The following is a 72,089-nucleotide window of genomic DNA, read 5'->3' on the forward strand; positions in this document are numbered from 1 at the left end:
ATTTAGCAAGTGCAGTCTTCTTTAGCCGAGTACTGCCATGTTAAGCCATTTCCAGGTACACTTGCCAAGTAAACAGTAGCAGTTTATGGTATTGTGTTTGCTACTGGCTGCAGCAAATGGAGGACAGGAGTGCTAACACATTTAGGACTGGTGTATAATATCTTTAAAATTGAAACACAAATAAACACCAGAGGAAAGTTACTAGGGGAGGGGGAACACATTGCCTGCAGACAATCTTCATTGGACTATGTCCTACACCTCTTCATTATAATGTTTAACATATGAGGCGATTTCCTTTCTGGAGACACCGGACTGAGTAGACAAACCCATGTCTTTAAAAGTGACTCAAGGTGAGACTCGCACCCTAACAGAGAAGTAAAACGCATTCACCCACACTATCACCACTCTCTATTAGGCCTGCACAAGTACCTATGCATAGCCATACCTCGAACGTTGCCATGGGAAGTGGCGGTGGAAGCAAGGAGGAATCGGACAGGGAAGAGTAAAAGAATAATGTGTACCTGAATTTACCCAGGGAATTACCTCTTTGTCAGTCTTCATTGTCTCGTAAGGATGTACCAAGTCCATTAATTTTGATCAAGAAATATCCAACAATAGGTGCGGTGATAGGTCTTTTTGGTAACGTGAGAATATATTATTCAGAAGCTGAACTGAGAACAGCGCTGATGGATTTCATAAATGATTACTCAGCAACGCAGAGTCTACAACGAGTCACAAACATGTAGGGAATTCCCATTAACACAGCACTCTCAGATGTAGTTAGAAATATGTCCCTTCCCAATGGCTCAGTATACCTTCAAAAGGGCGCCCCTGAATAAGTTTGGGAAGAGTAACATGCTGTTAAACCCAGTACCATTAACAGTGGGAGGCTTTTTCCCATAATTGATCATCCCTAAAATAGAGAAACAGAATCCCAGTGTATTGTAATTATACAAGTCTCTCGCAATAGATTTGGTAATCTTTCTTGAATACAGGAGATAAAAAAAAAATTCTCCTCAGGATACGTAGGTTACTGACAAAAACTGTGCAAGATAATCACTGGGTATTGGTGGAAAACAGACAATACATTGTGGACAACATGATCAAGGACTAAAATCCTACTATAAAATGCAAGCAAAGGTATATGTAAATGCCTCTCCACCAAGAGCACATTCTTGAAGAAAGGGAATGACAAGAAAAGCTCTCACAAGCTGTTCAACAGAACATGTAGAGACATATGCATTAACAGAAAATATCATACAATAAGGGAAGAACTAACAAGGGAATGTGACAGAAGGAGGTTGCAAGACAATGAAAAAGCAAGTTGCTCATGTTCTCTGTACATCTCCAAAAGGTCCACAAACACAGGATAGATGATAGAGGAACCATTAGAGTCGAGGCTGAAAGACCCATAACAGTTACCCCTCATGTAAAAAATACAAACTCTTCACAAACTCATGAGTGAGTGCTAACCTTTAGAAGTGCATCATGATGATGAAGAAACCAATGCCTACTGTAGGATTTCATTTACAATGGTACTGGGATTGCTGAATGTCATCAGTTAAACCTGTACGTGACTTCAATCCAGCAATCCAACTAAGTCAATGCTTAGGATGGGATGCCCAATGGAAGTCCTTATTTATATATTTTTATGTCAAAAGTTCTTTAAATCTGGATGATGAACCCCTGTATAACGCCCCTCTCTATGGATCTTCCCGACCTCACTGAGCCAAGAAGTAGCTTTGTTTTGCAAATTAAAAGAGGTTTATTTGAATAATTAAACAATATATATATGTCAAACTTTTATGGATAAAATATTATTTGAATAGCACACTTATGAATATGGGCGGTAATCAACAATGGGTAATATTACAATAGCACAATCTCTTTAATCTGAAAGAAGTCGGAAGAGGAAGGATAAGGTAGCAGAGAATACTTTTATGGTTCAAGGAAATGCAAGATGGGAAAGAATGCAGCACAGAAATAAACTTGATATGAATTCAATCAGAAGATAATATAATCACTTTTTCCCCTGTGACTACTCACTCCCCCCCCTATGCAGTATGAAGAGATGGGAAGGAGGGTACACAGGTTTCAAGAATACAATCAATAATGCAGTTCAATTCCAGTTCCCCCCAGCAAGCTTTAGAGAACAGGTAGGATTTTAAAACACAGGTCAAAATGCTTTTGAATGTAATTGCAAAGGATGGGAAAATATACTAAAATGCTTTTAATTCACTAGGGGATATTCAGGATAAGAAAGAGTTACTTTGGATTAGTTCAGGTCAACACTAGCAATGATTCATGAATGATTATCAGATCGAAAACGAAATTCAGCAGTGGAAAGCAAGAAGCAGCTATTTTTAACATGTGGTGAAATTGAGCTAAATTGCAATTCGCTGCACTTTTTCTGCGTGCGTAAATCGCGGTTCAAAAGATACGGACGCTTTTATGAAGGTTGTTTTTCAGAAATAAAGTCAAGATTTCAGAAATGACAGATGCGCTTTACAGATTTGGAATCACAGGATGGACACAAAATTCTAAATGCAGTTCTGGATAGGTTGAAATGGATGGGATAAGATTACTTTAGACTACAGATGACTATGCGCAGTTCTAGACTAGATACTCACTCCTAGTTTTTGGAATGGAATGTGCCACGTCAAAGATCAGGTCAAGGGTTTAACTTCACTCGCCACCGGACAGGCTCAGGCCCTCGGGGTTCTGCGTTCAGCACTGCACAGCGGTCTGCGGCCTCTGGAACTGGATCTGACGGGTCTTGGATTATAGCACTGCTTTCTGGGTCTGGATCTGGGTTCTAGCACAGGGTTCTTAGCTAGAATAGAACAGCTCAGCCCAGCTGCTGAATGTGAGAGCCCCTGGGGAGTTTAGGGGTTAGAATAAGGTTTGCAAAAGATCCTGAAGGCTTGCTGAAGAGGATTCAGCTTGTGGATTAGCCTCTCTTTCAGGTTCTAGAGCTTGGTTCTAGAGTCTGGTCTCTAGATCTATCTGGAGTCTCTGTCTGGATATTATCTGGATCTGGAGTCTTCCGGCAGGGTGCAGTGCAGGAATCAGTTGAAGTGGAAAAATGAGTGCATCCTTGCCTGTCCTAAGCAGTCTCTTTTTATGTGTTTTCAAAGTGGGTGGGAAGGTTGATTCTACGTGCCCAACCCCCTAAGGATTTGATAGGTTAGAGGATTCCCTGTGACCTGACTGGAGAAAGGATTAGCATGTCAGAATGAGTCAGAGTGATGCTGTGTTTTACAATCTAGTGAAGAAACTCCCCTTTGCTTTTACTTAGAAAATCAATTTTTCCCCAAAACATATTTCCCAGATACACACGTTGTTGAGACTACATGTACATATCACAGATTAATCAAGGCATGTCTCTGTTCAAGTCCCATGTTCCTATGTTCTTGGGTTCAGAAATGACAACCTATTCGCGGTTTTGGTGGGTTTGCCAAGATTGGTCTGCACCCAATTTTACACAGACATACACACCCTCTCTGAGCATATTACTGTACGTTTTTATGTTTCTAGCTTAAACACCATGTCTACAATATTAATAAATCCTGGGGTTTGGTCTCAGAACATCGTACGGCGTCCAGCTTAGTCTTGAACCGTGAGTGAATTTGTCATTTAAGAATCCCAAAGTTTCATATTTTTGTCAGCTCGGTAACATTTGTTATAAACAATTTTATAAAACATACATTTGCTCTCAATTGAATTCACATCTCAGTCTGGTCCACCCACCCAGAGATGGGTGAGTCAGATGTCACATGGCCTGTCTCTCCCAGAGCAGTTGTTTGACCAGTTACCCCCAAATCAGCCTATTCCTATTCATCCCCAAAGCCCCCATTGTTCCTTCCTCCGGACTGCAGGGAAAATCTCCTCCCTCCGATTAACATGTCCATGCAACCAGCTCTCCTGTTGGTGAGAAGGTCCCAGGTGTGAAGGGTTCTCAGGGAAGCAAGTCTTTTGAAGTATTAGCTGCATCAGGTTATTTTCTGATCAATTGCACAGAGTTCCTTGTGAAGAAAAACATACATTTATAAACTTAAAATGAGCAATATATCTTTAAATCAAGTCTTTTTCAGAATGAAATCACTGTGTGGCACTTTATATGGCATTTTGATGGAATTCTCTTCTTTGGCATATTTAGCTTCCGCAACACAGCTCTCCTGTCAGGATTTTAAATCGCCAGCACCTGACAGAGGCAAGTAACGGTACTACACCCATTTTGACAGCTGTCTATCTTTAAAAGGGGATTTAGATTGATAGCATATGATTCTTGCTGACATTGCACTGATGTGGATTCTTGCGGTAGAGTCATGTGGAACACCCAACAAGAAGGTTGGATCTTTTTGGTGATTTGTGAGCCATGATTTTAGCACATTTTGACAATCAAGAAAATGAATACCCAAACAGCTCTCGGTTGCTTTTGGCAATCAGTATTGCTATTTCCAAGTGGTTTCAGGCTACTGTGTGTGTAGCCCAATGGTGGTTTTAGGCAGTGACCGTCTGTGCTCACTAATATAGGCAAAAGTGGGTGGCAGCCTATTTTTCCGGTTTTCACTGCACATTGTCTGGTGATCGCTGGCAAGCAGCATGCTTTCCAGTGGCCATTCTGATGTTTCTGCTGCCAGCAATGCACAGTGATGTTGCAGGGCTTGGATGAGTGGGTTAAAACATCCCACTAACCCTCAGTCAACCCACATTGATTAATATTCCACTCCAGGTGATCATATGGAGGGGAAAGCTGAACCAATGGATAGAAGTGGAGCTCTGATCATGTATATGGAGACAGGAAAAGAACATCCACCACTGTGGAGCTAGTGGAAAGAGAAGCGGAAAAAGAAATCCAAGACTGCCCGCTCCACTAAGGAACCACAAAACACGCACAAACCTTCCATGCTGTTTTTGAAAAGACAAAAATAATAACTTACATTTAGGAAGGGCAAATGTGAGACTGATTTTGCCATTCCTCTTTTAGGGGAAATAACTGAGATGCTGGAAACCCCTGCACAGACTTTCTGTCCACATATTTTTGCACAAGAATGTAGCAGGCTATTACAGAAACAAGGTCTGGTTCTGTCAATTGGCTGAACGTGTGCGTTAAATTTGCCAGCATCTTAACAGCTTTCATATGACTTTGTAAGTTTATGCTTTTTTGCCAATAGATACATGATTGATCTGGAAGAGAACATGTGTTTTGAGAGTTACATGCAATGATTGATCCTGGTATGCATCCGCACCCACCTTCCTCATATCCATTGTCGATACTGGTAATAAAGTAAACGAGAAATACACAGCTTTGCCTCCACTGGGAAAAAAGTCCTCACTGTTCAACACCCAGTAGATAACGAACAACTTGGGAGACTTTGGGTTCAACTTGCTGTAGTCATAGAGTCATAGAGACCGAGGGACCATCATTGTATGGGTTGTGGGAGAACTGCAAAGTCATGTATGTCTTCAAGCTATCATGAAGTTTCAAAGCCTAACATTGAGGGAGGAAGTCTTCAACTTGCATGGAAATGACCACTATTCCAATGAACGTCAGGCACCAAGTGACATTTCCATTGGATAAAAGGCAAACATATCCTATGACCATTGCATACACCCTCTGACTGTCTCACACAACTTGAAAGAGAGTACAAGTAACAGCAAGTTCCCAAATATTTATGAATGAGGAACCCCCATGCACATATTTCAATCATCAGAGGTGCAAAGCTCCTTAATACATATCAGGGAGCAGTCTTGTGACCAAACAAAAAGATCTGAAACTAGAAGTGACAGCTCCACCAATATCAGAAACCTTGCATGAGCCTTTCAGTTTGGGAAGTGGAAATATGCACCGCCATATTCATTGATCATGCAAATCCTCATGTGGGAGCATTAAAGAGATTTAAGACACTAACACCATCTTAAATTGTGTGATTGCCACATATTGGCTGAACTCTAACCCAGATCACCATTCCATTGTATTCTTCATGAATACAAAAACTTTGAACACAAATCTGTCCTTGTCCTAATATTTGAAATGGCCATTTAGTACCATTGCTTAAGAAATGTCAACTCACAAGCATAATCCTCCAAGTTTCATGCAGTCTTTGGATTAAAGGATTATGATGGATTCCGTAGCTACAATAAGCTGTAGAAACTGTGCACTGGATCCATTCTTCACAATTAAAAAGAATAGGAGGTTAGAAATAAACTTGCCAAAACACTACAGAAGAGCAAGAATGTTGTAAAATCTATTGGGCCTCATTACAACTGTGGTGGCCACGGTATGAACGGTGCCGGTAAGGGACCGGCACCGTTCATACGGGGCCACCACATTATGAGTTCTGAAACTGGTCCCGTTCTGTGCACCTGGCCAGACCAGACGTGCAGAGCGGCACTCGCTAGCAGAACAGGATGCTAACAACGGACCTGTCATTAATGGGTCCATTGTTAGCCTCCTCCCCATTCCCATTGAGTCCTTTGGGGTATCAGATAGGAATTGGAACATACCGCGTCTGGGTCCCGAGAATGGGAATTACCGGGCCCACAAAGGTGTGAATGGCCCAGTAATTCCCATTTTGCTTGAGCGGACCCTGGCCCGAGTTTGGGTGTAGTCATGCAGCTAAAAACGTCATGGCTACATCCAAACTCATAATGAGGCCCATTGGGCCTCATTACGACCGAGGCGGTAAGTTACCGCCTGGGCCGTGACTTTACCACCATGGCGTAAACTACGTTTACGCCATGGTGGTTGGCGGACTTACCGCCCCATTCCGACCTTGGCGGGGCGGTAAGTCCCCAATCCCCATTTACCCTTCCCCATTCCCATTTTTGCTCCATAGGGTATAATGGGAGTGGGGAAGGCGTTAATTACACCACCGTAAATTACGGTGGCGTAATTAACTCCATGGTCCCTTAGCGCCATGGATTTTAACACCTGCTAAAAGCAGGTGTTAAAAGCGCCATGGCGCTAAGGGACCTCGTACTCAGGCGGTAAGGGTCGGCGCTGTTAACGCTGCCGTTAACCCCTTACCGCCTGGGTCGTAATGAGGCCCATTGTCTTTAGTGTGATGGATAATGATATATTCATTTTATTTTTTATTTTTTTTTTGCATTTATAAGCACTATAAACCCGGAGGCATCAAGGCACTGGTTACAGACTGCCCACAGCAGTTGAAAACAATATACATTGAGGTTCATGGGCATCAGTCATACAATAGCACAGATCAAGGTCAGGCCTCAAGAGAAAACCAGAGTCTTGAGCTGTTTTCGGAAATCCCAGTAAGATTATTCAGATCTTAATGTCAAGGGTAGACAGATATAGTTTTTGGATCATACAGCTCATCCCACTGGCTCTTTTCAGTCTGAATCTTGGGGTGATCAGTTGGTGAGTATGGGATCAGTGGTGGGTCTTGGCGATTGTGCTTTGATGAGTTTTTGGGAAAGGTATCTGGGGGTAATGGTTGAGAGGCATTTGTGGGTAATGGCTAATGTTTTTAAGGCAATGCACTCGCAAATCAGAAGCCAAAACAGCCTTTTTCGTGCGACTGAAATGTACTCCCACTTCAGGATGTTTAGTCATGACAATACCTAATGGCCCGATTATCTTTTTTTTAATTTTTTTAATGTATTTATTGTTTATTGTCTCATAGCAAACATCCATGTATGGCATAATTTCCAACATATCTCTTAATATACTTATTCCTCCTAGCCCCCCACATATCCCATTCTCAATTTCCCACCCTATCCCCAACTAAACACCTACTATATCCTAAATCACAGCCAATAATTCAGTGGAATTTACAGGGTTTTCGAATGCACTGTCTTCCTAATATGCATCACATATATTATCTTCCACTTTGTACTGTTTCCCTATTAACCGCTCCCACTATATGTTTAGCATCTACCAGACTGTTATCTCTACTAGTGACCATATTCTCAAATGTTCTCATCATTGATCTATGAGTGGACCTTATGATTTCCTGGTCATGCCATCCTCCTCTTCGCCAGAACCCATGTCCAATCTATCAACCGATTTTCCAACAGAGCTGTCTCTGGTGGTACAAAGATGCCTAGAAGGCAGGCTTCTGGCTTCCATACATATCTGGTTATACCCACATTTCTTAGTCTTTGTTCCATATCTTGCCAAAATACTTGTTACAGGGCAGCTCCAAAACATATGCGCTAAATCTGCTCCATGCCTTTTACAGCATGGGCACTTTTTGTTGGCTGCACCTGAAAAGTGTGATAATAATTTTGATGTCATGAAAGCTCTGTGAAGGATATATATCGGACTGTTTGAATCTAGCATTCCTCAGGTATAGTAACACCTTGAACCATTTGCTATCCATTAGATGCCTACCCACATCCCATTCCCATGCATTCCTTACATTGTTGTGTCTGGGGAATGGCCTCAGTTAGGCCCTGATATATTCTGGACACCCAATGGTCCCTCTGCGATACCTCATAAAGCAAATACAGTACCTTGTCCTCATCTGGGGATTTCGGGAAGCTTGGCCATCTCCTGCTTATTACATGTAATATTCTGGCCTACTTCATGCACTCCAAATCTGTCCACCAATTCATACAATCCCTGCACTTTCCCAATAAGTTCTTAAATGTGCTAAGTCAGTGTCGCTGTTCCCATAAATGGCTGCCAACAGTATTTGAAGTTAGTAGGGTTCTTCCCCTTTTATTACTGCCTTAGTTCTAGCCCACACTCCTCTGCCTAACTTCAAGAGCACTTTAGGATTCACTATTCTATCCTTCCCAAGCCATAATGCCTTTTTTCAGCAAGTAAGGTGCAATCTCTGCTCCTATTAAAGGTGTGTTCTACATATGCTATATGCTGTAACTGTTCAGCCAAATAATAAATGTGTGGGAGTCACATTCCTCTGTCCACATGATTCCCATGAAATGTGCCCACACCTACTCTGCACCAACCTTTCCCCATATGAACCTCCCAACCATGGCGTTCAATTCTTTAAACAAGGCTGAGGTATTAGCTATGGGACATTAACAAAATGATATAACAATCAGTGAAGGAGAACAATTTTTAAGAGTGCAATCCTACCTGCCACAGAGAGGAGAAGTTTTTCACAGAATCTGAATATTTTTTTTAATCCAGATCTTGCCCTTAGTGTATTTAGCCGATGTGTCTCTAGCGTGTTGTGGTAAATATCAATATACAAGTATCTGAATGTATCGACTTTCCATTGAAGATCTAAGCACGGGAGTCTGTATTCCTCGACTCCGACCCAGCTCTCCATCGACAATATACAGGACTTCTTTTTACTGATTGCAATTTCCAACAGCTCTTCAAATTTTGCTAATACTTCCATATATGTGTCCAGGGTATCCTCTGGGTATTGAGCATACAGTAAAATATAATCCGCAAATAATAATATTATATTCTCTCTACTTGGAGTCCCATGTTTCTAAATTCCTTCCTCAAAAATACTGCCAGGGGTTAAAAGGCTTGAATATATGACATAGGGGACAGGGGGCATCCTTGTTTCGTGTCTCTCTGTATCAGGAACGGTTCCAAAATATGCTTGCCCATCTTCACCCTTGCGACAGGTCTAGAAAATAGTATTCAGACCCATATCATGAACCCTACGCCTAATCCAAAGCTTCTCAGGGAGGCTATCAACCATTCCCACCGAACAGAGACTAGGGCTTTGACTGCATCTAACGGTGCCACACACATCCATCCGGCCAGTCCCTTGTTTTATAAATCATTCCATGCAAGCATCTTAGATTCCTGATTGTAGCTCTATCTGGGACATATCCGAAATAATTATAGATCCCTCCATGCTCTGGTGAAATATGCCCATCTCATATACCTGCTCTAATGTTTGTAGCAATTTTGGTGCCACTTCATCAATACATTCTTTATGCAATTCTGTAGTTAAGCCATGCCCCGTCCATCGGTTTTGCCGTAGGGAGCATTGTTGTGATATTTTGCACCTCTTCAAGTGGGAAGGGAACCTCTAATGCTTCTCTTTGTGCTCCATTAAGGGCGGTTACCCCTATGTCAATGTCTCCTCAATTTCCCTTAATTTTGTGTTCCCTGAGTCGTCATATTGTCATTTATAGAATGTTCAGAAAATCTTGTTAATTTCTTTCTGTGATCTCCATACTTCCCCACAGTCATCCTCTATTTCTTGTATGCCCTCACGATTCGCTCTGTCTTTGCACAGCCACACTAAAAATGTCCCTGGCTTATCTCCTTGCCCATGTAATTTTTCTGTGTATTTTGCAAAATTATACTTCCGCAGTCTTTACCAATTTTCCAGGCATTCTTGTCTTAGTATGATGAGCTTCCCATCTGTCTCTGCATTTCCTCTTCCCGCTCCTTCTAATGTCATTATTTCTGCTTTGGTTCCTGTCAACTTCTTTCCCAACTCTTTCTGTATCCCTCCCACCTCGGCTACTGCTACTCCTCTCAACACCTGTCCTTGTGCCACACTGCCACCATTAAGGCGGAAATATTCCTTTATTTGCTGCCTAATATCCTCTATGAATGGACCATCATGTAGCATCTCAGCTCGGATTTTCCATGTAGGTGTTGGTGCCTGTGGGTTGGCAGGAACCCAGTTCACTATTAGAGGTGAGTGGTCTGATAGTGGTCTAATAGTGTTCTCCCTTCATATGAGGCTCCTACAAACTCCCCAATCTAATCTATGCTTGTGACAAAGTAATCTTCTATGCCTCTTTATATTTTATGTACCCCGGAATGAACAAATTAGATTTCTGTCTTCTTGGATCCATTCAGCCACCTCCAGTGAGTACCAATAGGATTGTTGTGGCAGGGAAGGGTACATATATTTATCATCTGATCTATCCAATTTTAAAATCCCCTCCCCAGATCTATGTTATTCCATTAAACGGGGCCAGAGCAAAAGAATGCTGCTGTATTATGATTAGGGTATAAACAAAGAGGATCTCCAATACCTCAGGAACACAATGGAACGCACAACTAACATATAACAAAAGGTGTTCCCGAAAGACTTAAGTGGTAATGTAGTTTAAAGAGCTATCGGTGCATATTCAACGGATAGCTTAAACAAAACAAATAATTCAGTTAAAAATATGTATTTATAACACCAGTCAAACAAACCTCAATTGTGCCTATTGTTGGTAGCACATATAATACAACATTAAAAAAATATTGTGATCCCTTTCCTAACAATACTGAATGTATATTGTTTATATTTGTAGATTTGTATGTACATGTTTTCCTATTTTGTGTAAATATTTCTCATGTATGAAGCCAACAAGTGGCTATATTCATGTTCTCATTTCTTAAATAAAAATATATATATATTTTATTTACATATTTTTTGAATGTTGTATTATATGTGCTACCAACAATAGGCATAATTGAGGTTTGTTTGACTGGTGTTATAAATATATATGTTTAACTGAATGATTTGTTTTGTTTAATCTATCAGTTGAATATGCACTGATAGCTCTTTAAAATACATTACAACTTAAGTCTTTTGGGAACACCTTTTGTTATATGTATTATGATTAGGTGCATATGTATTTATTATGCAAACTTCCTTTTTCTCCAGAAATCTGTGTACTAGCACCATTCTTCCTTTGTTACCTGTGTACAGGGGGTAGTTGGGGCTGTAGTTGGGGCTATTCAAGTGAATACCCCCCTCGAATAGTTAGAGTAAGTTGATCCGTATCCTTTGCCTCCCCATTTCCGAGCCACCTGTGTTTGTTTACCTGCTGCGAAATGTGTCTCCTGAAGTAGTGCTATTTTTACTCCCATACAGCATAAATACATAGCAACTCTTATTATTTTTATGTAATGATTTAAACCTCTCACATTGCAGGAGGGGATTTCTAACATGTCAGCCATTCCTTCTATAAAATTCTTCCTCCCCCTCATGCACCACTTCGGGGTGTCCCGAAAACCCTGTCTTCCCATCCATAAATGTCTTCCCATTCATAAATCCCCTGTCCGTTAACAGTAATGTATCCCCTCTTTGAACTGGGCTGTGTCTTAACTGAAACCAACTTTGTCTAACATAGACAAAGCTATAAATGAACTGCCCATCAGAAATGTTTAGTCGTGGCATCACCACCATTTGCACTAACTACAATTTCGAGGTATGGTGGACGGGTACCTCTAGGTACCCTAAATCCTCCTAGATGAAGGCGAATGTGGAGGTAACAACCTGCCTAATTAAGCTTGGGGGTCACTCTTGACACAACTATTACTAGAACTGAACCACTTATCCAATTTCTCTGAAACCATTATGTCATATATTGAGTCCGTTCACCCGGTGTCTCTTGCACACATTGTCATGATTCTTCACCTGGCATCCCGTTGATTATCTTCTTAATTCTACAGCATCTGTGCCATCTGGATCTGAAGTCTCTCTTTCATAAGGACAAATTGACCTCTTTTTCATTGAACTTGTTTCGCACAGTCTGGGTAGATTGCCAATGTGCTTGATCCTCGATGGATTTCCCCACCATTCCAAGAGAATGAGAACATGTTTTCCTTATCGCTGAAATGTTTCATCTTTGCTATAATAGGTTGTGGCAGGGCTCCGAAGTGGGGTGTATCCTCATCAATGCACGGTGGGCCCTTTACACTGTTAACCACTGAGACAGGTCTCCTGGGCCAATCTACTGGAGAAGGACATTTTCTAAATATTTAGTGGGGTCTCTACCTTCTGCTTCCTCTGGCAGTCCCAGAATTCGAATATTGCTCCTTCTTGCTTTCTCCTCTGCATCCTCTGCCCTGTCCTTTAGCAATCTCACCTTCACCTGTAGCTCCAGGACCTTCTCCTTCAGTTCCTTGGAGGTGGATGCAAACTCTCCCACCTTCTTTTCAGTGTCAATCACTCTGTCTGCTCGATTACACAGGCTGGCCCCAGAACACCTTGTGGAAAATGCAAAGGGTCTTGAACTTGATCCCTCCTGCCACTGGGAGCCAGTGGAGAGATGTCTGGGCTGGAGAGATACAGTCCCTGGGCTTGAGGCCAAGGGTAAGTCTTGCAGTCCTGTTCTGGATTAGTTGCAGAGGGCAGAAAGTAGAGGAAGGCAGATTGAGAAAGAGGCTATTGGAACAGTCCACCCTAGAGAGAACTAGGACTCTGGAGAAAGTGAGCTTTTGGGGGAAGGTGAGAAAGGGAAGAGTACCTTTGAGTAGGTGCAGCTGGTATCGGGACTTCTTGGCGACATCCGAGATGTGAGGAGATAAAGAAAGAGTGGAGTAGAAGAAGACAACAAGGTTTTTAGCCTCACATAAAGGTGAAGGAAGAGGGCCCAAGAGGGCGGTCAGAGTGAGAGAGGGAAAGTGTGAGCAGGGTTCTCAATGAGAAGGATCTCCGTCTTACTGGCATTAAGGCAGAGATTATTGGAGGTGCACAAATCCTGAATCGTGGAGCCAAAGGAAAGCTGAGTTTCATCTGCATAACACTGAAAGTTAGAAGAGAATGTAGAGATCAGGTGGGTAAAAAAAGGCCAAGTAGAGGTTGAAAAACCAGGTTCAGAGAAACGCCAAAATCAAGGGCGAGGTGGCAGAGAGAAAGGACCCAAGTTTGTCCTGGGAGGGGCATTCCAAGAGGAAGGAGGTCAACCACTCCAGGGCCTGATCCAGGATGCCAAGGTTCTCACAGAGTCAATTGATCAGGATGGTGTGTTTCACTGTTAGGAAAGATTTCACTTAGGTGCAATTTTCCCTCCATTTATTGACTAACCACATTTTCTGGGTTGTTCGGCTTACCTAACCAGATTTTTTCCTGAAGAGGGATGGGGAAGTACACCCCTCTCCTCTCCCTCCTATAACATACATGACACAGAAGAAGGCCAGGAGATACCGTGAACGACCATACTATTTTGGACCAATTCGTAGTGCTCCAATGATTGACACGTATGTTGAAAAGTACCCCCTTAGCCAGACCTATGGTACAGGTCTACCCTAGAGTAGATGAGGAGCCCCAGGCTGCAACTAATGAAACCTCAATTGACAGTATTGATTGAAGCACCAAGAAGCCACGCTACTGACGTTGTTAGAGCCACCACAACCTAGCAGCATTAGAGATGAAGCACATGTGCCATCCACACATCGGGACACAAACATACACTTGAATACATGAAGAACATGAGCGTACAGTACTATAGATAGAGGACAGATACATACTGTCATTGCTTTTATTATTTTGTCATTAGCTAGATGCAACAATGCAGAAACCGCAAGAATCAAGAGATTCTGAGTAAAGCTTGCAGAGGCTTACATGAATACACCCTTATGGAACTGCAGGAACACCTATGGGACCTGACAAAGAGTGTGACTAACATGTTGACAATATAAAATGACATGGACATTGTAGGAACCACATAATGGTTTAGTTAAATTACAGCGGGCCACAAGCCTTTCAGCAAGAGCTGAACTGAGTTGAATTCAGGCTGACCAAAGAGCAAACGTGTCAGACAGGACGCGCTGCCAAGGCCAACAGATACTGATGATATTCCAATCCATGATTGACACTAACACCAGCTGCAGTAATTGCAAAAAATTCTTTAGAGTTGGTCTCCGAACACGTGATCCGGCTGACTCAGACAATGGACAGCAACCAGCGTTGGGAAAAGGAGCTGATCTCACTCTACCAAAAAAAGCTTGCAACAAAAATGTTACAATGTGAGTCAAGTGTTGCATCAGATGAACGAGCACTCTGAAAGTTTAAGGTGGTACACACAAGTTACATTGAAGACACATAGTCATACTTATTACCCTGAGATGGTACACCAAGAGCTGAGAATATTTGCGGATCCCAGGCCTGGGGAGGTCAGCACTAACCAATTACAGTTCAGGCCCATAGGGGTGGGTAGCAATGAGCAAGAACCAGTGGTAAAACCCTCACACTGCAACATTATTAGAGATGACAATTTGGGTATGGACCAGGCCAGCCAAATGACATGCGAGAGCCAGTAAATTACAATGTATTGTGTCCACTATAGGTGGAGGATTACTCAGTACCCAATCCAGTAGTTTGATAGGGTTTCTGGAGAGAGGCCCAGGTTGTAACGTCACTTTGATGCAACTTTAGAACAATACTGGTCTGCGAGCTAGGGAACATTGAGTGGTCCATGGATTTCTTTTATCCGTGTACTGATCCCTGTTGGTGTTTGCTGTAATAAACTGCAGTTTGAACTTGCCGTCTGACTGGGTCTTTGTTACTTTTGCGGAAGGCGTTGGACTTCCAAGAGTCTGCAACCTCCTAGAAGCCATTTGTTTTAACTGGGAGTTTGTCCTAACATTCCAGTAGGAGCACAGCCTTCAGCAGAACTCCTCTGGCCGATTTCTCTTTTATTATGGGGAAACTAAAACATCCTTCAGGCTGTCAGTACTGGAAAACTATGCTTCCCTTAGTCTTTTGCCATTTCTTGATAACTTTTAATCTATGTGCCAAGTACCTTACCGTACCACGCATAGGGGTCCTTTGATTTTATGGCCCTAGTCACGCTATAAGGAATTTTTGTTGTTTGTACAGGTGCGCCTTAGTTGAACTGGTGGCAGCAGTTTACTTTTATAGTATGTTTACTTTGTTTTATGGATCATATCTTGTTTACCACGTTTGGACCGAGACTGCGGCCAGTGCCAAAAATGGCCATGCCCCAAAGCCTTTTGTTCTGTCCTTTGGCCATTTTATCCCTTTGCCTTCCCCCAGGTCAAGTGACCTGGGTATTCCTTATGGGGGCTTGCAGTCTCTCACAAAAACAGCATCTTTCGCATGCTCCGAATGTCACGTGTGCTAGTGCCCAGTAAGAGGGTTGTGACTGTCTGGTCCCAATCTACACTACTAGTGCCAGAAGGTCTGGTATGCCTTAATGACTGGAACCACCATGGGCCATGATTGGCCCATGCCTGGTGCGCATGCAAGAAAGCAGATCTTCCATTGGCTATTCCAGATTTGAGCACAAAATGAATCTGGGATAAGGGAAGGGGATCTGCATCCATTCCAGGTCGATCGACTGAAGCTTACACAGAACTACAGAAGGAGCCAAGTATCCTGAAATCAAAGAGCAGACCCGTGGAACCACCTGAGGCAGGCTGGAAGGTTTGGCACCCTGACCCAGCTGTTGTCCAGTCAGACCCCTGGGTTTGCATCGAACATAGAAGGCCTGCAAGGGTGCTTTGACCCTTTGGAGTAGTGGGACCAACTACTCTTGGCCCCTCCTGCTTACCATCTAAAATAGCCTCTTCTGAAGTGTTCCTGTGCCATCCAGTGAACTGACCAGCTCGAACCCGGGGTATTGTATAGGAGTGCCGTCGTCACAAGTTGAGACTCGAGACTTTGGGAAATTTGGTCCTGGTCCCTCTCCTCCAAAACGTGTTGTCTTAACTCCTCTGGGTCACAACTTATGAGAGTGCACCATACAATGAGCATTTGTGGTGCCTGTGTTGCCCCGCTGTAGTGAGGGTCACAATAGGTGCCTTGCAGACCTGCCCCCCGCTGCCCTGATATGAGCTGCACTGAACTATCTTCCTTTCATCTTCAAGAGCAGAGAAAAGGCTATTGTCTGCCACAGACGATCATCCCGTCCTGCAGCTGCTGAGAGCTGGAGTGACATATAACTGCATGGGTTAAACCTACAAGCGACATGGACTATACTGGAAAGATTTGGCCCGGACTGTGTCAATGGGAGCGGAGTACTTGCATCACTTACTGGTGGCCCCCTGGCACATCCATTTGTTTTTGTACATGAGAATGCCTAAAAAGATATTCATTTTAGCTGGGCTAGATTGTGCTCTCTAGCTATTCACAAACTGAAAATCACTCTGCCTGCATGGGCAGACCCATCTTGAATAATAGGGCTTTATTCTTCATCACCTCAACCCCCTGCCTGAACTGCTACAGCTCCCTGATGAGGCCCCATTTTCGCTCTTGTGCACAACCGCGCATTGTCAATGCACTGCCTTTCTTTTGAACACAAGGCTCCCCACATCGTAGAGCTGGACTGCATACACTAGGGATCATCTTTGAAGAACTGCCTAATTAGATCATTGTGTTTACTTGCCTCTTTTGTTACAGATTGTGGTTGTGTTCTCCTTCTTATTCGCATTAGGTGAAACACATTTGTATATATGTTACATGGTGTAAGGCATGTGTGCTAACTGTTCATTATTACTGTATTTAGTTATAAAGGGCTATACTAAAAGTATTTTTTATATACACTTGTTTAGGAATATTTTGTGGAGTTTTACTCTGTGCTCATTGTGGGATTCTAATCACTCTCACCCTTTCTGAGACTTAGTCTTGAACGCCTGCCAGGCTACTGTAAATTGGTCTGATTTGGCCGAAGGTTCCCCTGTTCCACTAAAATAGGGTGGCCTCCCAAACTCCTGCCAACCAGGTCAGAGGTTAGAAATCCATTTTAACATTCACCATGTCAAAAGCAGAGGAAAGCTCAAGGAGGATGTGGACAGAAGGAATGCTGGAGTCAAGGTTGGAGAGTAGATCACCACGTGTGTTCAGGAGAGCAGTTTCTATGCCTCTGGCAGCTCTCAAGCTAGACTGATGGTCATATAGACAACCACCAGATTCATTGTGGAATGTAAACTGGGAGAAGGACAGCTTTTCCAGGAGTTTGAACAGGAAAGCGGTGATAGATATCGGATGAAAGTTTCCCGGACATGTAGGATCGGCAGATGCCTTCTTGAGAAGGGGGTGCACAAGAGAATGCCGGAGGAGAGAGGGGACAGTTCCGTTGGCGAAATAGTGATTACAGAAATCGGCCAAGGCTGGAGCGAGGGTGTCAATATGGTTCTTGATGTTTCTGGAGGAGCAGGCGAGCACCTGTTTGGACGAGACTTTCATAGATCGGACTTGTCTAGAAACCTTTTCAGGTGTAGTCAGAGAGAAAGGAGAGAAAGGAGGAGGAGAGGGAGAGTGGGACAAAGGTGGGCCGAGAGAGGAAGAGGAAGAGGAGATAGAGGATAGGATGTCCTGAGTTTTTCTTGTGAAGTGAGATGGCAGAGCCATACAGTGTGCCTGGGAGGGAACATGGGATGTAGAGACTGCTGCAGGATTGGACAGTTCCTTGAAGATTTTAAAGAGTTTGGCCATGTTGTTAGAGGCTGCAGACACAGGCTTAAATGTGGGCTGTCTTCTTGGACAGGACAGAGAGTCTGTATTGGCTTTGGAGCAGGCGGCAGGCCAGTTTGTCAGATAATTCCACTTTCACACACCTACAAATCTCAATAGCTGACCTATCAATTTCCTCAGCTTGTCTATCCTGTATTCCCAGGTGTTAGGGAGAATTCTCTGTTTAGGCTGAATTTCCTAACCTAGTGAGTCCCCCAGCAGCTTTGCTGGATTACTGGAGTTTTTTTTTTCCATCCTGCCAAGTGTGAGACTCTTTTTCCCACTCTTGAACATGAATGTGTGTAATTCCTTGAAATGTCAATGTGTTCTATGGGCTATGGGGTCTTTTACTCCATAGGGTCTCGAATGTTTTTCTATGTGTGTTACACTGCACCCTACGTGCCGTAACACTGGGGCGTCCTAGCGGACCTCCATCATAGACTCCATACCCAGGGACTGAGTACTGTCTCCCCGGGCATGTAATGTCACCATTGGCTTTACTAGACCTAAATTTACTAACAGAACTAGTACAAACCATCCTATTATCGACCTCCTAGTGGGGGTAATTCTATTACTCCTGGGTCTGTTATGCGAGGGGGCACTGTCCCGCCCCCCCTCGTCGAGTTTTGGCTGGTGGCAGTGGAAACTACTTGTTATATTCGACCCCGAGTATAACCCTATGGGATTCTTCCCATTGTTAGCGATTGATACCTTTATCCCGTTAATCTCTAACGTACCACCGGTTGACTTATCTTAAATAGGTCTATCGGATGGTATTTTCTGCCAGAACTCGTTTTTTTTAAAATGGCGTCTGTGTTCGTCTCTGTGACTCCTAAACCAAAGGTTGAGCCCTTTGTTCCACTTTTGGCGGGCTTCTGTACAGAGACCCTCCAAAGTGGTGCCATTCTGTCTGGGTTACCACATGGGTGTGGGAGGGGGTTTAGGCACCCTGGACTGAGTTGCCTTGCCAACTCCGGTCGCACTCTGGTGTGATTGGCCCAAGTGGTGAGCCTCCCCGCTCACCACTTAGCGTGTTTTGAGTGACAGCTAGGCTGAATGAATGGGGGCTTTCTGCATAAAAGCAGGGCTTTTGGGACTGGATCTTTAGAAGTCGCCACAGGACCTAAGAATCCGACGAGGGTAAAGCTGAGCCACTTCCTGACGACAGAGGAGATCTCCCTGCCGGAGAGTCTCTTCCCCTGACTGGTGGGAACAACCAGTCACCTTTGCTTTTTCTTCGCCCAGGACGCAGTGATCGAATTGCCCGTGCAGAGCACAGCGGCAACTGGATAGCCACTACCCCTGTACCGCGACCAAAAGGTGGTGCCTTGTGACGGAGCACTCCGCGGCTGGTCTCTTCCCTGGTGGTGCACCGGACTTCACTTTTCTTCGACGACGAGATCCTCTCTACTCTTGGCAAAGACCCAACGTGCATCCACCACCAGGAACATCTGCCCCCGCCGGAGCTGTCTCTCCACACACAAGGTACCGTACCCGCCTGGCTTCCCTTTCTGCCGGATCGAGTGAGGTGTCTTAATCCTCGCCTTTCCCTTGGGTCGCCTCCAAGCTTTCTTTAACTTTGCTGTTCTGAACTGGTCCAACCTTTCCATAACAATTTGCGATAAAGACTCGAAGCGCATTTCCACTGAGACACTTTTGGACATATCGCCTTGCCTCTCTCCGAGTGGGCCTGGCCTCTGAACTTTGTGATCTGCAGTAACCTGCCTTACTTGCCTTGCATTTGTCCGTAAAGTATTGGTACCGAGTTGATTTCATAACCTGCCTTATTTTTCTCTCCCGTCCTAACGAATACTAGAGTGCCATCTAGGGTAACGCATACACCTCTGTCTGCAAATAAGTGATGCTGGTGAACCTAGACTTGTCGAAATATTGTTAGGGGGATTCATCTATTTCTTTGTATAGTAATTTGTGATTTAAGTTATTTTGCCGTAAGAGTGCCAGAGTGTTTTCTATAGATGTGTTGTTATAAATAAATGCCTTTATATCTTTACACCGAAGCCTTGTTCCGTGTTTGCTTGTTCTACTGTGTAGATTGCCCTATATTGTATACTCCACATACTGTCTAACTCTTCTTGAGGGAAGTCTGACTGCTCAGCCACAGCTACTAAGTGAATCTGTGTGGTACAGACTGCTACCAAGTGGGTTTACTGCCAAACACCTGCAGTCCTAAATCCTTTGCAGTGGTCCCAGAGGGAACTGCACAGGTTTCCGCCTAACACTGGTGTACAGCGGTGGGATTTGTATCGAGTATACAGTTTAGAGTGCTTTTCGACACTTTAGGATAACAACCCACAAAGCTTAGCACTAAAAAGCAACTTTCAAAAACATGTCTACTATGGAAGCTTACAGTCAAGAGTCCTTGTCGGGTGAAAATACTGAGAGTTTACGAGCTCTCTGTAGGCAAGAGAATCTTTCTGTAAGAGGCAAGAAGTTAGAACTGATAGCGAGATTGCTGGAAAACCAAAGTCTGGGCACTGGTTCAGAGGAACCAACGTCTCCAGCAAATGTAGATAACAGTGATGGGGTTGATCTAAATCATAATTCTGATGATAGTGATGAAGAGGCTGAAGAGGAAGGAGAGGCTAACGAAAATGTCTCCCCTGCTCCTCTACCTGCCTTACCAGCTGTACCTACGGGGCCCATACCAAGTCCCACAAGTAACCCTGCTTATTTTGAACTTGAAAAAATGAAGCTCGAATTAGAATACAAACGGTTCTTGGCTCAATCTGAAAGAAACCAAGAGCTCGAGTTCAGACGGATGAATGCCCAGGCTGAACAGAAGCAAGCTGAGTTGAGGCTCAGGGAAATAGAACTTAATCACGGGTTAGAGATGAAAAAGTTGTCTATAGAAAATGCTTCTCTCTCCTCTGGTTCCTCTAGGAGCTCTAGTCCCAAAAGACCCCGGATGCCGAAGGAATTAGTGGGTATGTATGAACCGAGATTGGATGTGTTAGATTGGTTAAAACTGTTTGAGTACAATCAAGGGCTTAAGGACATCACGGGAATGATTTGCTTCCCTGGTTGTTCTCTAGGCTCCCCCCTGTTGCGACTGATGTGGTAATGGAGTTGGGGGAGGCGGATAAGATGGATTATGAAAGTGTGAAACTAGCTTTGATAGCTAGATTCGGGAAGACCCCTTCCCAGTATCTTAAGAGGTTTAGAACCCTCAAAAAGCATGATGGTACCCCTTGGGCTACCTGGGTGAGTGAAGGGTTGAAAAACTTAGAGGGATGGATTAAGGGTTACAAAGTGAATACTTATGAGGGTATGAAGAATCTTTTTATGTTGGAGTCTATTTATGATGCCTGTTCTCCTGAGCTCAGACAGCACTTGGCTGATTCGAAGGAATTAGATTCCCGGAAGCTGGCGAAGACTGCTGACAAAACCAGAAGGGTAAGCCACAAAGAAAACCGGAGCAGAATAGTGTATCTTCTGGTGCCAAACCGGAAGGAGGCCAGAAAAAGCCACCATTCCAGAAAGCATTCGGTAAATGCTTTGTTTGTAGCTCGACTGACCACGTGAAAGGAGATCCCAGATGTAAGGGTAAACCTTCAGGGGTCCAGCTTGTCTCCTTAGCCTTCGCTCCAGAGGACGAAGTCCAAATGGCAAGTGGAAACTTTCTACTGCTGGCTGACAAACCCATTGGAGTCTCAGCCAACGTTTCTTTAGTATCTCTGGGGTTGTGGGAACAACAGAATTTAGATGTCTATAATTCTATCCCCGATAATACTAAAGAGTATTATAAGGACAGTGTCCAGGTGAATGGTCAGGAGACTCCTGCCATTAGGGACACTGGGGCCAGCATAGCTGTGGTGGATAAATCGTTTTTTCAGGCTGAGGATGTTGCTAAGGCACCCAAACGCCTCACCAAGTTAGCTGGAGGGCCTGTGCAGATGCTTCCCCAATTACCAGTTCTCATCCAGTGTAACGACATGACTGTTAAGATACCTGTCAGCATACAGAGTGAGGTACCAGGACGCGTACTGTTGGGTAACGATTTGAAAACTCTCGGAGTTGTATCGCATACTCCCAGACCTCCTAGTAAACGGTTACAGGAGCTAACCAGACCCGCAAGAGAGAGGACCATGCGCGCTACTCTCCAGGAGATGATGAAGAAAGAAATCACTCCTGCTCCACTGGAATTGTCGGCAGCTGTCTTGAAGAAATCAGAAGCGAAAGGGAAACCTAAAACTTCTAACCCGAAACCCGCAGCCAGCATTTCAGTGCAGCCAACAAGGACATCTCCGCGGTTGTCCAAAATTACACCCGTAACTCCACCTCCAGCCGAGGCTGAGAGGGAGGTACAACCCTGTGTGGTAGAATTAGACTCTGAAGAAGAGCTAATGGAAGGCCAGGAACTCATTGGAGATCTGGATCCTGTTGACCATCCTGAGCTGCAGTCGTTACTGGCAGAAGGTGGACCCAGCAGGGCAGACTTCAGTAAGGGACAGAGAGAATGTCCAACTCTGGAAGGTCTTCGCCACCATGCTGAAGCGCAGGCTGAAGGGAAAGAGCCTGGGAAATACAGGTTGCACTGGGAAGATGGCCTCTTCTACAGTGAACCGACCGAGTCTGCACCTGGAGACTACAAGCGGCTTGTAGTACCCCAAGAGAACAGACCTCAGTTCTTGCAGTTAGCCCACGAGATTCCTTTGGCTGGTCACTTGAGTTTCAAGAAGACTAAGGAAAGGCTCTCTCTCTACTTCTATTGGCCAAAGATGGGGGCCGAAGTAGAAAAACACTGCAGGAGCTGCCATACCTGCCAGACTTCTGGTAAGGTTGGCTCTAAGAATGTGGCACCGTTAGTGCCTCTCCCAGTTGTGGGAGTCCCGTTTGAGAGAGTAGGGATTGACATTGTTGGTCTCCTTGATCCTCCAACCTCCTCAAGCAACAGGTTTATACTTGTTGTAGTAGACCATGCTACTAGGTATCCTGAGGCAATTCCTATGAGGACTCTTACAGCTCCGGCTGTGGCTAAGGCCCTCCTTGGTATTTTTTACCAGGGTCGGGTTTCCTAAGGAAGTAATCTCTGACAGGGGGTCAAACTTTATGTGCCACTACGTGAAAGCCATGTGGAAAACCTGTGGAGGTACTTACAAGTTCTCAACAGCTTACCACCCACAAACCATATGGGTTGGTAGAACGGTTCAACCGAACCATGAAGAGCATGATAGGTGCTTTAGAGGAACACCTTAAGCGTAAGTGGGACCTTCTACTGCTATGCCTTCTATTTGCTCATAGAGAAGTCCCTCAGGAGGGAGTAGATTATTCTCCCTTCGAACTTCTCTATGGTCATCCCGTCAGAGGTCCATTGGCCCTGATTAAGGAGGGGCTGGAGAGTGCTCCTTCCCCCAAGCGAGTCAGAGTGACTGACTACGTGATAGGTCTCCGGAGGAGAATGTCGCACATGATGACGGAAGCAAGTGACAACTTGAAAGCTGGACAAGCATTGGTCAAACACTGGCACGATCAAAAGGCTAACATGGTTGAGTTCGCTCAAGACCAGCTTGTTCTCATTATGATCCCAACAAGGCAGAGGGCCTTGCAAGACAAATGTATGGGACCCTTCAGAGTTGTGGGTAAACTCGGAGAGGTCAATTATCTGGTGGACTTGGGCAATCCCAAGGAGGCTCCGACAGTCTTCCACACCAACCGACTCAAAGCGCATGTCTCAAGACCGGATGTAGGAGCGTTGCTTCTAGCATCGTCCAAGGAAGAAGAAGAGAGTGAAGCTCTTCCGGATCTCCTCAGAGGCTTACCTTTAGACAAAAAAATGGAAGGAGTAAACCTCTCCTCCAATCTGACACCCGAGCAGCAAGAAGAGTGCAAATCTATATTGAATCAGTTTGCCTCTCTGTTCTCGCTTTCACCAGGCTTGACCCCTTGGGGCCAGCATGACACACTCACTGGTGACTGTCTGCCAGTCAAAAGCAGAGGATACCGAATGTCAGAGAACGTACGAACCCACATCAAAGGTGAGGTCAGCAAGATGCTCGATCTCGTGGTAATAGAGCCCTCTACTAGTCCATGGTCTAGCCCAGTTGTGTTAGTACCAAAGACCGGATCTAAAGAGCTTAGATTCTGCGTGGATTATAGAGCTCTTAATGCAGTCACCAAGACTGATGCCCACCCTTTGCCAAGAACAGATGAGTTGGTGGATAAACTTGGCGCCGCCAAGTTCCTCAGCACATTTGACTTGACGTCAGGCTATTGGCAAATAACCCTGACAGACCATGCCAAGGAGAAAACTGCATTTTCTACCCCCGTTGGCTTATACCAGTTTAAGGTAATGCCTTTCGGATTGAAGAATGCACCTGCTACGTTTCAACGGATGGTAAACCAGGTTCTGAATGGGATGGAGGACTTCTGCATGACATACTTGGATGACATAGCAGTGTTCAGCAATTCCTGGGAAGAACATGTAACCCACCTGAGAGATGTTTTGCAGGCTCTTGGACGCGCCAATCTGACCATAAAGGCAAGTAAGTGCCAAATTGGACAGAGTAAGGTAGTCTATCTTGGAGATGAGGTAGGAGGTGGAGAAATAAGGCCTTTGCTCAGTAAGATCGAAGCTGTGCAAAATTGGACAACACCTACTACTCAAACCCAAGTGAGAGCCTTCCTAGGCCTCACTGGGTATTACAGGAATTTCATCGAGAACTATGGGACCATAGCTTCTCCACTGAATGTCATCTCCTCGCCCAAATTTCCTAAAAAGGTTAGATGGAACGAGGAGTGCAATCAGGCTTTTGAAAACCTGAAAAAGGCTCTTTGCCAAGCCCCAGTACTCAGAGCTCCTGATTACCGCCAACACTTCATTGTGCAGACAGATGCTACAAATGTAGGAATAAGTGCCGTACTCAGTCAACTGGATGGGAAAGGTAGGGAGCACCCTGTTTGCTTCATCAGCCGCAAGCTGAAGGATCCTGAAACAATCGAAAGAGAGTGCTTTGCTATCGTGTGGGCTCTGAAGAAGTTTAGGCCGTACTTGTATGGTTCTACTTTCGTCATTCAGACTGACCACCAACCCTTGAGATGGTTAATGCAAATGAAAGGGGAAAACCCAAAACTATTGAGATGGTCGATCTGCCTGCAAGGGTTTGATTTCACCATTGAGCACAGGTCAGGGTGTCACCACCAAAATGCTGATGGTCTCTCTAGGATGTATGTCATCGACTAGAGGTATGAGATTCATCCAGGAGTGGATTAAATCCTCCTGTCCCTTAGTCTGGGGGTGTGGGGGGGGTGAGTGTTAGGGAGAATTCTCTGTTTAGGCTGAATTTCCTAACCTAGTGAGTCCCCCAGCAGCTTTGCTGGATTTCTGTAGTTTGTTTTTTTTTTCCATCCTGCCAGGAGTGAGACTCTTTTTCCCACTCTTGGACATGAATGTGTGTAATTCCTTGAAATGTCAATGTGTTCTATGGGCTATGGGGTCCTTTACTCCCTAGGGTCTCATATGTTTTTCTATGTGTGTTACACCGCACCCTACGTGCCGTAACACTGGGGCGTCCTAGTGGACCTCCATCATAGACTCCATACCCGGGGACTGACGACTGTCTCCCCGGGCATGTAAAGTCACCATTGGCTTTACTAGACCTAAATTTACTAACAGAACAAGTACAAACCATCCTATTGTGGACGCCCTAGTGGGGGTAATTCGATTACTCCTGGGTCTGTTATGCGTGGGGGCACTGTCCCGTCCCCCCTCGTCGAGTTTTGGCTGGTGGCAGTGGAAACTACTTGTTATATTCGACCCCGAGTATAACTCTATGGGATTCTTCCCATTGTTAGCGATTGATACCTTTTTCCCGTTAATCTCTAATGTATCACCGGTTGACTTATCTTAAATAGGTCTATCGGATGGTATTTTCTGCCAGAACTCGTTTTTTTTTAAAATGGCGTCTGTGTTTGTCTCTGTGACTCCTAAACCAAAGGTTGAGACCTTTGTTCCACTTTTGGCGGGCTTCTGTACAGAGACCCTCCAAAGTGGTGCCATTCTGTCTGGGTTACCACAGGGGTGTGGGAGGGGGTTTAGGCACCCTGGACCGAGTTGCCTTGCCAACTCCGGTCGCACTCTGGCGTGATTGGCCCAAGTGGTGAGCCTCCCCGCTCACCACTTAGCGTGTTTTGAGTGACAGCTAGGCTGAATGAATGGGGGTTTTCTGCATAAAAGCAGGGCTTTTGGGACTGGATCTTCAGAAGTCGCCACAGGACCTAAGAATCCGACGAGGGTAAAGCTGAGCCGACCTGCAACGACGACACCTCTGGTGGAGCCCTGCTGAACCGACTCACCACTTCCCGACGACAGAGGAGATCTCCCTGCCGGAGAGTCTCTTCCCCTGGCTGGTGGGAACAACCAGTCACCTTTGCTTTTTCTTCGCCCAGGACGCAGTGGTCGAATTGCCCATGCAGAGCACAGCGGCAACCGGATAGCCACTACCCCTGTACGGCGACCAAAAGGTGGTGCCTTGTGACGGAGCACTCCGCGGCTGGTCTCTTCCCTGGTGGTGCACCGGACTTCACTTTTCTTCGACGACGAGATCCTCTCTACTCTTGGCAAAGACCCAACGTGCATCCACCACCAGGAACAACTGCCCCCGCCGGAGCTGTCTCTCCACAAACAAGGTACCGTACCCGCCTGGCTTCTCTTTCTGCCGGATCGAGTGAGGTGTCTTAATCCTCGCCTTTCCCTTGGGTCGCCTCCAAGCTTTCTTTAACTTTGCTGTTCTGAACTGGTCCAACCTTTCCATAACAATTTGCGATAAAGACTCGAAGCGCATTTCCACTGAGACACTTTTTGACATATCGCCTTGCCTCTCTCCGAGTGGGCCTGGCCTCTGAACTTTGTGATCTGCAGTAACCTGCATTACTTGCCTTGCATTTGTCCGTAAAGTATTGGTACCGAGTTGATTTCATAACCTGCCTTATTTTTCTCTCCCGTCCGAACGAATACTAGAGTGCCATCTAGGGTAACGCATACACCTCTGTCTGCAAATAAGTGATGCTGGTGAACCTAGACTTGTCGAAATATTGTTAGGGGGATTGATCTATTTCTTCGTATAGTAATTTGTGATTTAAGTTATTTTGCCGTAAGAGTGCCAGAGTGTTTTCTATAGATGTGTTGTTATAAATAAATGCCTTTATATCTTTACACCGAAGCCTTGTTCCGTGTTTGCTTGTTCTACTGTGTAGATTGCCCTATATTGTATACTCCACATACTGTCTAACTCTTCTTGAGGGAAGTCTGACTGCTCAGCCACAGCTACCAAGTGAATCTGTGTGGTACAGACTGCTACCAAGTGGGTTTACTGCCAAACACCTGTAGTCCTAAATCTTTTGCAGTGGTCCCAGAGGGAACTGCACAGGTTTCCGCCTAACACCAGGGCATCATACAGCTGAGGCTCACAGTCCTTGACAGATCAAATTATCTGGTCTGATGCTGAAACCAACTGAATTCCTACTACCAAAGTGCCTTGTATCTATTGCATCCTCATGCAACACTACCTCAACTCTGGCATCATTGGAAGACACACAATCATAATACTGCTGTGTTATATTTCTAACTATTTGTTATATAACCATCAACCAAAGTGAAATGTAGACTTCTGCCAAGAACAGTCTTGCATCTCACCGTGGACACGAGAGCATAAAGCCGCTTGCAGAATTGAGTCACATTGGAGGTAGCAGATCAAGGGGTGCCCTAGAAAAAACATTGTGCTGAGATCAAGGAACCCACAGTACCTTTCGCAACGTGCATGTGTTTAGTGCATAAGCTGTCCTAATCTCCCAAAAAAAGCCCGCAGTGCGTCGCCTCTGACAAAAGCGCTACTTCTTGGAGCGGTGGCAGGCATGCAAGGCTTGCCTTCAAAGCAGACACAGGGACACAGAGAGTCATAGTCAGATGCCTCATCCTTTCATCCCAGGTGATTCCCTGTTCTGTGGAATGGACCCGACAGGTGACAGGTTGTTTGCATGTTTTACGGTGTGAAGATGGTATGTAAGAACTACTGTGATCACTAATTGCTGGTCATACTACAAAGTTCCTATATTTCAGTCGAATAATAACCACATTTCTGTGGGCTACCAGACACATGTTTAAATACACACATATCTTTAGGTCACATTTTGTGATACAAAGGAGAAGCATGCAGCACTTGTAAACAACATGTTGTACCACCTCCTACGAACATACTGATCCACATGGCCTTGGCACCACAAAAATATTTGAAACTTTGTTCTAATGTCAAGGCAATACTGCTGCAAATTGAGCAATACTGATGAAAGTTGAGTATAGGGGGCATGTTGGTAGCAGGACTCTCATTATATACCATAAATGACCTTGACATTTGCTGATGTAACTTTGGAGAAGTTCTAAAGGTTTGCAGAATGACAAAACACCCTAAATTCAGGTAATTTGGTGAATCTCCCAGGCACACCAGCATTCATCCCAATGATTCCCCACTACACCACCTGCGGCACAGGAGATTGTGCTCGCAGTTCTTCTTAGATCATCCACCACCACCGAGACAGTGGCTTTGCCCTGCTTGGGGGAGCCCCAGATGCCACTGTGTTCGTTCTGAAAGCCATCCAGCATGCTGCACTGCCAAACCCTTCACAAATGCATTATGTTCAAGACAGACTCCATCAACTTAAAGTCAGCCACAAATAAAGCTCAATTCCACCTGTCTAAGTAACTCGCCACATTGGTAAGCCGGCAAAGAACTAGAAGCTACATAATCGGAAGACTGAAGTCAAAGTCCTGGAAGGATAGCTCAGCGGCAACGTGCTCGCCTTCAAAGCAAGATGACAGGAAGCAACACAGGTTCGATGCCTCGGTCCGTGCTTAGACACCTCTGGGTATTTAAGCGCATTATAAATACACAGCTAAGACAAACAACTATGCAACGAAAAACAAAGAATTCCTGTAACAGTGCTTCGATGCCACGGGCTGTGTGAGCACTTTAAAAAAATGCAAATAAATAAAAGTACTGCAAGAGGGAGAAACAAAAACTATGCAAAAGGCCTTTTCCTGTTACGCACTCTGTCTCTGGAACTAACAGAGTTAATACTGTCCCCCTCTATCCCACGTATTAGGAAGCACCAGCAGACCCTACTCGTCCAAGCACATATGTCAATTGTTGACACCCTGATTTTGCCCTCCCTTGCTCTAACTACCCATTCTAGATAGCTTTGCTAGCCCACCCACCCCAAACCCCACCACCATATCTGTAAACACTTGGATGTGGCCCTGATGCTCTGTGTTCTGTCGCTTCACAGCTATTTTTGCCTTGTATACATCTCATACACACATACATTCTCTGCAGTCCGCTCTCCTCTGATACCAGGAGGACTGTACCAAACCCCTGGAACTTTGGCTCTATCTCCCACAGCATGATACAGAAACGTTTACCATTTCCAAACAACATCGCATGATGTCTTTGAATTCTTTTGGCCCTCCCAGAATGATTTGCACGTATGTATTGATTGCTGCATAACAGCAGAGGGCATATGAAATACAACTGATACAATATAATGAAAAGGCAATTTATCTCCCGAATTTCTGTATGCATTATTCAAAGTGCACTGTATGGGGCAGTATCTGCAACATTGTGAATGTCGGACCAGACACTACCAAACGCTATTTCTTTTTATAATTAGATCATTCGTGTACTTTTACAAAAGGATCTCTCTGGTGATGGGTTCCTTCATTCTGTCGTTTCAGCCTCCTAAAAACCTGCTCTCTATTACCAGAGCAATGGGTGCCAGACCCGGCAGTTATCAAGCCTTCAAAAAACTTTGTCTGAAAATAATCTTCTTTAAATGCCATCCATTTGTACAAGACTGCGTTCATTTCACGGAGGATGATGTCATTGTTGATAAATAAGCATTTACTCCATCTGCTGGTGATGTGTACAAACATGCCTTTTTATTCCCGCGAGTAAGGCCTGAGTTCGATCTAGTTGAGACAATTACTGACACTGTGTTTTTTTTTTCTCCATATGAGCGATTATACTTATATCGTAATACAAGGCAAGTTGTAAGTTCTGTCCTACAATGTGGAGTGAGTTATCTGGATAATGGCAGCACTTGACTTAACAAGCGGAATTTGCCAATGAGTGGTAACTGCCACTGCGGCTTTACCGCTACACAGTAACAGCTTATTTCCTATAGGTAAGACTCCAGGTTTCACCTGAAATGGAGAAAGTGAAGGCGGAATACATCCCATCTGTAGTAGGGGGGAGTGGTATGAAATAGTCTTGCAACAGAGGTGTCATCCTTCTAGTAAAGATCATAAGTTTCCCTTTCAACTGACAATAAAATAAATAAATAAACTGAAGCATATTCTATATCTGGCCACATCTGCAAACATTGAATGAAAATGTGTTCACGCTTTGACAGCTTCATCCCAGACTGACAAACAAATGTGCTTGTTTTATTTTTTTTGAAGACTTACAAAAAAGTAATACCTAGAAACATGTAAGTCAGTGTGGTACAGAAACTGAAGGGCCGCTACCATGAAAACTAATAATTTGTCAGGATATCAAACAGCCTATTATGGGGCGTTTGGGGTCCAGTATTCAAAATACTAACAAATGTAGTAATGAAGAATAAGTGGTGGAGGTTTAACAATGTATAGCGTGGCCGGGACTCCCTAGCAGTCACCTCAATTATTAGCAGAGAACACCCAGGCCCATCAACGACTCCCAGCCACAAGAACACGAGACTCAGCCTTGGGGCAAAGTTTACTGTCTTTTATTAGCAAAACAGAAATGGCAGGGATCACACGAAAAATATATATATTCTCCGGAGTTCTCGTCTTCTAAGCTTGTGTCACCCGGTTTTATCCCGGTGTGACGTGTCAAATTCAAGTTCCGGCCCAATAAAAACCTAAGCCGATTACATTAGTCAGTTTGAGCAGGTTACATAAAGAGAACATATAGATGAGTCCTACGATTCGATAGCCATGTCTCCGAACCCCAAATAAGACCAACTCTACTAGTATCAATCTACAATGTTGCTGGGTTGCAGAGAGACCATTGCCCTAGCAACAAATTATCCCCCTGTGAAAGGCAGATCTGGATTGGTCAGCGTGTGTCCTCCCATACCTGGGACCCTGGACAGTTACCAGACTGGGTGTTCCTTTCCAAGGCAATGGGAATGAACATGAAGGTGCAAAGTGTTCCCTGATGTTGCCATTCTTTGATCGCCCAAGCATGTGAGAGTGCATTCAGTTGAACATACAGATGCAACACTTGTAGCTTCTTCTCCCTTGGTGTGAGGGGAATGGCTCTCCTTGTCTACCTTGTTTGAATGGGCATTGTCCTGTTCATCTGAGTCATGTGTGCTGAGATCACGAAATGAAGCCATTTTGCCTGTCATTATGAGCATTTTAGCCTGAATTTCTGCAGGTGGTTTATTGTCTTGGTAACTGGAACATCTCCATCTGCACTTGTGTTTGGCCGAGTGCTTGTTTCTGCTCGCCTGTGGCTGCGGCAATCATGTCAGCCTTTCTATGTGCTCAAAGCCTGTCTCTCCTTTGCCATCCATTTCAGAGACCTATTGCTTCTATATCCCCCCTTATGGCTTTTCCATGTTAATAGCAACGAAGCATGTGCAAGCTAAATATACAAACTCTTTGGATCTTGCAGTTTCAGATTTAACGAAAGATATGAACACAACACTCTTTTCCAACCTTGGACATTGGGCTCATTAGCAGCACATAAGCAATGAATCCCGAGTGCAAGGGTACAACGTCAGACAACTGCCTTTCTTAGCTAAATAGCTTACCATCGCTTATCAGTTAGGTCATAAGACAAGCCGTCTTCTTTGTCTTTGTAGTTGACCTTGCTTGCCGTTCTCTTCCTCTGATCTTTAAAGGGAGTGAAGTTGTATTGAAATCTTTGTCTGGAGCTTCATGAATAGGCCTTGGGCCTCATTCTGAAGTGGGCGGTAAGGGATACCGTGGACCGGTAAGGAGACCGGTGCCGGTAATTCCTTACCACCCAATTCTGAGGTCCCTTAGTGGGAACCGTAAAGGACGTGTGGTCTGATGACACGTCCTTTACGGGTACCGCTAAGGGACCAGGGCGCTAATAACGGGCCTGTTATTCGTGGGCCCATTATTAGCGCCTTCCCCATTCCCATTGAGCCCTATGGGGGCTCAAATGGTAATGGGACTGGTTTGGTGAATGGGGATTTACCGGATCCTCAAGGGTCGGAATTAACCGCTAAGTCCCCATTTAACCAGACCGTTGCGGACCCGGTATTGGAGGCAGCCATGGCGCAAATAGCACCATGGCTACCTCCAATCTCGGAATGAGGCCCCTTGTCTTCTGGTCTTACACCACGTATGAAAAGACTATGATTTTGTCCATTCTGTCCTTCCATTTAATGCTATTTTATTCAATTGTATTGGGTGCAATTACTCCTCTTGGTCTTTGTAAACTTGGTTGCTCTGTCCTGCATGTGCTCTCTGCATTTGTCATTGTTCAATATTTGGCACTCATAATTATTCACTCCTTTACTTAATCTGTCAGAAATATGTCTTATGTACATGGTTTATCATCTTTGACTCCTTTCGTGCCTTGCATTTGCTTCTTGCTATGGCATCATTGAACCAGAGCCAAGCAAATCCCCTTTGTTCTTGCACAAAGCTGTATTCCAGTGCCTATCAGCTCTGCAGCCTGGTCTTATCTACCTTGCGTTACTGTGTATAAACATCTACTACATCTCTTGTCACTGTCTTCTAAGTGTATATGGTTTTCTGAGTATTTGCATGTTTGTTTACTTCATTGCTTCAGTTACATCTTCATTCTTCAGACACTTATACATCAGGCTTAATGCTTTCTTGTGTCTTCTCTCTTCTGTGGCATCACTTCTCTTCAGTCAGACTTTACTTAGAGCTCTTATATGTCCATTGGTGCCTGCAGACTCATGTCTACCACCTCAGTTTGAGGGTACATTCGGTATGGTTGTCTGAGTGCATAATGTCTCTCATACCCTTGATGTGTTATTGGGATGATACCAGGTGTCATACACAGTGCTCTCTTGCTGTTCTTCCAATTTCACAGAGGTGAAGGGGTGGGCTCTATAGTTGACGTGTGCATCTGCCTCTCTACAGCTGTCTCTGAAAACAATGACAGCCATTGGCATGAAAGATAAATATTGACTGTAAGATATGGTTCTCTTTTTCTATGAATAGCTCAAATCTAAAATGTCTGTGACACACTATTGTTTCCTAGCTTGGACAATGATGAAAGCATGTATTTTTAGGGTTGCATTGGTAACAATTATTTTAAAGGGCTTAGGGTCAGGTATTAGGTTTATTTTTGGAATTTGGGACAACAATCTATTTCTGCCATTGTTCTCAAGGAATCAGCTTCATATCGACAACACCCCAGTTCAATGTGTCCATTAAAAATTGATTTCAATTAATTTATGTACTATGGCAGACACCAATCAGAAAGGATTATCATTTGACATTCCAATTCAAGATGCATAAGGCTTCCAGAGATCTCACATTTCTGGATGAAAGCCTCATTACAGAGAATCTACATATGGTTCCAATCTAATTAAAAATCAAAAAGCACATATGCATGGCACTACATTCCTCTTTTCAGTTTGATAGCTTTTCTTTTGGGTCAGCAAAAAATATGTTTAATTGCTATCTGAATTTAATGAATTCTTCTGAGTTTTGTCTAGATCGTTTGAGGCAATTGTACTCACTTTTTGTTTGTCTTTCAAAAGCTCATGATAGGTAGGGACAACAACTCATTTCAGAAATCACTCCCAGTCAATCTTTTTCTTTCGGTCTGTCCACCGTCTTAAAAAAAAAGCCTCTCAGGAAATTGGTTTATGTCAGGGCAAATGTCTCTGCATTCAGTCCACTCTGGACAAAAAAAAAAAAAAAAGAAACTGTGGAGGATAGTATACACCAGCTACTTTCTGTTGCTGTTCTATTAAACTTTTCTCTAGTAGAAGAGCATTCCTTTCTTTTGTGTTTTTCCAAAACTCTCCCCTCTTCATTCGTGTTTAAGTTTAAATACCCAGTAGTTCAACCCAAGCAGCATATTTGATGCTGCATAGCACCATTGTTTGACTGGACAGAACCTGTTATAGGTTCCCTAGACACTCTAACCTCTTAAATCCTGGGCCCCCATTTTATTTTTATTGGCCCATTGATTTGCCACTAGGGAATGACTTCGTATGAGTTAGCCCTCTCTTCAGGAATGTTTCATTTAAACTGGACTATAATATGCTCCCTATTATTCACTGAATGGAATTGAGATATTGATGAATATTGTATACTTAGATTTGTAAAATAATTTTAATCCAGGTACATTCTTTAGATTCCTGTCACTGCATGCATAACCGAGTTATCAAAATATGTAAATTTATGCATACATTCAAACATTTTAAAATATATCGTTTTAATATGCATGTGGTTTTTGTTTCCCCACAAAATCCAGATGTGTTTTTACATTTCAAATTGAACAGATATATATATGAATGTATAAATAAAAATGAGTTTCACACTCATGTAATGCACATTATACACTAAAATTTAGTTCGAATCACGTGTTGCTTGCTCCTTATACCAAAGAATCATAATAATAGCTGTTTTAACGAAATGGAAATATGCATCATGACCCCCTATTGCTCTGCGAAGGTTGGAGGTTAGGGTGTGTGTGAGCATCTGCTTATTTGAAGTCATCATTACTAACTGAACATACATTTATTAATCTATTACCAGAGTGGGGTTTCCGATTACGTGATTTTTGTTTCTTGAAAACAGACTTATTGTCTCAAGTAAACACAACCAAGCCATTGGCCTTTTTTAATGCATTCAAAAAAGAGGTGTATAGTGGATCATTTACAAATATACTATTTCAGGTGTACCAAATGATTCACTTTAGTAGGATGTAAGAGCTTTTTAGTGTGTCCCATGTACAAGCAATGTTCTATTTACAATGTTGGTATATTTAATAACACTCAAGTAACAGATTGTTGTTTCTTTTGCTAAATAAACCAGACCTCTCGATTGAATTGTTTTTAATTTTTTGTGTATCATTACCATTCAAAATACTAAAATGCAATGTATACATTATTATATTCCCTTTTCACATAGAAGTATAATACATTAAGCTCTTTTGCATTGGCTAATTTTATTTGTTGTCTTGTTATTTATAACATAAATAAAATGATATTTCAGTATACATCCGTTCTGAGGTTTATTTTTTAATAAAGAGCATTAGATTTCAATCAAATGTTGTCTTTGTCTTAAATACTCAGGTAGTCAGGGATGCAATTGAAGGCTATGACCCAGATTCTCAAAGCAATTGTTTGGCACAAGGGATGAAATGTGCTAGCACATCTTTACAGGAGAAGCATAATGCACAAAGGTCTCATTCAGGTGCCCTTTATAGCCTTTATGCACATTTACATTTACATTTGCAAATCAGGGGGCATTTATACACATTTAGATGTGCATCCTGAATAAATAAATGGGATACACTTTTCAATGCACATACATTAGGTACATTGCCATGCACCTGTTAGCTGGGGAAGCTGCTAATCATGACAATTGCTTGTTTGTGTTATCATTGTGCATTTATGGGAATTCACCATAAATAATGTTGACTTAACTCACTGACTCTTTAAGTGTGTCAGCCACGTTTTCAACTGTGACTGTCACTATTGCATGTCCATCCCCTAGGCAGGGACAGGAATGTTTGTCTATTTCTTGTGTTTTGCAGAAATTAGCTCCATCCATCCACGTTGCTGCTCGGAGCAATTCATACATTAGCGTTGTGAGTGTGCTTGCAAAACTAATATGTGCAAGGGAATTGACCAGCATATCATTGCACTACTGTCCAGACTACTCCTGAAATGTGTAGTTTCCCTTGAGAGTATGGTTACCCGCACACTTCAACAATGTCAGCAATGGAAAAAGTGTACCCTCTGCACTTTTTTTCATTTTTGAAAATATTTGAGAATCTTATCATATATGTCTCAGAACTTTGGAACAATTAGCAGGGAGACAGATGTGTTAATAGTTGATTGGGTTTCTGGGGTCAGCAGTGGGTTTATTCAAATGGGTATACTGGTGGTCACCTTAAAGCAAGTTGAAAAGTTACCAGTGGAAAGTGAAAGGTTTGCGAGAAGAGTGGGGTAAGAGTATGTTACTAGTGCCAGTTCCTTGACTCTTTATGATGAAACAGGGTCAGCAAGAGAGCAAAAGATTCAGCAAAATGGGTGATAGATCCCAGCGAAAGGAGTTTGTGCATTAAAAAGTCCTATAGTGAGAGGCTGTGGGTGGGGGTGAATGATATATGGAAGCAGGAGGGATTATGTGGAGAGCGGGCATGACGTCTAGAATTGTAAAGGTTTTGGAGGAGAAGTAGCTGGTAGCCTTGTCAGATGAGAGTGGAGATGCAAAAGAGCAGAGTTGAGAGGCATAAATGGACTGGAGAGTCATGGTCATCTTAAGAGGAGTACAGTAGAGAAAGGAAATGACTAGTTTAATGATTGGACTTGGTTGGATAAGGAGCAATAATGAGTGCAGGGTAAGAAGGAGTGCAGCTTACGGTCCAGCAACACATGTTAACGTGTGCCTAGTTATCCTCAGCTGAATGATGGGAGGTGAAATCCATGTCTGATCCATTTGTTCCAGGTGTTCCAAGACTGCAAAATCCAGGATAAACATCCGCACAAGACTGAATAAGGATGAAGGTATTTTGTAGCAAGATCGACCGGAAGACATTTAAACTGACCAAGATGGTGACCCCAAGATCCAGAAAGCTGCAATAGGTCATGATGAGGGTCACCAAGAATATAAGGAAATGAAGAAAACCTTCTTATAAATGTTGTGTGTACACTTTCTTTCATTTTATAAAGGCCAATAGCACTACAGAAGATAATCAGAATGGCAAACGAGGCTGCAACTTGGATCAGGATGCTGCTGAATCCTGCTGGATCGTGCAGGGAAAGGGAAGCTATGTTTCTGCTGCAGGGTCCTCAGGTAGGAGAAGTAGCTGGTACCCTTGTTAGGTGAGAGTGGGGGTGCAAAAGGGCAGAGTTGAGAGGCATGAATGGACTGGGGTATCATGGTTATCTTAAGAGGAGTACATTGGAGAAAGGGCATGACTAGTGTAATATTTGGACTTGGTTGGATACAGACCAATGATAAATGTAGGGTAGGAATGAGTGTAGATGTTGTTGCAGCAACACGTTAACTTTGTCCCAGATATCCTCAAGTGAAGGATGTGAGGGGAGATTCATGAGTGTAGGCATGAGTAAGAGGGAGTGAAGATGCATGGAGGGTGCTCAAAAGGAGGTGATGTTGTTGAGCTAAACTCCAGTAATGCCATTCAATGCAGATGAAGTGGTGAAGAGACGATGTCTTGAGTGAAATTCCTGAATTGTTCTTAGTTGAGTTGAATAGAGGAACAAGTTACTTTCTTACCTGGTAACGTTCTTTCGATGGGATGGTCCGACGACGTATTCCATATCTATGACATGTAATCACCACAGCTGTGCTGCTTCGGAAACTTTTTTCGGCGTCTGCGTCCTGCGTCGATGACGTCGATGCGCCGTCGTCGAGGGCCTCCTCCGACGTCCGACGTCATCCGATGTGATAAGTAGGACGCACGACGCCCGTAGCCTCAGTTGTAGTTTTTTCCCCCAGAACGTGTGACACTAGTCAACTGCCAGTCAGACACAAAGCCTTGCGGAACGTAAGCTGCAATCGCAAAAGAAATTCTGCAGCGGGGAAGGCAGGGCGGGAGCGATATGGAATACGTCGTCGGACCATCCCATCGAAAGAACGTTACCAGGTAAGAAAGTAACTTGTTCTTCGAGGGGATTGGGTCCTCCGACGTATTCCATATCTATGACAGACTCCCAAAGCAGTACCAGAGCAAGGAGGAGGGAAATAATTTAGAATCAAGATTTAGAATAGCCAATCAAATAGCAGAGCAAAGGACCGCCTTGCCAAAGGCCAGATCCTGTGCTCGGATGGAATCGAGGGAATAGTGACGTACAAATGTATGTACTGAAGCCCAGGTGGCTGCATCACAGATGTTGCGAATAGGAACACCCCTCTGCAGGGCAGTAGACGCAGCCATACCCCTGGTAGAATGGGCCTGCAAGCCAGCCGGTGGGTCCTTACCCGCCAAGCGGTAGCACTCCGAGATGGCCAAAATAATCCAGCGAGACAAAGTCTGTTTCGTCACAGCTTGCCCCAAACGCTTTCCAGCGTAACCAATAAAGAGTTGATTGTCCACTCTGACCCGGGACATGCGTGAAACATAAAAGCTTAAAGCTCTCCTAGGATCAAGCCTATGGAGCCTCTCCTCTTCCTTACCAGGATGCGGAGGAGGATAGAATGCCGGAAGAACAACCTTCTGGGCCAAATGAAATTCCGTCACTACCTTCGGAAGAAAAGAAGGACGAACTCTAAGGACAACCCTGTCCTTGTGAAATACAGTGAAGGGAGTCTTAACTGAAAGTGCCTGTAACTCACTCACTCTGCGAGCGGAAGTAACCGCAACTAAAAACACAGTTTTCATAGTTAACAGCCTCAAAGGGCAAGTATGTAAAGGCTCAAACGGAGCACCCATAAGAAACTTAAGAACAAGGTTTAAATCCCAACCGGGCACCAGGAAAGGTGACGGAGGGAACACATTAGTGAGCCCTTTCAGAAACTGTGAAATCAAAGGGATTTTAAAGTAAGAACACTCTTCAGACGAGCGCTTAAAGATGGTCAGCGCCGCCAGGTAACCTTTAACGGTACCCACTTGCAAGCCCCTGTGGGCCAAAGAAAGTAAAAAGGACAGAACCATGGGGATGTCACATGCAAAAGGATCCACATTCTGAACTCTGCACCAGTCGCAGAACTTACGCCAACGGCAACGGTACAGAGACTTTGTTGCTGGCCTTCGGGCCGAAAGCAACACCTCCATCACGTCCTCAGGGAGGTCCCAATCCTTATACCTCAACCTTTCAGAAGCCAAGCGTGAAGGTTGAGGGATCTGACCTCTGGATGGAGAACCTGACCCCCCTCCCGTGAGAGCAGATCGTCTCGGTAGGGAAGACGACGTGGAGGGCAGATGGATAAGTCGAGAAGGTCTGAGTACCACGTCCTCCGAGCCCACGCCGGGGCAATGAGGATCATCCGGGAACCAAACTTCCGTAACCTCCGCAGCACTTGCGGGATGACGGGGACTGGAGGAAACGCGTACAGCAGCGGGAATGACCACTCCACCACGAACGCGTGTCCTAAGGCTCCTTTTGGAGGAAATTCCCGCGAGCAAAACCTTTCGCACTTCCGGTTGACACTGGAGGCGAAGAGATCCACTTGAGGGGTCCCCCAAAGGGCAAAGATCTCCAGGAGAATCTCCTGAGCCACCTCCCACTCGTGAGAGATTGCGCTCTGCCTGCTCAGAGCGTCCGCCGTCACGTTCTCGTCTCCGGCCAGATGAACTGCCGAGATCGAAACTTCCTGCTGGATGGCCCAGAACTCGAGCTGCATCGCCTCCCTGCACAGAGGAAGTGACCCTGCCCCCCCCTTTTTGTTGAGGTAGTGCATGGCCACTGTATTGTCCGTCAGGATCAGGACACTCTTTCCTCGCACAGTCGGCAGAAAAGCCTTCAGGGCTAGCCTGATGGCCCTCAGCTCCAAAAGATTGATATGGAGTCTGGACTCCGACGGAGACCAACGACCGCTGACTGTCAGCCTGTTGGCATGAGCTCCCCATCCCGTGAGGGATGCATCCGTCACGATCGTCACCTCCGGCCAGGGAAGCCAAAATGGAGCCCCCTTCATCAAGTTGCCTTCGACGGCCCACCACAGAAGATCCCGGGCGACCGAGGGCGGCACCTGAACCGGGTCCGACATCCTGCCGGAGGACTGCGACCATTGCGTCTTGAGTGCCCACTGCAAAGATCTCATCCGCAGGCGAGCCTCTGGCACCAGAAGAATGCAGGATGCCATGAGGCCGAGCAACCTCAAGAACTCGAACGCAGGGAGCGTCTGGGCATGCTGAAACTTGTGCACCATCTGCTGAATGTGAAGAGCCCTCACCTGGGGAGGAAAACACTGCCCCAGGGAAGTGTCGAGCACCGCTCCGATGTACTGGAGCCGCTGTGTTAGCGTCAAATGGGACTTCTTTAAATTGAGGGAGAAGTCCAGCCTGTGAAGGGAGCGGCAGGTGACGGACAGATGATCCAGGACTTGCTCAGGAGAGCTCCCCCTGATCAACCAATCGTCCAGGTAGGGGTAGAAGTGAATCCCCCCTTGCCTGAGATGCGCTGCCACCACCACCATGAGCTTGGTGAAAAGCCTCGGGGCGGAGGTCAATCCGAACGGCAGGACCCGAAACTGAAAGTGCGAGTCGCCAACCGCGAACCTCAGGTACTTCTTGTGCTTGGGATGGATCGGCACATGGAAGTAAGCATCCTTGAGGTCGAGTGACACCAACCAGTCCTGAAGCTGAAGGGCCTGGAGGACTTGAGAGAGAGTAACCATCTTGAACTTGTCCTTCCTGAGGAGTTTGTTCAAACCGCGCAAGTCCATGATGGGTCTCAATCCCCTGTCTTTCTTCGAAATCAAAAAATAAGGGGAATACCATCCCTTGTTCCTCTCCGCTACAGGCACCAGTTCTATGGCGCCTTTCTCCAGCAGGGCTTGAATTTCCTGCGCAAGGAGCGGATCCGGACTCTGCAAAGAGAGGTTCCCCGGTGGATTGTCGCGAGGCCTGTGCCGAAAGGGAAGACAATAGCCGTGGGTTATGATCTCCAGAACCCACACATCTGAAGTAATGGCTTGCCACTCTACAAGATGCTGCGCCAGCCTTCCCCCAACCGGCGAACCATGGGACATGGCCTCACGACTGAGTGGGAGCGGCTGCGGCGTTACCTGAGGGCAAAGAGGCAACTGCCCGAGCGGCCTTGGCACCACGGGTACCCTGTCGTCCACCTCTGGTACCCCTGCGATGGCCTCTTTGACTGCCAGCTCCTCTCGCTTTACTGAAGGATGAGTAATAGCGAAAGGAACCACCCCTCCACTGCTGTCCCCTAGGACGAAAAGGCGGAGGTTGGCAAACTGCAGCGCCCAACGACTTCGCTGCAGCTTTTGAGGTCTGCAACCTCTCAAGGCTCTCGTCAGCCTTGCTGCCAAAAAGGTGTTCACCGTCAAAGGGCATGTTGAGGAGCCGGGACTGCACATCAGGAGCAAACCCCGACTTCCGCAACCACGCAAACCTGCGTATCACGCTGCTCGCCGCCATGGACCTACTGACGCATTCAGCTAAATCCAAACCCGACTGAACAGACTCACACATGGCATCCTTACCATCCTGGACCATAGCAAGGAAACCATCCCGTTCGTCCCCTTCGGGAATATGTTCAGCCGCCAACGCAACACAGTTCCACAGAGTGTGTGTGAAACGAGACAAGGCACAAATGGAGTTGGCCGCCTGAAGCGCCATACCACCAGAAGAAAACACTTTCTTCGCCCAGCCATCAAAACGTTTGTCGTCCCTATCAGGAGGGATGGTAGGGTACGACGCCTGCTTTGCCGGGGCCGTGGCCGCCTGCACCACCAAACTCTCCGGAGTGGGGTGCCTGGTCAAGTAGCAGGGGTCGCTACTGGCTGGACGGTATTTTCGCGACAAGGATCTGCCCACCGCCGGGAGACTCTCTGGAGCAGTCCAAGCCGCCGCCACCCTTCTCTGTAAAGCCATATGGAACGGCAGTACCGGGTCAGTTGGGGGACCAACATCAAGGATGTCCGTCAGATCATCCTGCACAAACTCCCCTGGGGGAGCAGACCATCCCAAGTACTCAGAAACCCTAGCCATAAGGCGCCGGTACGAGGAATCGGCATGAGAGCCAGGCTCAGGCCTACAAAACTCCACCTCCGGAGAGGTGTCCAGTCCACTGGCATCATGCAGTGACTGTCTCAAATCGTCAAACTGACTATGGCCCGAGACAATTTCATCTGGAACCTGACTAGGAACCAGGCCATCAGAATCCTCATCCGCCTCTGAAATGTAGTCCAGGTGGCGAAAAGAAGGCACCCGAGAGTGCTTGCTCTTAACCAGAGCCTTCCTAGGGGGTTCTCCCGTGCCACGGGGTACCTCCGACACGAAAGGCGTCGATGGCGTCGAGCGAATCGGCGCCGGCGTCGACGTCAGACGCAGCGCCTCCAGCATCGGCGGCGTCGACACAGCCCTCGAGGCCGGAGCCCCGAGCGTGTCCCTCGACGACCCGAGCGTCGACGGCCTCAACGACTTCCTCGAAGCCGGAGCCTCGAGAAAGCCTGTCGACGCCCTCGACGCCTCAGAGGTCGATGTCTTCCTCGAAGACTTCACAGGTGCACACGGTCTCGAACGCGTCGAGGACCGGGACCTGGAACGGGTACGGCGAGAACGAGTCTCCTTGTCCGAACGGGACCTCTCCCGTGACTCGTGCCGACCACTCATGCGAGCGGTGTCTCTCGACCTCACACGACCGACCCCACTCGGGGGCGCGGACGGCTTAGTACCCTGCGACTCAAGCATTTTCTTCCCGAAGGAAGCCCATTCCTCTGGCGTCGCACGGCTGGTGGGGTAAGCGACATGCCGGGCAGAGTCCTCCGAGGAGGACCTGGAAGACGACCGGTGTCGGCGCTTCTGAGAATGCCTCGAAGAGGCTGAGGAGTGGCGAGACCGACTCCTAGAAGGAGACCCACGAGACTTCCGACGATGACGCGGAGAGTCACCCCTCGAATCATCCGTCGAAAGCCCCGCAGACTTCGACTTCCTGGGCTTGGACACCCGACCTACCGACAACTTCTTCTTACGTTCGCGTAAGGCTTTGGACGTGAGAGACTGGCAGTCGATACAGTCATCCGTGTCGTGGGCCTCCCCGAGGCACCAGAGGCAGGCGTCGTGCGAGTCCGTCACCGACATCTTGGACCCACACTCCCCGCACTTCTTGAAACACGGACGCGGGGTCGAAGACGAAGTAGAAGACATCTTCACACGAAGGATTTGCACAAAACGAACAGGTTCGAAGAACCGAGAAGAACAGAACTCCAAAGAGTCGAGGCGTGAACCGAGAATCACGAAGCAACACGTTCGCGGAAAAAACGGAACTGAGGCTACGGGCGTCGTGCGTCCTACTTATCACATCGGATGACGTCGGACGTCGGAGGAGGCCCTCGACGACGGCGCATCGACGTCATCGACGCAGGACGCAGACACCGAAAAAAGTTTCCGAAGCAGCACAGCTGTGGTGATTACATGTCATAGATATGGAATACGTCGGAGGACCCAATCCCCTCGAAATATATTTCACTTTACATTTAATGATTTTAGAATTGGATAGTAGAAAGAACAAAAGCAGTGAAATGTAGACAAGTGTGGTAAGGTAGGGGTCAATAGAGCATGGCTAATTATGGGCAATTATGAACGATTATGTTACTTTGCTTTTGGGCTGGCAGGATATGGAGAATAAGCAGGGATTTGTCTGAGAGATGTATCATTTTGAGAGGTTTGAAGTTCTACATCAGTTCAACTGAGACTACCATGGTGAAGACACTCAAGAAGTTTAATATCTTTGATTAAGTCATTGAGGATGCCAGGGTCCAGCAGTTGAGGACAACAGTAAGAGGATTTGGTGTGAGAAATTGAACTTTGCAGTGAATGAACAAAGAGATAATCCAGAGGGCAGTAGATTCGCAGATAGGCTGTATGTGTTTAAATACAATGTGAGAAAATCTCCCTTTCTTAGATAGGCAAGGGGAGTGATGCAAGGTTGCAGAATCAGTGTGTAAGTCTGCACGTGTGTCAGTGTCTCAGTTTCAGTGACTCAGATCATGGTATAATGGGGTAGCAGTAGTGAACACTTTCAGTGAGAAAGTAGGTTTGATTACAGAGCAGGTCAGAATAAGTCGAGTGGAGGAGCAGCAGTATGTGAAAGGAACAGGGGAGCTACTTGAAGAAGTGGAGAGAGTAGGTGAAGTTGAGGTGAGTTTAGGTTGAGCCACCATTGTTCATCATGGAAGGAACATATGTATCAATTTAGTGTTTGGACAAGGGAGAAGGGATGCACATTGGGGGATTTGTGTTAGGCAGTGCATGTGAAATGGAGCCAAGGTAAATGGTATGGAGATGATGTTCAAGAGGAGGAGGACATTAATGAGCATGATGGTAGGAGAATAACAGAGGACAGCAAATACATACTTTAGATAGATATATACAGAGAAGGGTTGTGCTTCCTGGTACCAAATAATAGTAGAGCAGCGAGAATCTTTAAAAATGTTGTCTGAACGGCACTACAGGGATGAGTATATGGCAGAATGCCTGACCCTAGTACTACTAGGATCGAAAAGGGGCTCATACTTGTTTCTATTTGCTCCAAGACTGCAAAACCCAAACTGAACATCCTCACACGATTGAATAAGGAGGGGGGTAGTAAGTAGCATGGCCGACCAGATGGCATTTCAACATACCAAGATGATTTCAACAAGATCCAGAAAGCTGCTACAGGTAATTTAGTCCTGATGGTGGAGGGGGATTGTATTGTTACTGCAGGACCCACAGGTGATGATGTAGGTCCTCAAGAATGGAAGGATATAGGAAGAAAACATTCTTATAAACTGCATGTGTACACGTTTTGTTATTTGATAAAGGCCAATAACACTCCATTAGGTCATCAGAATGGCAGACGTGGCTGCTGCTAGGATCAGGAAGCTGCTGAATCCTTGCAGGGTGAGGGAAGCTATGTTTCTGCTGCGGGGACCTCAGGCCATGGTCAGGTTCTTCGTTAGTGGCATAGTGTGACAATAAAATGGCTTAAAATATATATCCACTTACTCTCAGGCCATGGTCAGTTTCTTCGTTAGTGGCATAGTGTGACAATACAATGGCTTAAAATATATATCCACTTACTCTCAGGCCATGGTCAGTTTCTTCGTTAGTGGCATAGTGTGACAATACAATGGATTAAAATATATATCCACTTACTCTCAGGCCATGGTCAGTTTCTTCGTTAGTGGCATAGTGTGACAATACAATGGCTTAAAATATATATCCACTTACTCTCATGGGATGTGGTCAGATACACCTCTCTGAGACAATCAGAATGTCCAACATGGCTTCCACCGGACCCAGGAAATGAGTGCATGTCTCTTGGTCTGAAGGCAGTTCATGGCATATACATCAAGTAAAAACAAAATGTTTTTCTTTTTCTTTCCTGTAATGTGAAGTGACAATACACTAACAATACAGCCAACTATGGGGCAATGCGAAGTGTCAAGATGTAATCTATCAGATCCACAATGCTTTTGTATGCCCTTAGATCTGACAGAGCTTTGTTTGGTGGTGGCCTAAAATGGAACAATGTAAAAGCCCTTTGTCATCCCACTACCTGAAGGTGTTAATGGATACCCCGGCTGCTCACAGGAGGTCCTAGTGGAAATCTCCTGTTGCTCCAGAGACGTTCCAGGAGAGCCCTCTATCAGTACCCCTCATCCATCCAGTAAGCTGAGTGCATCCAGGAGTGTCTCAGTTGGAGAAAACAAATCAGTACATGGTCCCACGCAAAAAAGGAATCAAAGACTTATTTTTACCAGCTGGAACCAGCACAGATCTGCGTCCTACTGGTAAGCATACTCTGGAAATTAATTGTATCAATGACGGCAGTCTCCTTGAACTGGTTCTTGCAGCCGGTTAGGTTTTTATTGGTGCACATGGGTCTGCTAAGCTAAATGGTTTGTTCGAGTCTCAATTGAGTGTCTAGGAAGATCCCAATATATTGTTAGCTGGGGATTTTAATTCTGTTTTCATGCAGGTATTCATAAGGCAGCTCTGTTCAAAAATGGAAGGGAATGGGTGGCCCTATTTAATAGTTGTGATTTAATGGCTTTGATGTGGCTACTGAGTGGTCCTTGAACTTTGACATCCAACACCTTAAATGACATATTAGGAAAATCTCTGGGGCTAGGTATGCTGGCCCAAATGGGTTGTCCAATTATATTTGTCAGAGTGATGATACACTATGGGCTAATGATTTGTTTCTGCTGTACACTGATATTGTAGCAACAAGGCGTACTCCTGACTCATGGAAACTCTCGATTATTATCTGAATTTACAAGAAGGGTGATCCCTCTTTGCCTGTAAATTACAGGCCGATAGCTGCTCTTGACATGGATAGTAAGATCTTAGCCTCAGTTACTCTGAAGGCTCTGTACGATTGAGCTTTGTCGGAGGGTTGCCCGTGCCCTTACCAGACAGGCTTCCAAAGTGAGATGGGAACGCTGTTAAACGGGTGCATTATGCGCTGCTTCTGGAAGGATGCCTGACGTAAGGGTTCCCCTCTAGTGTATACTGCCATGATTGAATTTAGCCAGGCATTTCATATGGTAAACCAGAGTATTCTCTGGTTCAAGCTGAATAAATGGGATATTCCGGCTTCTTTATTATTAATGATCAGGTTTCTACATGAATACACAAGCTTCCAGGTGAGGTTGAATAGATACAGTGGTCTCTCTCTGAGGAATTCAATACCTCCAGGGGATTGCACTAGTGCCCCGGGACCCATGTTTATTCAATTTCTATCTTTCAGATATGGGTGATCATTTGGCTTATGCAGTTTTTGACTGTCCTACGATTGCTAGTCTTAGGGTACCATGGTTGGTGTACGCCAATTAAGTGGTCTTCATGGACTATTCCCAGTGATTTATCCACATATGCTTCTAATAAGGAATAAGTGACTAGTGAATACAATCTAATGTGATCAGATCGAAAAGAAGTCATAATAAATTGTTTGGATATACATGATACATAGGGAAAGCTGTATGATTTTTTTATTAAAAAAACAGTGCAACCTATCTAGCTTTCAAGCTTAATTTTTTTTTTTTTTTTTTTTTTTTTTTTTTTTTGATTCAACTGTTTTCACAGTTTTAACAAAGTTTGTTGTTCAAAGAGTTTGTGATCTCACATGGCTTCTGATCTATTGCGCATCTGTGTCTAGACAGGTGAAAATGTACTTGTTAGATTGCATCTTCTTTCATCAGGTTTATATTCTGGAAGAACTGGCCGACTGCGATTACTGATTTTACATTTCCACCTGACATCAGGATATTCCACCAGTATTCCTCCTCCCCGCAACTACTGTTTTTGGATAAGTGGCCCATGTGTATCATTCTTTTGGCCGCTAGTCCCGGACATGAAAGCAGCAGATGCCTCAAGGTTTCTTTTGTTTCGGGTTTATCGCAGAATCTGCAGAGGTTATTAGCAGCGGAGCCTCTGATGAATAGAATTTCTTTCGTGTGTAAGAGATTCAGCCTGGCCCTTAGAAAGGTGTTTCTAATTTGCTTACTTGGACCTTGTAGTAAATAGCTCATGGGTTCATTTTGTTTTTGGTAATTGACTGGTAGGTCCGCGGCCAGTTTGTATTTGGCGGTCTCTTCCAGCGTTTTGATCCAGTCCATTTGTTTAAATTTTTTTACTGTTTTGGCGGGGTTGCTTTCTAATTCTTCCCATGAGCTTCCAATTTCCTCAAGGGTTTCTGTATTTCTTTGCTCCCAAGCGGCTAAGATGTTGTTCTCTCCTGTTTTGAGTTCTTCCTTTATAAACTTGAAGATCTTCACAGAGGATAGTCTAATTTTCCGGTTCAGCATTAGGATGTTTAGCTTGACTCTTCCTTTTAAAGAGATGACGTTGATTTCTCTGCGAATAGATGCCATCGGAGTAGAATTTGGGAGCATTAGAATTTTCCTCCAAAATAAGCCTTCTAGCTTCTGCCAGGTCCGTTCTGGAATCATGGGCATCGCTTCTGCACCGTAGGTGATAGCAGGTACCGCTTTCGCTGTGTAGAAGTTCAACACTGGTTTCAGTGAGAATCTTCCGTATTTTTTATCCATGAGTCGAGCTTGTGTTATCATGATTTTGGTCTTGGCAATCAAGGATTCCTGCATGGGGGTTTCAAAGCGATTTGCGCTTATCGTGACTCCCAGGTATCGGAATGATTTTACTTTCTCCAATTTCTCTCCAGCCAAGAACCATTTAGATTTTTCTTTTTGTGTGGTGGATTTTTCCAGAATCATTATTTTTGTTTTTGATGAGTTTAAAATCAGGTCGTTGGTCTCAAGATATTCTGCGAGCGAAGTAAGTTTGCGTTGTAGCCCTATGGCGGTTTGATCCAGTAATAAGATATCGTCGGCGTAGAGTAGTCTGCCCACCGTTTCATCTCCAATTCTAGGCGGAAATGTTCTAATGGTGGGGTCCCAGTGTTGGTAGTCTCCAATGAACGCGTTGTACAGTGCGGGGGCCAGTGGGCAACCTTGTTTCACGCCTCTGTAAGTGTTGATCTCCTCTGAAAGTTGTCCTTTTCCATTAAGTCTGACCCTCATGGATGTTCCAGAGTACAACTCCATGATTGGGTTCAGGATTGATGTCGGGCAGTTCCCTGTCCTCAATTTAGTCCAAAGGCACTCTCTATTCACCGTGTCGAATGCGTGAGAGAGGTCTATGAACGCCAGGTGTATCTTCGGTCGTCCCTCTAGCACCTTGGCTTTCAATACACTGAGTAGCATTATGTTAGCCAGTGTTCCGATATTTTTTACAAATCCTGTCTGAAAGTCATCGTGTAATTCGGAAGTGGCTGCCCAGTTCTTGAATTTGTCTAGAAGAAAGGCTCCAAACAATTTCCCAATGGTGTCCAGTAAGGCTATTGGGCGGTAATTTGCTGGGTTGCCTTTATCGCCTTTCTTGAAAATTGGGACCACGTTTGCTAATTTCCAAGATTTCGGAATGGATTGGGTGTCCGCACATTGTTGGAATATTCGGGCTATGAGTCCGCCCCATACTTCGATGTTTGTTTTGAGATCCATGTTAGAGATTCCGTCGGGTCCAGGTGCCCTTGAGTTGTTCAATTTCCTTATTTTTTCGCAGATTTCCTTTTCATCCTTTTCAATGTCCCATCGATTTTTTTTGGGCCTTATTGCTTCTTGGGAGTTGCCCTTTGGTGGGGCGAACATATCCGAGAAGAATGATCTCCAGTGATTCTCTCCAATTGAGTTAGCTAGGGCCTCATTTGAGTTATTTCCTTTCGGGTTGATCAAGGCCCAGAAAGTTTTAGATTGTTTCCCACTTAGGGTCTTTAGCATAGTCTCAGAGTCTTCCTGGTACAAAATGGCTCGGTGCGATTTAAGCCAGCTTTTGTAAGACTGTTTCGCAGATATTGCTGCCTCCTCTGTTTGTTTTGAGGGGCAAGATTTCGCTTTGCGTAAAATTCTTCTCATTTCCCTTCTTTTCTCCACCAGTGATTTATTGTATATATGATTTGGCTTTTTTACTGAAGATTGAGTTTTCCTGTGATGTTGGTATGGGATCAACAGGGGATAATAGTCAGGTGGATTTGCTTCCCCTGGCACCGCAATAGTTCTTTCAAAGGTCCTTGTAATGGTTCTTATTGCTTCATCAGAGAGTCTTAGTCGGGTCCCTGCACCATTAGTAAGAATTGAGGTAGTCATTTCCTGGCGGTTTGCCTCCGATTTCCTTTCTGGGGCTGACCATGAGGCCATCAGGAGGTTGTGATCACTGTTTTGAGTTCTTATAACTTCATATGCAGATATCATTGCGAGCAAATTTCTGGATACATATATGTGATCCAGAAAGGCGTTGCGTGAGCCTTGTTCCCAAGTTGGAATCTGGTTTGGTGTGGTCGAGATCAGATAATGGAGGTTATGGAGATCTAGTGCATCCATGAGCAGTTCCCATCCCTTGCCTCTCAGGTCAGATTCTCGAGTTGTTGAAGAGATGGTAGGAGCCAATATGGAGTGTGAATTGCAATTTGATGTGGTTTGACCAATGTTAGGTAATGTTAAATTTAAATCCCCGCATACTATGATGTGGTCAATTGTCATCGTATTAAGGCATGTCTCTATCGTTTGGCCGATGATTTCAAGAAGGGCTGTTTCTTTCACGACTTTTGGGTTCCAGTATGTATTTATCACTAGATAAGATGTTGGTTTGTTCCTGTTCTCCCAGTCTCCGGGTTTCTGTTCTGATACCAAAGAGGCCAGAATTGACGTGTTAGATAGTATTGTTTGTTTGAGTTGTAGGCCACTACAGATTCTGACTGCTGTCAAGAGACCTGAGGAGGGCCTGCCCAACGCTCCTTGTGTAGCTGGGGAGAAGTCGATTTCGAAGCCATCTATTGTTGGCTTCCTGAGGAGCCAAGTCTCCTGTAAACAAAGAAGGTCAAAGGTCCCCAGTTGTACATCTGAGTTGAGTGTCAAGTGAACGAATCCTCTTGTGTTCCACGACCACATTTTAAGTTTGTTTGCGATCTGGTGAGGGTTATCGGATTCTTCCTTGACTCCCGTCGTGTGTACTTGTGGCTATCTTCTTGTTTTTGTGAAGAGTCTTTCCGGCGTCCAGGACCATCTTTTTTTTTCCAGGTCATGACGATTTAGCCGTGAATGGATGTGTTGATCGCTTGACCTTTTTCTGGAATCGGCTGGGTCCTTTGATGACTTCCAGTTCTGCGGGGGTCCCTTGGGGGCTCGATCTAAGACCATATTACTCTGTTTTTCGTTGTGTTTGCTCCTGGTGCTACTCCGGGCACTATTGTGCCATTGTTGGGTGTTAGTTGGAGTAAACTGTGGTTCCCGTCTGTCTCTATAGATAAGGGTTCTTCTCGTCTTAGGTGACCTCCCTTGCTGTTTGCTAAATGGGCTCGGTTCTTCATGGCCCCCTATTCTGGTTTCCTCGAGGTTGTTATAGGGTCTATAGTGTGAGACCCGGTGTCTTGGGGGTTCATCTTGAGAAACATCAGATGTGTTACTTTCACTCCTATGTAAAGTTTCTATTCCTGGGTGAAAGTTGCGAAAAGCGTGGCGAGAGGCTCGTTCTCTTGAAGGGGAAACTGTCTGGTGTTGGGACGTACGATCTCTGGTGGATATAAGGTCTCTGTCCTTTGATCCTCTCCGTGTATTACTGGAGGTCTCCCTGTCGCTGTATAATTCTTCCAAATAGTAGCCTAATTCTTTAAGGGCTCTGGCCTCCTTCTTGAGTTTGAGTCTCGTGCTAGCAGAAGATATGTGGATGTACACGCTGTCTATGCTGTGAGGGCCCGAGAATTCGATGACGTCTAGGCAGTCTGATGTTACTGATCTGAGAGCCGGGACTTGATGAAATAAGTCCAGTATGGCGGTTCTATTTAGAACCCGGTTGTGCTTTGCTTTACAGTTCGGCTGCAAAAAGAAGGAGCGCGTTGCCGTTGTTCTGTTATTTCTCATTAAGCCGCAACGTTTCCATTCTCTCTCGCGGATTTTCAGTGGAGTCCTCCTAGTGCTTTCCCTTTTTTGGCTGCGTTCTCTGGAGTCTCTTTTTTGTTTCAAATGCACTCTAGTTTTCCACCTATTGGGAGTGGACTTGTGTTTCACTGTGGTATCTTCCTCCCGTTTTTTGGAGCTCTGTTTTAGTTTGATCCCAGCCAAAGACGCACCTTCCCCCCTGTGTGGTGCTGGGGGTTTAGACTCCCACTGTCTGATTTTCTTTGGAGGTGTGTCTTTGTCCTGGCTTCGTTTAAAAGACACTGTTTTTCTTTTAGCTCCCCGATTGTTGTCTAGGTTTGGATCTTTGTCCTGCCAAAGCGACACAAGTTCCAAAGCGTCTTCCATTAGATCGCTTTCAGTGGAAGTGGGAGATCTGTTGGTGTTTTGGCTGACACTGTTTTGCTGACTAGATTTTGAGGTCAGTGGTTTAGTGCAGATTTTGATGTACTTTCTGTCTGACGATGGTGAGGATTTATTCGAGATCTGAGATTTGGCCGTGGCCGATTTAGGAAGCACGGGTGGGCCGCTTTTTACTTTTTTTGTTGGAGCCGAAAGCGTAGGTGGGTCTTCCGAGAGAGCTCTAAGATCTTGTTCTTTCTCGTTAACGATGCAACCATTGGTTTTTTCTATTGTGCTCTTGCTCGATTGAAGTTTGGGGAATTTGAGAGTACTTTGGTTTCCATTGGTGTGGCCCTCCTGTGCTTTCTTTGTTGGCTCGAGATTAAGACTTAGGAGGGGTGTTTTAATGCTCCATTTGCCCGGGGCTGTCGACACTGCTGAGGTATTTACATGATCCTCCAGACTGGAGTTGGCGATTGTTTTGCCAGTGCCTGCTTTGAAGTGGAATATTTTCTCCGGCAAGAAGTCAGTCTTAGACTGAACTGCTTTCGTTTCTCCGAAATGTTGATCCATTGTTTGAGTGCAGGCGTGTTTTAAAGTCTTCCTGTTTTCAATTTTCGAAGTGATGAATCCCTCTAAAAACGTGAGTTTAGTTTGGGTCAGTACCGCCAGTGATGCTTGGTCCTTTACAGAGTCATTCAATGATTCGTATAGTTTTGTGAATGGAGCTAGGGCTATGGTGATAGCTGACATTATCGTCATTAAGTCTGGTTTTTTATTTGGAGTTTCTTTTATTGAATTACCCACAGTATCACTTTGTCTCCTGTTCGTTGGCTGTGGGCTGGACGTATATGGCTTAGAAATTTGAGTTTCCGATTGTCGCCTAGTCATAGGCGTTTTGAGCGTTATCAAGTGGTCTGGATGAACTGTGGCTTGTGTTAGCTTACGTGGCAAAGGTTGCGTTATGGGTCTCGTTGAATTAGAGTTGGTTGACTCTGAGTTCCTAAGGGGTGAACCGAGACTGTCTGATTTTCCCACTGAGGGTGTGGCTTCTGCCACCCCCCCATGAGAGGAATTTTCTTTGAGCAAAATTGCCTTGTTGGGGTTGTATGATGAGGCAGAGGACTGTGCGGATGGCTCTGTTGATGTGAGTTCCGTGGATTTCGCTGGCGGTTTCCCAAAATGCCATCTTTTGTTGGTAAGCGGCTGAGGACTCGAGGTGTTGGGGTTCGAGTTATGTGCATTGAAAGTAAGTCTCAGTGGAATAGCGGGAGAGTTGAAATGAACTGAATCCTCTAGGGACCCCTCCAGAAGCTCTGCGTCTGATATCTCACTTTTCTCATTCTGATTTCTTTTTCCTTGTTTGCTAAAAAATTTGTCCAAGGTGCCCACCAAGGGCTTCGGGGCCTCTTTGCTCCGCTTGGTGGGAGCCAACTGCTGGTGATTCTTTGTAGTCTTGGGCATAAGGGGGTTTATTTTATTTGTAATTCCTGAGATGAGTCTGTCTTCCCTTTCCGGCGCTTGTTTATTCTCCTTTGGGATTGGGTCTTTGAGCGGCTTTCTGTCGATAGTTAGTGAAGGGGCCTCCTCGGGGAACTCCGTTAGCACTGTCTTTGAGGTGTCTGGAAAAAGCGCTGAGTTTTGATTTGATGTGGGTTCGTTTTCTGAATCCTCTATTAAAGAACAGGAACCATCGTCTGACCAGGCTGTTTCCAAATTTCCCAAGCTGGAGGGAGGGCTGACTAAGTCCTCTCTTGCTATTATGGGATGAATCTCCAGGTCGATTTTGATTTTATTAGGCCCATCGTAAGGTGCGTTTTTATTGAGCACGTTTTTGGGGTCAGATCTCTTGTCAGTCTCAGGTGTAATGGAGTGCACACAGCTCTTGGGTGAGTCTAATGGCGCCGCTGGAGCTAACACAGCGCATCCTCCCTCGCATCTGGGGCCATGAACTCCCAAGCCCACTCCTGTAGGACCTGACCGTGCCTGGGAGCTCTCGCCCGCTGCCTCTTCGCTGGCGGCTCCTGGGTCACAGTGGCTGCCTATGGGGCTGTTCGCCACGCCTGGAGAAGCTTCGTGCTCAGCAGCTGTCTCTTTGGGAAGTGCCCCGCCTTCAAGGCTTTCCGGCAGCGGGGAAATCTGGACACATCTCACCGGAGAAGCCAGCATGCCCGCCCCTGCGACGATCGATGGAAGTCGATCCGGCACGTCCGGGCCAGTGGGTAAGTACGGGTCGGGCTTTGTAGGTGGGCGGTCTACTCTGCCTTCCCTTTTGCCAGACGTTGCCGTTGGAGGTCGAGCCGACGCTCCCAAACCATCCGTCGTCTTTGTGGTATCCTGCTGCGGCTGGATTGTCTCCGGGGTTTCCTTGCCCCGCTCGTTGTCTTCTGTCGGTCTAGCTGGGCCAGCTTCCAGGCCGTTCAAAGGCGGGCTGTGCGTTGGTGCTGTAAAGTTCGCGCCCTTCCCAGCTCGGTTTAGTTCCTCCGTACTTCGCACTCGAGTCGCTAGTTCAAGTCCCTTCGAGGCTTGTGGGAGGGCCATACGAGAGTTGAGGGCGGCATCCCGTGACCCCCCCTGTTCCTCGAGGCCTAACAGACAAGCGAATGCTTCCGGACCCCCCAGGAGATGAGGGACGGCCCCGGGCGGCCTGTCATTCTCCGTCCCGGCTGCCCTCCGCGGCGCCGTCGCTGTGTGACGAGCCGGCTTTTCCAAGTGGGACTCTGCTGCTTGCCGGTGCGCCTGCGGAAAGGTAGGCAGGCTGGGGGCCTCCGACTTGGGGTCCTCAATTGACCTCCCCAATGACCCTCGAACGCCTTGATTTTGTAGGTTTGTCAAGGGTTCAGGCTTCTGTTGGGGGGGGATAGGAGGCCGCTCGTCATGTGTTTTCTTGCTTCTTGGGAAGTGTTTATGAGGGCTACGGTGCTCGAGCCCACTGTCTTCACTACGGGTTCTCTGGCTTCTTAGCCAGTGTGTATCTAATTCTGATACATGTACCGCTCGATTCATCTTGTCAGGACGTCGGGGCCCTAGCAGTCCTGGCTCGGACTGCCACGGACTGCCTTGACTCTGCAGCCTCGACTCCGCGGCCCGCTCCGCGGTAGGGTTGATGTCTTGTAGACACGCCTTGCTGTAGCAGCAACTGAGGAGAGACTGCCACGGACTCTGCCTTGACTCTGCAGCCTCGACTCCGCGGCACGCTCCGCGGTAGGGTTGATGTCTTGTAGACACGCCTTGCTGTAGCAGCAACTGAGGAGAGACGGGAAGAGATGTCAGACTCGAGCCCTGCTCTAAAATCCTCCTCAGAGATGTCAAAACTCAAGACATGGACAGGCTCTCCCCTTTGTGCGATGAGCTGTGCACTGCTTTTCAGCAAACTCTGCCCGCTGCATTCTGAGCTGTCCAGAAAGATGAAAACTCCAGTCCCGTCCCTCAGCAGATCCTCCATATATGCAAGCTTAATGCAATTTCAAATAAGAGCTTGATTTTTCATCAACTTAAAAAAAGGTCCAACCAACCTGCCAGTCAAATGAAGAAGATTTACAACAAGTACTGTAGGTTTACTATTCTTCCACTTTTTGAGCTTTATAAACGGAAGGTAGTACCACCCACTTTATATAGTTTGGAAATAACCTCCTTGACGAGATCCTTTGAATGGAATTTTATTGAAGGGTGGATCTGGAAATATGCCTTGACTCTTCCACCCTCTCTTCCAATTGCGAAAAGATTCGAGCTAAGGTTGGTGTCTCTTAGAGCGTGGTTTCATTGCAAGGTGGTCTCTTTCCATCGCAAGCTGTTAGTTCCTCCCACAACATCTCTTTTCTTAGAGCTAAATGAAATCATGTTAGATCTCTAACGTGCGTCTGGGTGATCATAGCATATTATCCACTGTATTTCAATTCACTTGTCAAACTTTTGACACTCTCACTCACATTTTCCTTGTGGAACGTGATTGTTTTGCTTATCTGTCTGCTGGAATGCCAGCATATGCAGAAGACTTGTATTCCTAGTCAACAGGAATATGCTTCTCAGTGACAAGAGGGAACCTTTTCCTAATGCAGAAAGTCTAATAAATAGGAATTTAAAGAACATCCGTGAACACCTTATCACTTTATCTAAATTGCCTCCTAAATCACAATCAATGAAAGTCTCTGCCAAATTTTTAATCGAAATAACTGCACTGAAACGTCAGATAAATCAAGACCTAAGAATAGCAAGACGTCTATCTCCAACTAACTCTTTATATACATAAAGCAAAAGGGGCATGATAGCCAAATATAAAAACAAAATAAAAGAAATACGATACATGCGATACATGTCGGACAATCAAACCATGATTGATCAGTTGTGTAAACAGAATGCTAGGGAAATATGGGCAATTCTCAGAAACCCCTCGAATAAGCAGCAAAATTGTATGGCCGCATGCGTAGATGAATCCACCTGGCAAGCTTATTTCAAGATCAAATATGCTCTGCCCACTGAGCACGCCACACAAGAACTTGAAGTTCCAAACATGAAGATGGCTCACGCATGTATCTGGACAAGGGAAGACGTGACATGGGCCATCTCCAAACTTTCATCGTCCAGGACGGCGGGTCCGATGGGCTTCTGTCCTGTGTAATTAAAGATGACCCTCACTTTTGTGCTAGACACCTGCTCACTCTCTTTCATCTTGTATTCGCGTTGAGCGTGATACCTACTTCATGGCTCACTGCCATAATCATTCAAATTAATAAAAAGGGCCATCCTGACAATCTGGGAAATTTCTGGCCCATTGCCCTCATTGATGTAGCGGCAAAGGTCTTCTCACGCTTAGTATTGAACGATCTGGAGACACATATGATCAGGTCACCTATTATATCCAAAGCGCAAGTGGGCTTCCACAAACATATGGGAACTCCCCTGAATTGAATGCGACCATACTTGCCCATCTACTGATATCATTACATAATGCAACCAGTGGGCCAATATATATGGCCTCCTTGGACCTTTCATCAGCATTTGATAGTGTGCTGCGAAATAGACTATGGTCAAAAATGCTTGCGTATGGTATTCCATCACACATCGTAGCATTGATTGCTTATTTACACTCGAAGACTTCTTAACAGGTGCACATTAATGCCGCAGGATTGCTGTCTGATCACATCCCCACTTATATTGGCGTAAAACAATGCTACTATCTTGCAGCAGTGCTATTCAATATATATCTTGCAGACATTGGCAACATCTGGGAAGCACTAGATATTTTTCCTGTAAAATTGGGTCATCTGCGCCTAAATTGGCTAGCGTTTGCAGACAATATAATACTCTTTGACAGAACCCCATTTGGTCTGCAAAATAAATTGAACTACTTTCATCAATATTGCACAATTAACAATCTCACCATCAACTCGGAAAAATCAAACATTCTTATTTTCACTGCCAAGAAGAAATTCCCAAGATATAGATGGTATGTCAATGCAAAGCAGATAACAACTAAATCTGAGATGAGATATTTGGGATACCAGCTGTCAAATAGCCTCTCGTGTAAAAACTGGCAAACTTCATTGAACCTCAAAGCTGTGCAGTTGACAGCTCAGATGAAACTGATATCTCAGCACCACTGTCAGTTCTCACTGCTGCCCTTGATACATTACTATCAACTCAAGGTTGAACCCATCCTTTTGTATGGGCTAGATCTATGTTTGTTGAATATCGGTACCATCTGAAATGTAATTCAAGGCAAATTGTGGAAATCAGTTTTGGGGCTACAAGTGTATTTTTCCTAATTCGATTCTTACTCATGAACTTGGTCTACTTCTTTTGAGTGACAGATTTGAATGGCACCTGTTCAACAACTGTATGAAAATGGTCTCACCTCTTCCTAATTCCCTTTATGAAGAACTACAACTTATGCTCACAAATGATCCGCTTCGATCAATCTCCAAGTTCTATGATCATATGAATGTGATTCTGGCATCTCTGAATTTGAATATACAGAACATCACCACTCGTCCAGGATTGGTAAAAAAAAAGCAATTTTATCTTAATTGCTGGGCATTGAATTCAGATAAAATCGAGAGTTATCCCTCTTTTGTCAACTATTCAAACTTCAGACATGCACACAAACCTTGATGTGCATATCTGTTGCGGTCTCCTGACAATAAAATGCGCTCGATATACATGAGATTTTGCCTTCACCTAGTGCATTCTGGATCACAAATTCACAAATGGTATCAATACGACCAACCTGATCTCGGTTTTGAATGTCGCTTCTATACCAACAAAAATGAGACAGAGACCTTACAGCACCTATTTCTATTCTGTCCGTATTTTCGTCGCGACATGGAAGCGCATCTTGGAGCACACATGAGGTCAGACTCAAACCATGAAAGTTATATAGTCTGGGCACGATGTATGTGGGGCAGTATGGATTGAATAATTATAGCCACAGCCTGACTGGTATGTAGGATCGAAGAATCCCTTAATGAAAAAATATAGGACTGTTGGAGGTCTCAGAATCTGCATGTACATAGAGTCCCGCTTTCTTCCTTTTTCTCTTTCTTCCGTTTCCTTTTTTTTCTCTTTTCTTCTCTTTTTTTGTTGTTTGTGTGTCTTTATGTCTAAAGATAAGATGTTTGGTTGATATATGGGGTGCAATTAATATATCCTCACTTTCTTGGAGTAACCATCTTCTAGTCATGATGCAAATTGGCTGCCTTGGTTAAATCATATGTGATTATTTCATCATATCCAATGAGTTGAGCCAATGTGTTGACTGTATTTAGGGGAAATTGCACATGTTGCAAATGCTTCTAGTTAAGTATGAAAAGACAACCTTGTACCTGAATATTCTAACATTGCCCAAAATTGTTGGCTGCAAATTGAATTTGGTAATATTGAAAATGTTTGTGAGATGAATAAAAAGATGACTTTGCTTGGTTAAGGAACATTTGCTTGGTTCCTACATCCCCTTGTACAACCCTTCGGTTGTTGGGCAACATTAATTGCAAAATACCTGATGGAGAACGTCAACATTGTGAGTTTCTCCAAGGAACTATACAAAAAACTCTTAGAGACACAATCGCTCCTTGGTGGCTCCGCAACACCAGCTGGACCAGTGAAAGATCCGGCACTTAATGATTTAGACATCCTGTTAGAGAAAAAGAAAAGACTTGTCCACACAGAATCACACGGGCAGTTGATGCTGGAATATCTAAAAGCGGGTGTAATACCAGAAGGCCTACAGGTGAAGAACATATCTCGTTTCTTCCTAGATAACCCCAGATTTATCACTAAATTCAGCAGGGTGGGTAACAAATGTTCTCGTGATTGGGTCATCCTGGTAATAGAGACAGCAGAAGAAGAGACCAAATTACAAAAGGAAGAACTCAAAACACTTGAAGACCAGATCAAGAAAGATTCTGTAATCCTAGACCTAAAAATTCAGTTGGAAAAAATTGAAGAAGAAATAAAGAAATTTCAGAAATGTACAATCGACAAAAAACTTTGGAAATTACAAAACGACGTCAAGAACTACAAAGAGGAGAGGACATACCCTTACCTGGTCCCTGGTTTTTATAAACAATTGAATTCAACCACATCCAACACAAGACAGAACCCACGAAGACAACAACGAAACAAATTTGTAACTTTTTCAAACAGATCGAACAGCAGCAACTCTGATTCTACAACCAACGGACAAGCTAACACACAACAAGTGTCAAGTTTTCAAGGGAGGGGACAACGCGGCAGACCACGATACCAAGGCTAACATCCAATGCAAAAACGTCAATAGATCCTACCACGACAAACATGATGATCCCTATCTTTAACCTCAGCAATCACATCCTGTCCTCAACTGAAATTGATGTCCTGAGTAAAGGCCTGAGTTTTATCGCAAGCGCGCACGCAGATATGTTCAACACGGAAGTTGAGCTACACAAATTCTATCAGACTATCCGCTTACTATTTCTTCTGCGACAGCCCGGAAAAAGAACTCCCAAAATCAACAGGCCTAAAACCTCCCTCAACCTTCACCCCATTGTCATCCATCGTTTGCCTGGAAATCCTATCCTTTGAAAACCGCATTCTGTTAGAAATGTGCAACGCATTTGATACGAAAACACCATTTAAGAACAAACTCTCAGCAACTCAAAGGTTATCACTCAAGTCAACTCAAGTCAAAAGTTTTCTCATAATACCGGCGGATAAGGGTGGAGGCATTGTCCTCTGGAACAACAATCTATACAACGAGGAAGTCACAAGACAATTATCCAACACAAGATTCTACAGACAAATAGCCTCCAATCCCACATCCAGGATTTTGGCAGAGATCACGAGTTTGATGAGCCACGCCTACGATGAAGGCTGGATAGATGAGGACGAGGAATCTTTTCTGGTAAATCAACACCCTATTAACCCAGCTTTCTACCTGCTCCCAAAGATCCTCAAGAACATAACCAACCTGCCGGGAAGACCTATCGTAGCAGGCATCGGATCAGTAATTGAACCACTATCCATCTACATCGACCACTTCCTGAGACCCTTCATTTGCAAAATACCTTCCTATATCCAAGACACCATGGCCATGATAAAGAAATTGGACACAATACGAATAGGACAAAGAGATCTACTAGTGACCCTAGATGTGGAATCACTATACACATGTATCCCACAATTGGAGTGCCTACAATTCCTAAAAACCTACCTTGACCTGAGAACGACATTGGAACCCCCCACAGCTTTCCTCCTGGAATGTACAGGAATAGCCCCAATGGAAAACTATTTCATTTACAAACAAACCTTTTACCACCAATGCCGTGGGACCAGTATGGGTGCCACTTTCGCCACGATGTTGCTAATTTCATTATGGATAATTTTGAAAAAAAACTCCATTTACAGTGAACTCAACATTTTTAAACACTTCCTCGGATGCTGGTTACGGTATATAGACAATGGTTTCATGATCTGGAAAGGGACCGAAGATGACCTTGTCTCATTTCTACAATGGCTGAACTCCATCAACATTTGCATAAAATTCACCATAGATTACAGCAAGGACAAAATACCCTTCCTCGACCTACACATTTTCAAAAATCTGGATAATTCCCTTAGCACCACGCTGTATCGGAAACCAACATCTAAATATACTCTCCTAGAATACTCCAGCTTCCATCCTTCAGGCCCGAAGACGAACCTCCCTTATGGCCAATTTCTCCGAATAAGACGGAATTGTTCCACAATGAGCGAATATGACTACAAAAGCAAAGAACTAGCAACACGTCTAAAAGAACGAGGCTACCCAAAGCACATAGTCCACCAAGCAAGAAAACGTGTCAAACACACCAACCGTGAAGCATGTCTCACACCCACCAAAAAAGAACAACACAACACGAAAATGACTTGCGTCACAACCTTCACTCCCTTGAGCAGCTCCATCAGAAAAATAGTTCTCAAGCACTGGGACAAACTCCACACAGACTCTTTCAGACCAGAGAACCCCAGATTTGCTTTCAAACGGAGTCACAATCTAAAAGATCATCTTGTACACACGTACACAGAAATGGACAAACCTAACAACGATCAGACCACACTATGGCAACTCCCACCAGTCAAAGGCCATTTTAAATGTGGGCACTGTTCTGTATGTACCCTAACAGGCAACTTTAAAACAATCACTTTGCAAGGTAAACCTTGGACCCTAAATTCTTTCACCAACTGTAGAACGAAATGGTCTGTGTACATAATCAGATGCCCATGTGACCTTATCTATGTGAGCAGATGCAAAAGAGAAATAAGGCAATGCATCTGCGAACACCGTTCTTGTGTTCACAATCAAATTGAAGACAAACCCCTGGTGGTACATTTCAAAGCCAAAAAACACAGCCATGATGATATTTTTTGGGCAATACTGCAAACAGTGGGGAACCCATTCCGCGGTGGTGACAGAGACCTCGCCCTGCGCAAACTCGAGCAAAAATGGATTTATCTTTTGAACTCAGTGAAAGATGGCTTGAAAATTTCTATCAAATGGAACCTCTTTTTAAATAGATAGATGCTAATATACATTTCTCATGACCCTGGCGTTTCAAGTTCCCACCCTGTGTACTCTTCATCACAACGAGACATTTAGACAAAAATGTTGTTTCTTCTATTGGGTTTTGCATAGTGTTGATTTTTAGATATCCTCAATGACTGTAACTATGTTCTGCAAACAAATACAGTGCTTGCCACTACTCTGTCTCCAAAGGCCTTTGGTGTGTTCTAAACTTTTTCCACACGCATCCAACATGTCAAAATACATTCAAGTCTGCACTGCCATGTATGCATATACACGCAAATGTTTGCAATGTATTCAAACAGTACTCCCAATAGATGAGATCACTATATATATGACAATTAGTTGGTGTAGACGATAATGTGTTGATAAATGACTGCTCATATGTTTCCATCTGGCGGCAAATAAACCCTTCTATCTGCATTTACACACCATAACAAACCCGGCCATTGTCATTTCGCTGGGCTCTGACAAAGTGTTTTACATACACCCATGCGCATACACTCCACTGACCAAGTGTACCCTTTACACACATGCGCATTCGCAGGCTGTCCCATCATTGTAGTGCACCATGTCAAGTACCCTTCTACACATGCGCAACAGTCAGAGCCGGCACATAAAAGGCTCCACGCGCATGCGCAGCACCATTTTCCAGCGTCTACACTGACACAGCTTTTTCGGAAATTTGGTAAGCCAGCTGCCATTCCATCTGACAGTTCCCATTTAATGGAAACTTCTACGATCTCTGTTTCACACTAATGCTGCTATCTTTTGAGTGCACACTGCTCCTTAGGTTTATTCAGCTGAGCGTTTTGATATCATCTACACCACGGTGCAGCCCGTGTGAGCACCGCATAAGGGTGTATTGCGACACCCTGAGGCACACGCACGTCCCTTAGTTTTATGACTATTCACAACTGTAAACACCTCCAAGCCCACTGGCTAATCAGCACTGCCTCCATTACGTGGTTCCCACGTTTGCATCCCCAAATAAAACAAAATACACCTTCCATTCTACGGGTTACAAGCACCTAAAAATCTTTTTTCACCAAGACCCTTTACCTCTATTCAATTCACCAAATTGTTCTAAAATACATCTTTTTAGACTAAGGCATCTGACCTCTGCAGTTCTGCCTCCCTGCCGCATCTACCAGCGCCTGGCAAAATCCAATCAAGTTTTTCAAGACAAGGCGCTTTACGTACCTGACATGGTAGGTCTCCCTCTCTTTTTGCAGCAATATGGTTAACATACCTAGTAAAACCACTTCTCTTGTCACTAACACAGTCCCCCTCTACTTTAGGTGGACGCCTTTCTCAGCTAACAACGTTCCGACCACTACTACTTGTCCTGAAGACACTTGGGTACATCCCAGCAGCGCTGCTCACCTCGCATAGCCACTGCCCACCACGAACTATACACCGAACCAGAAACATCTACCAGTGTGTCGACAATGTTAATGCATTGTTAATATTAAACAATGCAAGCAATCAAACTATTTGTCACTCTGCCTACTAACCCACTAAATATGCAGCCAAAGAATTACTTAAACATGCATATTCCACGTGCTACTGCACCATGTGTATTTATGTCTTCGTGTTAGTCTTAATACAATCTTGTATCACTTTTCACCCTTGTAGTCTATAGTGACATTTTATTCTGGGAGCCAGCAGCCACCTGGCCCCCCTGCAAATGTGAGGTGACCTTGAGTCACGCCTATGTCTAGGGTAGCCTATGACTCTATCTCCTTTTTGTTTTGGTTAAGGAACATCCACAAATTGCCTAAAAATAAAAGTTTTAAAAAAGAAAAATGTTTTTAAAAACCAAAAGCAAATATGACATACTTTAGGACTTTGTGATTAAGTATGGAATAACTATGTTGTCCTTCTTTATGGGTAAATACTGTTCAAAATTGTGTATATAATTTGATATTTTTTTAAGCATTTTGTTTATAGTATAACAATTATGCAACTTTTATGTAACTTGATTGATTTAAAGAATTTTTGATATAATGGTAAAGGTTTTGTAAACCAAAAATAAATAACAGTTTTAATATTATAAACAAAAAAATGAAATCATGAGTTGTGATAGTTCACATGTGGTGAAGGCATTTAGATAGTTTGTTGAAAGGATCTTAGCCAATAGTAATCAGGCTAGGGCTGTACAGATGGCTTCCCCTACTCTATAAAAAATGCATGTTCCAGGCCAATTGGATAGCTACCATAGAGGGGACGCAAAGCTATTCCCTATACCAAAGTGTAGAGGAGCAGCTGAATGCCCCTGCAGGAGGTCCCACCACCATTTTGCTTATATGTTGGAAGCCAGTAATTGTGGCAAGCACAACTCCAGTGATGGTGTAAATTCCAAATTGAGAAAACGTGTCCATTGTGAAGACCCTATATGATGTACCCTCGTAGAGATGACCATTTCTTGGAGGAGATTCCCAAAGGAATATTAAGATAAGAGAGGCTGGTGACATCACAAGAAATAAATGTGACGTCCTGAGAATAATGGTTGAAGAAGAAGATGTTTAGACCTTATAGAAACTGATGACAGAGTAAAGAATTAAGTAAACATTCATATGCGGAATAAAGATTGCTCATGTGAAGAGCACTGCCAAAAATGCAAGCCATTTTATAACTATACAGATGCAGCGACGCAAGTGGACTAAGTAATCTTAAAGGCTAGCTATAAGTAGTGAATAGACTGCAGGCGGTGCCGCAGAATCTGCACATCAGTGTCACAAATTTAGTAACCTCAGACCCACGAAGAAGGAAGGATTGGAGGGCTGTGTTGCAGCAAGAAAACAGCTGAAGATCGAGGATTAGGTGTCTGGGCTGGTGTCAAAGGATGGAGCGTCCAAGAACCAGTTATCTGTCCTTGAAGAACAGTGAACGTGAGAAGCCAAATCAGCCCTTATTAGGTGCAGGAAAGAACTCCATGAGTGCAAAGTGTATTAATTCAAGACAATTAAATGCTGCAAAACAAGCTGACATTTGGTCTCCTGTAACGTGAGTCAAGGATGGAAATAGGAGTTGGGCGTACAGACCTGGACTGCGATAATAGTGTGCCATACTCCCTTTTATTCTCAAGAGCAGTGATACTTTACAAGGACATTTTGAAAGACAGTCTGAATAGCAGGCGCCATGAGCGATGAGAGATGTTGGGCTAATTGGGTGGGGAGACACAGATAAGTCCACCCATTGACACCTGGGGTACCAGCTTACATGCTGCTAGTGAGCCGAATGTTCTAGAAGGGTACAACCGTGCCAACCAATTGTAGAGGGCCATATAATGAAGGGCCTTATAGTTTGATAGCCGATGGAGTACTGTGTTTCTAATAACTTTTGAAGATGACTTGCACTAGGGGTGGGCATAAGTTGTCCACCTGACTGTAAAGACACAAACACAACCCGTCCCTATATAGAAAGTATACTTGGATGTTCCCTTTAAACCAACCACAACATCCCGTAGGTTTTCTTAGTTTGCCACATAGTATGACATCACGTATGACACATTTTTGCTATAAAAGTGTAATTCTTTATGAAATGCTTTGAGAACGCTTGTGCGACGTCCATTGATGTCCATTGTAACTCCCTGTTTTAGACAATTGAAAATAAAACAGTCAGGAGAGATATTTTGCCAAACTTCCTGAGTCGGTCTTATTATTTGGTGTAAGAGTTATTCTGCATCTCCATCCCGAGTATGACGTGTTACTGATTTAAAGAAAGGTAAAGGGCCCCCCGTGGGTTCAAAGGTTTTTTGAACGTTGATACAAAATTGGGGATTATACCGGTGTACCTTTGCAAGAATCCAAATGTATATTGGAGGTCTATGTTTTTACGGTTTCTACTTAGTATTTTGGCAGAAATACAATCAGTGTGATCATCCAAAAATGAAATTTCAAACATATGTCCTCTGTGTGAACCAATGGGAGTGATTCAACGACAGATTCCGATGAATTTTTAATTATCTTATTTTATTCTATTGATGTTTGGTGTTTCTTATTTTTTTAATGAATTGATTGGTAGTTGTGTTTTGGCTTTTTATGAAAGGTGGTACTGTATGAAAGGTTGCTTTTTGCAACCATGTGATATTACAAATAAAAAAAGAAAATGCTGTAAACCTTGCATTTTTAAACTTCCTGTCATTTGATGTGATCACTTGAGAATGGATGGTCATCTGAGCATCTGAGATAGCACGATAAATGCCACCAGGTTCAGGGAGCCTTTTTATGTCCCATTTTTTGCGCGGAAAAGAAGTTTCACGTTGGCTGCAGGAGCCTTCTCCCTAAAAGTGACCTTTGCGTGTCATCTAAATTTTGGTTTAATGTTCATGCCTGCTATCCAGAACATTGTACAAACATGCAAACAAGAATTACAGCTAGGGCGTCTATAATTATTTCTGCACTTCATAGCAAATACGTGTTTCATTGTTTTAAGATATATATATACATATATATATGTTAATATTGCTACATAGGACATGACTTAACAAATGCAATGGGGAAAGTATTAATGAAGACAAATTATCTCATACTAATTTAAAAGCCACCATGGGTCATAAGTGCTCTCATGAAGTGCGACTAGGGACGGCATATCAGCTTTCAATTGATCTGTCTCCCAAGTCCTAAATCCCAGGGGGACCACGGGTGTTTTAGCGCTAAATCCCTTTCTTTGTGGAAACCAGCAGTTACATGACCTGCAGTGAAATGATGTGCGCACCGTTTCTGTCCTGTCACAACACATTGCCTGCTTTGCATTGAGAGCTTCTAAAATGTGTTGCTGGACACATACATTGGTCCACCTAGGAATCATGGTCTTAAGATATTGGGATATTCCACGAGCCCCCTACAGAACAGGTTACAAAGTTTACTCCATTTATCTGTGAATACGTACTTCACGATTCATTTTAACACTGTGTTTGGAAGGGTTTCTGTTGAGAAAAGTACACCGCCCACTGGCTCCAGAAAAGGGATGTCCTTGACCCCAATGATTGCACTACAATGTGACCTCATGGATACACGCTATAATGGCAGGGAAGTGGGATCTGATGCAGAAGCATATGGAGGCTGGAATAAGATTTTCCAGATGAAGCAACCGGCTCCTTTAGATGTCTGTGAACTAATAAACTTGGAGAGGCTCTCCTCTGAAGGGATTATATGAGACATGCAGTTATGTTGTTAGCATCAGTGAATGAAGAAACCGAGGTCCAGCGACTTCAACCTTCCCCCAATAGCCTACATCTGGAAAACTATCTGTTAGAAGACATGCACATTGAACGGAATGCCGATTATCAAGTTAATTTTCACTTGTGAGTGCATGACTCAAATGTAAACAATAAGAAACAAACATTGGCAATGCCAAACGTTTGGACTTTTGTGTAGGCATCGGAAAGGAACTTGCCAGGCACAACCATATTGCTATTAACTGGCTATTGATGGTAGCCAGTTCAAAATGGCGAGTGTGTGGGCATCTAATTGCAGTGCTTGGCAAATGTCTAATACTTATACACAAGCCAAAACTGTTGGTTTTACAATACTTATTTGTAACTGGACTTCAGTGATGGACACTCATAGTGCTTATAAATAGATTGGCCAATGCCAGACCTAGTTACGACGTGTATATTACACCAGAAGAACGTGTACAACTCCATTTAATTTTTTAACTCTCAGAAAACTGAAACAAAAACAAAAAAAAAAAACTGCAGGCACTTCGAGACACGCGGGTCTGTACTGGTTACTGCATGGATGGCAGACATGGATGGCAATGGTGTCACTGATCATGGCCAGTGATTTTTCCCCCCCGAATTCACTATAGCTGTAAAAATATTTTTATTTAAAAAAAAACTATAACCACTGAACTACACATACTCTCGGCTATCTGTAGTCCTTTATAACCACTAATATTGGCAACATGACTGAAGAAACATGCTTCCAGGCCCTCGCCATGTGCCCCTCATCGGTGCCAGTGCCCCCACCCCCCAGATGGCCTCCTCTCCCTTTCCCCCCACAACATATGCTGTTTCTGTGATGCAGTTTGTTTTGAGATGTCGTCTATTCGAGGCTCCATCTCCCAAATTTCACTTGGTGCCCTCTAGCCACCACCCCACCTCTAGCCTGATGACATTTGCATGGTTATGCATGTTCATGACCTGCAAATAGCTTTTCCCTGCATTTCATTTTCCCATATCCTCGGCTATGGCAGCAGATGTCTCTTGCATCGAGAGAAAAACAAGATGGCGATCGTTTCATTTCTAAAAAAAATGGTTTTGTGTAAATCCTCGAGAAATCTGTATCTATTTTGTCACAAGTTGACGCTTTCAAACGCTTAGCTTCAAAGTGAGACAAGCACCAGTCTCCTCGTGCCATGTTGCCCATTAAATGAACCACAGTTAAAAGACCTCTAAGAGAAATGAGCCGAACCTTTCCTTGCTTTGAATCTAAGCAGGGTCAGTCCTGCTTTGAAGCTGACCAGGGTCAGTCCCGGTTAATGCATGCCGGATACCAAATGGGTATCCAAATTATTTTATTTTTATTAAACTGTGCTACTGTCAGTCCTTGAAAGTTTTGCACTCAGGGACCATTTTCTGCCTTTTGCAGAACTGGTGTAGTCTCCCAAATCAATAATAAAAAATAAATATATATTTTTACAGCAACAGTGTGGTACCCATCTCGGCAGTAACTGAGACAAAGCTTGCTTAACTTTATAGTGAGGAAGGGGTCGTCCCCCTAAGTGCAAGGTGCCTAATAAATGAGCCCACCTTACAAGAACTGTTAGAGAAACATGGCCTAAGCAGGCTGGATCTTTCCTCAATTTGAAACTAAGCTGGGTCGATCCCGGTTACTGCATGAATGCAAAACAGTCCACAGTCCCAAATCCCAAGTGTTTTCTTAGTTTCAAATATCCCATAACACACAGCATCCACATTATTTTTGTTAAACCATGTGTTACGCTCACCTGGTCTCTGCGGAGGCGTTGGGGCATGGTTGCAACCCTCCCTGTACTTGAATCACCCCCTTCAGGCCTCTCCCTCAGTAGAAAATCTGTGAGCGGTGGTACGTGGTAATACTGCTCCTGCATGGAGATAAGAGTGTGTGAGTGCACCAATCTGTGATTGTTGTTCCTCTCGGACCCTTCACCCCAAAGTATGGTTTCTGTGAGCATATGCCAGCCCATAAAGCTCACCTGTGAATTATGGAAGATAAACTCTCCATCCTGCTACTTCTGGCAGGGGCGCGTCGAATGGGATCTCATTCCTTCTCTGATCCCTGATAAGGATTACTCCAGTCCAGCTGCGACTATGCTTCTCCTTTTGATTGATAAGTCTTCCTTGAGCTCTTGTGATGCTGTTCGTTCTGTTTAATGTCTTTATATGTTGCTCCTATTTATGCCCGCAATAATGTCTCTCATCTGTATTCTTCCCTTAGATGGAAATGCGGCCTCAATGCAGCTGTGAGACGCGGGCGGATGGAAGATGGATGCTACCGCAATGTTCGATAGCAGGTAAGTGATGGTTTAAGGAAAAGCGTGAAGTATGGCGAAGCGCAACCTTAAACTAACAGTTTTTTCGATGTCTAACCTTGTCTTCTGTTTTTCCTTGTCTTCTGTTTTTCCTTGCAGGCGCTGCTGTCGACGAGGGAGCGTGTTGTGCTGCGGTGCCAAGATGAAGATTTTGGTGTTCCAGAAAGTTTAAAGATGAATACTTGGTTTGCCGAAGAGATGTACAGGTAAGAACAGCTTCCCCCAGTTGGTAAGTATGCTGGAAGGAAGCAGGATGTCCAGGATGCAGGATCTTCAAAGGAAAGTCTGCCCTCAGGCGACGGTGAGCGTTACGCTGCTTGCAACTGCAGAATAATTCAAAGCGTCTGCCTTGAGGATCGGGGCAGTTTATAAAGCTGAGATCGTGGGCACGCCCATTAGGGCCGGCTTACCAGCCACACCCTGCCACTCCTAGAGATTGACATGTGGAAAGGCAATCCATTAGCAGCCACACCCAAGAATACACTTGGGGCTGCTTAATGGATGGAATGTTTAAGGTTAATGCATCCTGCTTAATGGATAGAATGTTCAAGGTTAATGCATCTGAAGTGCTATGTCCATAATAAAAGCTTTTTGGTGTTAAATGGATGTTCTTGTTTACTTTTGTTTGTGAGCCTGGGCCAAAGGCTCCAGGACAGTGTCCACCCAGGTCTCCTGTGCATGTGACCCCTGCATGCCTGTGCCCCTGACTTTATGACCGTGATCGCACTCCCCCTCAAGGCCCCTCTCAAGGGTGGTTCTCCTCCTAGTCATGGTTTGGTGGGATTATTGCGATGGAACTGTCTGATTAAATGCAGAGCATGGACGTTTTCACTGGGTTTCCCATTGCGTACTCCAGCGTCTGCTGGAGTACGCAATGGAAACGTCTGTTTTCCCATTGTGTACTCCAGGTCTATAAATGATAATAAAATTGTATTCCGCGAAAAGAGAGCCCAACGAAGTTGACGTGCGGACTGTGCTTTGGCGGTTTTCAAGTATTAAAAGTTACGGTGGTCCGTGATGACAGTGACCATATGTCTCACCCCAAGAAGGTAATGTCTCCAGGCCTTGAATGCTGCTTTAATCGCCAGTAATTCCTTATATGTGATTGCGTAGTTCAACTCGGGGGCTGAAAATTTGCGGGACCAGAATGTGATGGGGTGTAGTTGTCCTGTTTCAGGGTCTGGTTGTGACAATACTGCTCCCATGGCTATTTTTGAAGAATCTGTCTCAACTATGTAAGGTAGGTCTGGTCGTGGGTGTCAAAGGACTTGTGCTGTAGTGAATGCTAGTTTCAACTTCTCGAAGGCTTCTTCAGCTTCTGTCAACCAATGGAACTTTTGATTTTTCTTTAACAAGGAGGTAATTGGATGTACAATTTGTGAAAACCCAGGTATAAACCGACAGTAAAAGTTGGTGAATCGGAGCACGCTTTGCACTCCTTTCGTGGATGTTGGTGAAGACCATTGGAGGATTGCATCCACCTTTCGTTTATCCATATGTACGCCTTGTGGTGCGAGGATGAAACTAAGAAACTCGATCTTGGTTACATGGAAAAAATCAACTTGGCATACAATTGGTGTTGTCGAAGCTTCTCTAAGACTGCCCGGACATGGCCTACATGTTCTTCCATGGAATTTGAGTAGGCAAGAATGTCATCAATCTAAACAAGAGTGCAAACGTCCAGTAGTTCATGGAGTACATCATTCATAAAGAATTGGAACACTGCAGGGGCATTGCATAGCCCGAAGGGCATGACCTGGTATTCAAATAGGCCGTACTTCGTGCAGAAGGCTGTTTTCCACTCGTCTCCCTCTTTTACTCTTACAAGATGGTATTCTCCTCTTAAATCCAGTTTTGCGTAGATTTGAGCATGTTTCTCTTGATCCAGGAACTCTGGTATAAGTGGTAAAGGATATCGATTTTTTACTGTGATCTGATTGATGGCTCTATAGTCGATGCAAGTTATTAAGTCCTCCTCCTTTTTCAGCATGAAGAATAAGGGCAGGGAGACAGGTGACTTGGACGGGCAAATGAAACTGTTCGCCAGGTACTGATCCATGTAAGTTCTAAGAGGCTGATTTTCCTGTTCTGTCAGAGCGTAAATTTGGCTGCAAGGGATCTGGGCTCTGAGTTCAAGATCTATTTGACAATCGTAGGTTCTGTGCAGGGGCAGAATGTTGGCTTGCTCTTTTTTTAAGGCATCCTGGTGATCTTGGTATTCAAGCGGTAAGGAGCTGATGAAGCCGAACATGATTCCTTTCTTCAGTTTCAGATTGGTGTCATATTTTTTGTAACATGTGTTGATACAATCATGAGGAAATGTCAGAACTCATTTTCGCCAGTCAATCCTAGGATTGTGGCTATCCAGCCAGGGCATTCCCAATATCACCTGCAACTAAGGAGCACCAATGAGATTGAAAGAAATGTCTTCTTGATGCCGGTCCTGACACAGAACTTGACTTTCTCTGTGTATTGTGTCACCCGGCCGGATGATAGATGAGAACCACCAACGGCAGTGATGTTTTCCGATTTCTGCTTCTGTCGGAGAGGAAGGACTATTCGGAGAGCCAAATCTTAGTCAATGTAGTTACCGACAGCTCCAAAATCAACATCTGCATCAACGGCATGTATTTTTGATGGTTGCTTGTGATTCACCAAAAGCACTGGAAGGACTAGATGTGAGGTCTGTACGGATTCCTTTTTCATGCTCGACAAGCGGACCCCT

Source organism: Ambystoma mexicanum, chromosome 3q, assembly GCF_040938575.1.
Source record: "Ambystoma mexicanum isolate Mex_15411 chromosome 3q, UKY_AmexF1_1, whole genome shotgun sequence".
Lineage (NCBI taxonomy): Eukaryota > Metazoa > Chordata > Amphibia > Caudata > Ambystomatidae > Ambystoma > Ambystoma mexicanum.